The sequence below is a fragment of the Chenopodium quinoa genome, unplaced genomic scaffold, assembly GCF_001683475.1.
Source record: "Chenopodium quinoa cultivar QQ74 unplaced genomic scaffold, ASM168347v1, whole genome shotgun sequence".
Taxonomy (NCBI): Eukaryota; Viridiplantae; Streptophyta; class Magnoliopsida; order Caryophyllales; family Amaranthaceae; genus Chenopodium; species Chenopodium quinoa.
In genome coordinates, this window is record NW_018744167.1 from 2,641,576 (window position 1) to 2,711,488 (window position 69,913).

General features: G+C 35.8%; 7 protein-coding genes and 1 non-coding gene across 17 annotated transcripts; 5 read left to right on the forward strand and 3 right to left on the reverse strand.

Annotated features, from left to right (window-relative positions):
* Positions 1-11,424: 11,424 nt before the first annotated feature.
* LOC110693927 (hydroxyproline O-galactosyltransferase HPGT1-like) lies at positions 11,425-19,162 on the forward strand. 2 transcript variants are annotated; one of them, XM_021871099.1, is made up of 12 exons: positions 11,434-12,200; positions 13,955-14,018; positions 14,399-14,448; positions 14,547-14,737; positions 15,153-15,216; positions 15,303-15,375; positions 16,093-16,213; positions 16,895-16,982; positions 17,076-17,126; positions 17,619-17,690; positions 17,873-17,985; positions 18,675-19,162. In XM_021871099.1, exons 1-12 carry the CDS (start codon positions 12,070-12,072, stop codon positions 18,698-18,700), a joined length of 1,044 nt encoding a protein of 347 aa, XP_021726791.1. In that variant the 5' UTR covers positions 11,434-12,069; the 3' UTR covers positions 18,701-19,162. The 2 variants fall into 2 exon arrangements, with proteins under 2 accessions (XP_021726792.1, XP_021726791.1); XM_021871100.1 differs by lacking the exon at positions 18,675-19,162 and having other exon boundaries at positions 11,425-12,200; positions 16,895-16,963.
* A 195-nt stretch (positions 19,163-19,357) lies between these two features.
* LOC110693930 lies at positions 19,358-24,687 on the reverse strand. The gene is made up of 5 exons (XM_021871108.1): positions 24,061-24,687; positions 23,417-23,469; positions 21,676-21,840; positions 20,412-20,513; positions 19,358-19,819 (listed from the first exon to the last, which is right to left on the reverse strand). Exons 1-5 carry the CDS (start codon positions 24,275-24,277, stop codon positions 19,685-19,687), a joined length of 672 nt encoding a protein of 223 aa, XP_021726800.1. The 5' UTR covers positions 24,278-24,687; the 3' UTR covers positions 19,358-19,684.
* A 340-nt stretch (positions 24,688-25,027) lies between these two features.
* LOC110693928 (G-box-binding factor 3-like) lies at positions 25,028-32,273 on the forward strand. Of its 7 annotated transcripts, XM_021871102.1 has the most exons (14): positions 25,030-26,077; positions 26,227-26,273; positions 26,955-27,014; positions 27,280-27,362; positions 27,573-27,617; positions 27,795-27,890; positions 28,032-28,106; positions 28,502-28,677; positions 29,772-29,826; positions 29,906-29,948; positions 30,327-30,445; positions 31,230-31,307; positions 31,405-31,530; positions 31,756-32,273. In XM_021871102.1, the coding sequence occupies exons 4-14, from the start codon at positions 27,303-27,305 to the stop codon at positions 31,906-31,908; spliced, it is 1,026 nt and encodes a 341-aa protein (XP_021726794.1). In that variant the 5' UTR covers positions 25,030-26,077; positions 26,227-26,273; positions 26,955-27,014; positions 27,280-27,302; the 3' UTR covers positions 31,909-32,273. The 7 variants fall into 7 exon arrangements, with proteins under 7 accessions (XP_021726798.1, XP_021726796.1, XP_021726794.1 ...); XM_021871106.1 differs by lacking the exon at positions 26,227-26,273 and having other exon boundaries at positions 25,028-26,077; positions 30,327-30,412; XM_021871101.1 differs by lacking the exon at positions 26,227-26,273.
* An 806-nt stretch (positions 32,274-33,079) lies between these two features.
* Positions 33,080-34,168, forward strand: LOC110693931. Its single transcript, XM_021871109.1, has 3 exons — positions 33,080-33,437; positions 33,769-33,848; positions 33,936-34,168. Exons 2-3 carry the CDS (start codon positions 33,776-33,778, stop codon positions 34,037-34,039), a joined length of 177 nt encoding a protein of 58 aa, XP_021726801.1. The 5' UTR covers positions 33,080-33,437; positions 33,769-33,775; the 3' UTR covers positions 34,040-34,168.
* Positions 34,169-46,425: 12,257 nt separating this feature from the next.
* Positions 46,426-46,497, reverse strand: TRNAM-CAU. Its single transcript has one exon. It is a non-coding gene; the product is annotated as a tRNA-Met (tRNA).
* A 3,295-nt stretch (positions 46,498-49,792) lies between these two features.
* On the forward strand, positions 49,793-53,099 carry LOC110693932 (probable inactive receptor kinase At4g23740). Of its 2 annotated transcripts, XM_021871111.1 has the most exons (4): positions 49,793-50,100; positions 50,194-50,297; positions 50,765-52,086; positions 52,168-53,099. In XM_021871111.1, exons 3-4 carry the CDS (start codon positions 50,844-50,846, stop codon positions 52,815-52,817), a joined length of 1,893 nt encoding a protein of 630 aa, XP_021726803.1. In that variant the 5' UTR covers positions 49,793-50,100; positions 50,194-50,297; positions 50,765-50,843; the 3' UTR covers positions 52,818-53,099. The 2 variants fall into 2 exon arrangements, with proteins under 2 accessions (XP_021726803.1, XP_021726802.1); XM_021871110.1 differs by having other exon boundaries at positions 49,793-50,297.
* Positions 53,100-54,531: 1,432 nt separating this feature from the next.
* On the reverse strand, positions 54,532-59,061 carry LOC110693933 (myosin IB heavy chain-like). The gene is made up of 4 exons (XM_021871113.1): positions 58,703-59,061; positions 55,987-56,305; positions 54,979-55,037; positions 54,532-54,857 (listed from the first exon to the last, which is right to left on the reverse strand). Exons 1-4 carry the CDS (start codon positions 58,926-58,928, stop codon positions 54,814-54,816), a joined length of 648 nt encoding a protein of 215 aa, XP_021726805.1. The 5' UTR covers positions 58,929-59,061; the 3' UTR covers positions 54,532-54,813.
* Positions 59,062-63,285: 4,224 nt separating this feature from the next.
* LOC110693934 (ubiquitin-conjugating enzyme E2 28-like) lies at positions 63,286-66,936 on the forward strand. Of its 2 annotated transcripts, XM_021871114.1 has the most exons (5): positions 63,286-63,576; positions 63,713-63,793; positions 65,824-65,951; positions 66,299-66,403; positions 66,531-66,936. In XM_021871114.1, exons 2-5 carry the CDS (start codon positions 63,724-63,726, stop codon positions 66,672-66,674), a joined length of 447 nt encoding a protein of 148 aa, XP_021726806.1. In that variant the 5' UTR covers positions 63,286-63,576; positions 63,713-63,723; the 3' UTR covers positions 66,675-66,936. The 2 variants fall into 2 exon arrangements, with proteins under 2 accessions (XP_021726806.1, XP_021726807.1); XM_021871115.1 differs by lacking the exons at positions 63,286-63,576; positions 63,713-63,793 and adding an exon at positions 65,122-65,390.
* Positions 66,937-69,913: the final 2,977 nt, after the last annotated feature.

The window sequence follows — 69,913 nt, forward strand, 5'->3', positions numbered from 1 at the left end:
GAGGGTTCATTCATTTATTATAATTAATATAAATGAGAGTGAGCAATAGCTCAAGTGGTTAAAACTCCCCTTCCGATTTCAAGAAATTTTGGGATTGAGTTTCATCACCCTCCCTTATGACTCTCTAAAAAAACAAAAAAAAAAAAAAAAAAAATTGTCAACATGCAAATAAATAAATGTCAACATGCAAATAAATGTCAATTCCTATTTCTTTTCTTCTTCCCCATTATAGCTTAGTGTCTTAAAACAGAAAATCAGAAAGATTCGTCTCATGATCTATCAACTTCACAATTCAATGTACTCAACTTAAATATCAATAAGTAGTTGGACAAACTAATAGTTACGTACCCAACCACACAATGCGACTAGTACTCGTATCATTTAATGTACGTATAATTTCTAGCATATGTGCATGCCTTAATTATTTTTTAGTACTTCTTTTAAGTTGATAGATGAAGTACACAATCAAATCTAAAGTACATTGAATTGCTGATACGCCGGTCTAACCCCCTAATTCTTTGATGTATGGTAAAAAATGCATGAAAAATTAAAAAAAAGATCTTTTTTATGCTTTCGTGTTTTAATTTAAATTGAGAATCGAACGAAAAATAATATAGAAGGCCCTAATTAAATAAGAGGGGAAAGACTTAAGATATGAAGAACTTATTACGATAGAGGAGGCACGATTTGATAAATCATTATAGCAATTTATCACATTTGTAATTTGTTAAGGAGTGGTCTCTTTCTAACTTTATTTGAAGCATTCCCACACCAAATTAAAACCAAGCGAATTTTGTGGTTGTATGATAACAAGCTGTGATTTTTCTTCTTTTTTAGGTAGGTAGTTGACAATTATTCTTTTTCGTTCTAGTTGTGTATATTTTTCATGTTCCATTTGTAACTAGAAATCCATACAAATATACAATGATTTATGTTACGTCTTAATATTTGTGTATGTCATGTCTAAGGTCGTAAAAGTGCCTATTACTTTTGGATCTCATCCTCCCAATTAATTGATCAACCAAACTTACCAAAGGCCATCAAAGGATTCAAAGGTATAGTTTATATTGTACTACACTAGTATTATGAAGACATTGGTAGTAGAAGTTAAAAAGAAACTGATCGTCACCTATTGTCACTAGTGAGTAGTGTTTCTCCTATTCTTTTTATATTTTATGATTTCTTTATAAGTTTATTTCGTTTTGACATATTACGAGTATATTTCACTACAAAAAGATAGACATTTAGCAACAGATCAAATCCGTTGCTAGATTGTACTTTTCTGTCGCTAAATATAGGTAGCGACAGATTTTAAAACAGAATTACTTTGTTATCAAAACTATTGTCGCTAAATGAGACTAGCAACGTTGTATTTGTTTTCCGTTGTTATATTACCGCACTACAAGAAATAGGCTTATTTCCGACGGACAAGATATTCCGTCGGAAATCCCGTATATTCCGACGAAATATAAATCCGTCGGATATTTCCGACGGATTTCCTACGGAATTTAAACCCGTTGGAATACATGGGCTTTCCAACGGATTTCCTACGGAATTTAAACCCGTTGGAATACATGGGCTTTCCGACGGAATTTTCTGTCGGAATATTACTTTTCCGGCAGAATTAAAATCCGTCGGAAAGTTCCGACGGAATTTTCTGTCGGAATATTAATTTTCCGGCGAAATTAAAATCCGTCGGAATTTTCCGACGGAGTATTCCCTCGGAAATCCCAAACATTCCGACGGATTATTAGTCCATCGGAATTTCCGTCGGAATAATAATTTAATTTTTTTTTTTAAAAACCCGGAAACCCTACCCCCTCCCCTTTCATTTCTCTTTTCTCTCTCCTCTCTTCTACCGCTTTTCCCTTTCTCTCTCCTCTCCTCCTCTTCTCCTTCCTCCTTCTTCGTTCTCCCCGTAATCTCTTCTCCTTCCTTCTTCTTCGTTCTCCCCTTATTCTCTCTCCTCCTTCCTCCTCTGATCTTTTCTCCTTCTCCTCCTCCTTTTCTCTTTTCTCTCATCAACCCAAAAACGAAGCTGCCATTGTTAAGGTCGCCATTGTCATTTTTAAAGGTTTTTAAGGTCAATTTCGACCAAGAAAACTCTAAATCTACAGTTTTCTTGGTCGAAATTGGCCTTATTAACCAAGTTTGAGGTGAAGTTCGAACTTATTTCAAATTTTGAGGTAAGTTTCGTGATTTTAATTATTTTTTTTTTTTTTTTTTGAAATTTCTGGTTTTTGCAAGATCTATTTCTGGATTTGTTGGTTTCGAATTATTTCTGGTTTTTTTTGTTTCGAATTATTATGGGTTGTTTTTGTTTCGAATTATTATTGAAATTCAGATTAGTAACTTTATTAGATCCTGGTTTATATCTTGTTTTTGTGGGAATTTGTGTTTCGGATTTTTGTAATTGTAATTGTTTCGGTTTTTTTTCGATTTGGTTTTTTTTGTTTTCGTTTTTCTGCGTGGGTGGGTTAGGTGGGGTGGTGGTGGTCTGGTCAGGGATGGGTGGGTGGGGTGGTGAAGGTTTGGACAAGGTCAGTGGGGGTGGTGGAGGTTAGGACAGGACAGGGTGGGTGGTGGTGGCTCGAAATGGTGTGGGAGGGTGGGGGTCTGGTCACTTGGTCATGGGTGGGTGGGTGGGTGGGTGGGGTGGTGGAGGTTTGGACTGGATAGGGTGGGTGGTTAGGGGTGGGTGGCTGCTGGGGGGTCTGTGGGTGGTGGTTTGGCTGGTGGGGAGGTGGCGTTTTTTTTATTTTTTTTTATTGAAATTTCCGTCGGAATATACCTTTTTCGACGGAAATTTCCGTCGGAATCCACTTCACCTCCAACGGAATATTTCGTCGGAACTTTGCGACGGAATTTCGGTTAAAGTCAAAACCAGCTTCGACAGACTATATTCCGTCGGAAAAGTGGCTTCCGACGGAATTTCCCTCGGAAAACGTCGAATTTCCGACAAGGGCTGTTCCGAGAGACAGTTTCCGATGGAATTCCGTCGAAAGGCCGTTTTCCGACGGATTTTCCCCTGTTTCCGACGGAAAATGTCCGTCGGAATTCAGCTGTTTTCATGTAGTGTCGTCGCTAGTTTTAGCAACGGATTATTTTTATCTGTCGCTGGTATTAGCAACTGAAAAAATTCCGTCTCTAAAAATTTAGCAACGGAAAAAAAAAATCCGTCGCTCATATCAGCAACGGAAAAATAAAATCTGTCTCTAAATTTAGCAATGCAATAAGTTATTTGTCTAGAAGTAGATGTTATTCGGTTAGACCTCACTCGGGTCAACCTGACTCGACTTTACATGTAAGGCTCCTTGAATCCCCAATCTCAAGAATCGCAATAGGTAGGAGTCGAACCCGTGACCTCAAAGTCACATAGTGAAACTCTTACCAACTATACCAAATATTATTTGTTTACTTCTACGTACATAATTGATAATAAGTGAAAGAAATATTAGAGACAGAATTTAAAATCCGTCTCTAGTTTAGAAATGGATTTTTAAATCCGTCTCTAGTTCAAAGACGGATTTGAAAATCCGTCTCTAATTTAAAGACGGATTTAAAAATCCGTTTCTAGTTTAGAGACGGATTTTAGTTTACATAATTCGTCTCTAAAGTTATATTTTACATAATTCGTTTTGAAAATAATTTAGAAACGGAATTAAATGAAAGGAATAGTGTCCTTCCAACAAGTGTATTATTCTGATAGAGGGTTCGGAATTATTAGAAAGCTAATTCTTCAGTGAGGTCAAGTGATCGGAATGCCTAGGTGGAGCCCGCTTCCGATCAGTAATATTAATGCATAACTAATATCATGGCTTAATCTTGACTGAACCCTTCGGGTCGCATCCCAATCGAATAACCGATCTGAATCGACGAATCAATCCGAAGGATTAGATGAGTCATTAGAGTATTACAAACAAAGACGTCGGATATCGAGCTTAGAGCGTCGAGAACTCGAGACCGAGCGTCGCAAGTCGAGTCGAATTTAGAATTCGACGAGACGTAAAATCAAGCAAGCAACAAGTTTGAGCCTAGCCGTAGCCATGCAAGTGCTAGGCTAGGCGAGGTCACCAACCCATGCGCATCATGGGTGCCTAGCATCCCCTAGCACACGCACATCGCATGGCACAAACATCGCAAGATTCGTGCATACGTGTGGTCTGGCTGTGCATGTGTGGCTAAGCGTGCTAGCATAGCAGCGCTAGCCATCGCATCATGCTAGGCATGGGCTAGCACAGCCCGCAAGCATGGTGCGTTGCGTGCTTGCTAGCATGCTAGGCCAAGCACCCAACCATTGCTAGCACCAAGCATCGCACATGCTAGCAGCGTGCTAGGCCTTGCGTGCTTACTAGTGTGCTAGGGCCTGGCGCCCAGCCCATCGCAGCATCGCATAGCAGCGTGCTAGGCATGCTTGGCTATGCGTGCGTGCTTGCATAGCAGCGCTTGGCTGCTGCACAGCAGTATCACATGCGTGCTGGCTGGCTGTGCATGTGCTGCGGGCTAGCTGGCGATGTGCTGGCTGGCTTGTTGTGCATGCGTTGCGGGCTGGCTGGCTGGACTGCCTAGCCTTGGTGCTAGGCGCCAGCTAGCAGCCTTGGCAGGCTGCCAGCCAGCCAAGTGGTGGGATGGTCACGGTTTTGAGTGGGGACCGATTTTAAGGCCTTGCTTGATGAGCAAGGTTATGGTCCCCCCCTCCCCTTGAAATGGTCCTCACCTAATTCTTGTTGGATATTTAGAGAATTGATGGTTGCGCGTAAACCTGGGCATCGTGCCGGGCCGTGCCTAGGAAGTCGTGTCGTGCTGGTCGTGCCATCGTGCCCAGGAAGTCGTGCCGTGCCGTGCCGGCCATTCTCACAAGCCAGCCCACGGCTTGGCACGGCCTTCGTGCCTGGCGAGCTCGTGCCGTGCCGGCCACGTACCAGCCTGTGTGCTGGCCTGGCGGGCTGGTAGCGGGCTGGCAGTTTCCAGCTTTTTTTTTCTTTTTTTTTTTAAAAATAAGTGACAACATTATAACTTATATTATTATGTATATAAGTTATAAAAAGTTATAACTTATAAGTTATTAAATTATAATTATAACTTATAAGTTATAAAATTATAATTATAAGTTTCATAAGTTATAAGGTTATAAGTTATAAAGTTATAAGTTTTATAATTATAAGTTGAATATTTATGTTTTATAATTTTGTATATTCAATATTTATATTTATATATTTACTTTATACTATTACTTTAAATTTTAATGTTTATGATTTATTAAATATAATTTTGTATTAGTAATTGGTATAATTTATTTTTTTTAATATGAATTTACAAATTATAACAAAATGGGGAAAAAAGGCAAATTGGACTTTGGATGTGAATAATGCGTACTTCATATTATTATTACTTGAGTTGAGAAAATTGTACAATGATAACAGTGATAAAAATCATACAATGATGGTATTAAACAAAAATTGGAAAATGATAAGATTGATATTTGATAATGATTAAAATCGTACAATATACAATAATTGTCTATTCTTCTTCTCCTTCTTCTTGCTCGTCTTTGTCTTCACCTTCAAGGTCATCGGCTAGTTGGATAGATTGGGAACTAGCCGAACCCGAACGGTCGGAAGCGGAGGTTCCTTCTTCGTTGTCGTTGTCGTCGTAAGAACGGTCTTGTGAGCGATTTTCCGCATCCAACCAATCTTTGAAACACACGCACATTTCTAGTGTTTCGGGTTTTAGACTTGTTCTTCTATCGTCTAAAACCCTTCCGGATGTGCTGAAAGCTCGTTCGGAGGCGACGGAGGAAACTTGGATAGCAAGAATGTCTCGTGCCATTGCCGCCAAAGTTGGATGCTTCCCGGTTTGTTGTTTCCACCATGCAAGGAGGTCGAGGCTGTTTATCTCATTGTCGTCTATTCCTTTGGTGAAGTCGTAACTCAAGTACATCTGCAACTCCGAGACGTCGCTTTGCGTTCTCCTGATTGATGAATCACTTGAAAACCTTGAAATCAAGTTAGTAGCTTGTGAAAATAAATGTTTGGCCTTCTTACTTACGTTTTTGGATGGCCGGGAAGGGCCTGAGCGAGGAACGGTGCCATATTTGCTTTCATAGACTCCATATAAAGCAAAAAACTGATCCTTCACAATACTCTTATACGTTTCTACATCATCGTCAAGATTCATGCATTGAAAATAAATGTCAACTAACATAAATGTGTTTTCATACTTTTGCCTAAGATCTAATATGGATGCAAAAATATAAATCAAAGGAATTTCACTATAATATTTACGCCACTTTGTTTCCATTGCTGGAAGATACTGATCATAATCACTTTGATTGCGATGATCAGTGAAAAGTTGGGCGAGTAAGCATGCATTAGAAAGAAAGTTTTGAGCACAAGGATTGTAAACAGTAGAAAAACAAAACGTCATGTTATATAATAACCGTAAAAATTGCATATATCTTTCATAGTTATACCAATCATCATCATACAAAGCATTTTGTGGAAATTTTTGGTTGTAAAATAATGTTAAGGGATTCTTGTACTCAATTGCCTTTGTTAACATGTCATAGGTGGAATTCCACCTAGTTGGGCAATCGGTTTTAATTTTTATTACCCTTATCTTTTGTTGTTTTAGAAAACTCTTCCATTCTTGGTATCTCATGTTAGAGCTATTAATAGACATAATAGCATCTCTGATTTTGCTGTAGTATGGGCCAATTGCCCGAACTCCATCCTGTACACATAAGTTAAGTACATGGCAAACACATCTAGTATGAAGAGCTTCATCGTCTAATAGTACATCGGTTAAGTTTTGTTTGAAAAGATTAGCTGTATATGTCATAGAGGTTGCATTGTCAAAAGTCATTGACATCATTTTATCTCGAAGGTTATATTCGTGCATTGCTTCCATTAAATGGTGAGCAATGTTAATGCCGGTGTGTGGGTATTCGAGCATTTTGAAATGTATTATTCTTTTTTGTAACATCCATTGATCATCTATCCAATGGTAAGTGACACATAAATAGTGATATTTATAACCACTATCCCAAGAATCGGCTGTTAAAGATACTCTACAGTTAAGGTTACTCAATTCGGCTTTTAACCGGACTTTGTACTCTGGGAAGTTTTTCATTGCGGCGGAACGAACGGTTTTCCTAGAGATTCTTTTATGTTGGGGTTGTAGTGCTTTGTTAATGTAGGTGTTGAATGGGTCACTTTCCGAGAAAATAAAAGGTTGTTCGGCGTGTACTATCATTTTTCCTAGTTCATTCCTATCCCTCTCATAGTTGTAGGTAAAGCCGTATGGATGGTATTGGGAAATTTTTGGCTGGGTTGGATCACTAGCTGGTTTTGCACAAGCTTTCATGTGTCTACTTAAGTGTCCCGTCCCGGATTTGGATACTACCGAGAATACACCATTACATGTTTTACATTTTGCATATGTTTGGCCGTGTTTATTTAGGACGAAATGACGCCATGCCTCACTCCTTCGGTTTTTCAAAAGTACCATCTCACTTTCGGTTAACCATTCATAATGTGTGTTTGGGTTAGTAGTAGTAGTAGAAGGGGTAGAACCGGAGGGAATTTGGGTACTTTCTTGGCAACTTTGGCTAGAATAATAGTTTTGTTGATCACCAAAATAATTAGGTGGGAATTGACCGAATTGTGGGAATTGTTGTGGATTTTGAAATTGGTTTGATGGTGAAAATTGGTTTGGTGGTGGTGATGGAAATTGGTTTGGTGGTGGTGGTGGAAATCCCGACATATTATAGGGTTGAAAATCGGAACTACCATCGTGCCTATATGGCTCATAGCCCGGGGGGGAGTAAGTGGGGTCATTGGTTGGACTCGGAATTTGGGGGCTCGTTGTATTAGGTGGTTCCCTAGGACTACTACTACGGGCAAGTCGGCCTTTCCCCCTAGACCTAGATGATGGGTTGTTCGATGCCATAATTAACAATTAATTTTTTAATAAAAAGTGGTTAACTATAATAATAATAATTAATAACAACAATTTTAACAATAAAAATAACAATAATAATAATTAATAACAACAACTATAACAATAACAATAACAACAAAAATAAATAATAACAATAATTGTAACAATAATAATAATTAATAACAACAATTATAACAACAACAATAACAATTAACAACAATAATAATTAAACAAGACTATTCTAATAATAACAATAAAACGATAATAAATTAAAGATTAATTTAGATCTTACAACCGTGCTTCAACGCTCCACTAATTACGATTACGAACTTTTTAATTTTTTCCAATATTAGGAAAATAATTAGAGAATTTAAGAGAATAAGGATTTATTAAGATAATTTAAGAGATTTAGAGAATATAAGAGATTAAGAGATAAGAAGAAGAGATTGTGATTTTGTGATTTGGGAATGAAATGAAGGTGGGTATTTATAGAATTTTTGGGGAGGTAATTGCCCAAAAACTAGCCGTTAACTAGCCGTTAATGGCAGTTTTAAAACGGTAATATTACCGTTTTTTGGTTTGGGCACGCGAGCCGTGCCGGGCCGGCACGAACGTCGTGCCTGCGTGCCTGGTCGCGTGCCGGGCTAGGTGTTCGTACCACGTGCCGGGCCGACATGCCTGCGTGCCTGGCCGTGCTCGTGTCGGGCCATGCTTGGAATCGCTGAACCTTGTCCATGGCACGGCCCGTGGCACGAATCTTGACTTGCGTGCCGTGTCGGGCTGGGGAACGGGCCGTGCCGTGCTCCGTCAAAGGGCGGGCCGTGTCGGGCGGCACGCGGGCCACCCCAGCCCGTGCCCAGGTTTAGTTGCGCGCTCGCGCCCATGAAGAGCGCCTGCGCAAGGTAGGCGCGGCCGCGCAGAGTGCGCGCCTAAACCGCGCACCTCTCTGGAAATCGGCAAATTGGAAGGGTGTGGTTGGCGCGCCCGCGCTGCTGGTCGCGCTTAAACCGCGCCCCTCACTGCCTTCTTCTGGAATCTCGCAGATTTTGGGAGGCGCGCCCGCGCCTCTTATGTCACGCCCGCGCCTCCTTGTTTTGCGGTTTTTCCTGACGGTTGAGTCTTTTATTAAAAGACAAGTTTTGTGAAAGAAATATACAGAAGTTGATTCTTCATCTTTCTAAAAAAGAATTCTCCACATTTTCTCTCAAATTTTTTGCAAAATTTTGTGAGAAAAACTCTTTCAATTAATCCAATTTTGGTGAATTTGTCATCTTTATTTCGATTCTTAGTGCAAAGAACAAAATTGCTGTCAATTGTATCTTAAAGAGGATTTCCAGTTTAACCCAAGCACCGTGTGGGGGAAATAAACCTCTTTAGGAAAGTGTTTACACGCCTTTGACAGTGTATCAAGGTACTAGTCTTACGGGACATCGGTTGTTCTCATGTTCATGCTTGGAATTAACGGCTTAGAGGAAAGGCAAGTTTTGATCATCTTCACAGTAGTGTAATCTTTGTAATTTTTCAGTAATTTCTTAGATATATTTAATACTTGATTGTGATACATTGAATTGTATTTGATATTTACAATTATATTGTAATCATATTTTAGGATTTGTTCCACACATTGTTTTAAGTGTAATCCTAACAATTCTTCCTCTCCCATTGCCACTTGTAGCTTGTTGATTGATTTAACATTTTATTTTGTTTTTTATTAAAATAAAATAGGGTAAATGCAAATCTCCCACATTGATTGAGAATGGAAAATTAAGGTTCATTTCCCTATATATACCCAAGTTTTGGGGATTTGGGAGAACACTTGAGTGGAACTAAAAAGGCATCTTCTTAAAAATTAAAAGTGAGAAAATCTTAAGTTCGTAATACTCTAATTTTTATTGGTCAAGTCCCGACTAACCTTCCGGACTAAGACCTTTCGGGTCGGGTCGAGGGTGCGAGCCGTAGGAGGCTGTCGCACTTGCGAGGCTCGGGCTTTGAAGTAAGAGCTCGTGAATCGAGCGAAGCACTCGTCAAGGGTTAGAATATCTTTTCTCTTTCTCTCTTTTATGTTGTTAATTATGTGATTAAATATTTAGTTGCTTTAATTAGTGAGCGGGTCTTGGGCGGGTTTCTCTTCTGCGTAGCGTTAGACGCTACGAAACCCAACATTAAAAGTCCATCGCTCATATCAGCAACAGGAAAAAAAAATTTCGTCTCTAAATTTAGCAACGGAAAAAAATCCGTTTCTAATTTAGCAACGGTAAAAAAATCCGATTCTAATTTAGAGACGAATTTTCAATTCAGCTTCTAATTTAAAGACAGATTTTTTAATTCCGTCTCTAATTTAGATACGGATTTTTTTAATTCCGTTTCTTAATTAATTTAGAGACGGATTTTTTAACTCCGTCTCTAATTTAGAAACGGATTGAATTCTGTCGCTAGAATTCCGTTTCTATATGGACATTTTTTTTTGTAGTGCTTTAATCCCTCTAACACCACATAAGAGAAAAATTTTATTCAAATGCTTACTTCATTAGTTCGTTACTTGTATCATATATAAACAACAATACAAGAATTACAACCCCAGCTTTTCACTCTCTTCCTATCTTTCTTCTTGTGCAAATAGTGTTTGCCAACAATATTAAACACTAGGGCTACCAATGTACTCAACACTAGGGCTACCAATGTACTCATTTACTAGCATGATGCGATTGAATTTAAAAGCTTGATAATTTGATATCTATAATCTATACCTTGTGACCTAATCCATATGCTAGCATGTTGTTAATTAATTTCCAAAAGCCATGTCAATGTCATATATCTTTTCTTGCATCAATCACTATTCACTCACATAAACAATGCATTCATTGTGCAACATAAGAACAGCGCAAATAAGGGCTCCAAATTATTCCTTTGCTTTTTGATGTCGAATTTCATTAAAAAAAAATTAAATCTATTATTTTGCCTGGTAGATCGGAAAACCCGACTCTACGAAGATAAGAAAGCAGGAAAAAAAAAATTGATTCGAACCTTATTAAAATTATTAGGGAATGTCTTATTGACCTATAACCAATATAGAGTACTAGTATTTGAAAAAGCAATCTTATTATACGAAAATCAAAAAATTGTATAATTAATAGAACCATTGTCTGACTCTCATAAGGTTGGCTCAATTACAAATTATATTTAGCATAGATCAAATTGGCTCATCTCGATATTTTTCAACAATGAAAACTTTGACATTTTTAGGGTTTACCACCAAGTGTTCAATGAGTTGCATCAAAAAAGTCTCATAGTTACCTTTTCCCCAATGAGATCTCTCATTTCAAGATCTATCCCATGACCTTTCGCCTTATATTCATTCCACATTATACATCCTTACATATTGGAAGACATGACTCCACATACTCAACAACGCCAAGAGTGATCATCAGGGTCATTTGCAGAACCCTCATTAAGCTAAGGCATGCACGTTCAACCTCAAGAACACCAACTAGCACTTTAACGAGCTATTCAAAATATTCAGATTGCGGCAAGTGATAATCTACCACCATTAATCCAATCAAAGGAATTTGGATAGTCCTCACGCTATCGAAGACACACACTATCTCCTTACTTACATTTGGAGATTGGAAGTATTTATCATATCTATTGGGAAGCAAATCGCACATTTGATTGGATCATTAACATAGTTCATTTATTAAATGAGTATGAATATTGTTTGTAATAACCCTTTGCAAAAAAAAAAAAAAAAAAAAAAAAAAAAAAAAATTATGAGTTGGATACTTGAACAATTTCTCCAAAACCCGACCCAACCCATAATTAGCTCTAAAATTGTCAATTTATCCAACCTCCAAAAGGCCCAAATCAAATCATCAAGATCCAAAATTACGTAGTACAAAATCATGCTTCATCCAATTATTGAAGGGCAAATTTGCCATTTCATATTACCAAAAATGGCTTCCTCTCTTTCAGTTCAGTGTTCATGGACCTTGCGCTGAAACCTGTGTGATTCTCTCTCCTCCACTCTCTCTCTCTCTAACTTTCTCTCTCTGAACCTGAAATTCGATCTTCATCAATTTCACAGCAAAAAAACCCTAATTTTTCTGGGTTGAATAACGAATAGAGAGAAAAATGCAAAGAAAAGGATCAAATCAAAGGTTATCATCTTCAAGTAGCAGTAATAATACGCTGCTTCGATCTCGAATTTCATTTCTTATGCTCACCATGTTAGCCACCATTGCTTCGTTCTATGTCGCCGGAAGGTTCGTCATTTCATTGCTTTTTGTTGTAATTTTTTTCGATTCTATTGTTTTGATTTTTTTTTTTTGGTGATGACTGTTGTATTAATTTTTGGGATGATCGATTGTTAATGTGATTGGAAATTGAATTAGATCTTATACTCGAGAGCATGATGCGCATTGTACTGTCGAAAGCTAAAAATCAAAGAACATATCTGATCTTTGTTTTGCATAATTTGCAGTAGAGTAGTTGGGAAATGTTGAGTTTAGGTTATTACTAGAAAAATTGCTGAAATTAGAGATTTTTCTTGAAATGGAGTGTGATCGTCTATTTGATTTTAAGTTGAACATTTGTATGTTTCAGAAAATCAATTTGAAGTTTTGAACATTTGTTAAATGAACTTGCATATAACGATATTGTATAATTAAAAAATAAAAATAAAAATGAATCTGAATGTTGTACATAATGAATACGAATGTTGTACACAGTGAATCACTGGTACATGGGTGCATAATACTCCCTCGGATTTTAGCTAATAGGCCACATTTCTAACCGTGTTTTGGTTTTTCCGAAATACTATTCAGTCTCTGAATTGAGTTTAGAAAACTTAAAGCTTGTCCGTATTACATTAATGATAATCTTAAGAAAAGAATACCTTGTGATATGGTAAAGATGATGGAGTGTGGTCTATTATATAGGGGCAAAGGGAGCATAATATGGTTCAGGGGTGAAGAAGGAACTCTCTTCAAGTTCCACAGTTTGTACAGGAGTGTATATGGAGTGTAATGCCATCTTCGTGTAATCTGCTTAACTAATTAATATGGTTTATAAATTAAACACTTTTGCTAAGTGGTCACCTTCCTTGAAAGGTATTTTATCAAAAAAATTCTTTCAACAAATATAGGCTTAAAGTTTTGGTTTGAAAAAGAAAACTCTTTTTGATTGGAGAGAAGTTGAATTCTTCTGAAGGTTGGAAAAAAAGTTTTTATGTCCATAATCCTTCTTCAATGCTGAATGAATGCGTCCATACTCCATAGTCCCCAAACAAATTGTAGAATGAAGGCTATGTTCAAGTTAGCTCATCTAAGCAAATACAGTATCTGCTTATTTAAGGAATTATGAGATTATATCACGCTCAATCTTTTATTGTGTTTACTTATCGGCTTATCGCTACATATATTTAATTTAAATTTTTTTTATGAAAATGTCATGTTTGGAAAGTACACATCAATACAGATCCAATGACACCTTAGTTGGCAATATTGGATCTTAAGGATTAGTGTACAGTATCTGCTTATTTAAGGAATTATCAGATTATATCACGCTCAATCTTTTATGGTGTTTACTTATCGGCTTATCGCTACATATATTTAATTTTAAAATTTTTATGAAAATGTCATGTTTGGAAAGTACTCATTAATACAGATCCAATGACACCTCAGTGGGCAATATCCTATCTTAAGGATTAGTGTACAAATAAAGTCAAAGTTTAGTGAAATTTGGAAATTAGATCAGATAAGACTGATTCTATTTAGATCAAGTGAACTGAACATGGCCGTAGTCATAATGCTTGACCAAAGTAAGATTCTAGTAATAAAGTTGATGTATCTATAAGGTAAAGGCTAAGAGAAGATGTCTATGATAGAAATTAGCTGAGAGTATGTCCCTCTTCCAATCGGATGAGACATTAGCTGTTAACTCTTTGATTTTGTGGTTTTAGTTATTGATATTGACTTCTTATGGTTTGATCCACGTTGATTAACTGTTTCTGTGACAGGTTGTGGCAGGATGCACAGAATAGGGTTTATATCATTAATGAGCTTGACAAAATAACAGGTCAAGTAAGTTTAATACTCTGTACGATTCATTTACTTTATGTTGAACAATTTATATACTTCATATTTATGTGCTTATGTTATATATCATGCAGTAGAGTGATTATTGGTCCAAATTTGTGCACAAATGAACTTTCCTAGCCAATAAAAGGATCCATATGTGCTGGTGGTTAATAGTAATAGTAAATGTAGTCTTATTGCCAATTAACTACTTGTAGTTTAATTAAATTCCACAATACTTTCTTCTGCATCATCTCTCTATCTGATATTAAGGTATTGCAGTACCTGATGGTTCTTCCTGCTCTGATCTCCCGTGTAAATGGAATTATCGTCTGTCTCTCATTTGTGCAAGATATATAATCGGATGAATGTGCTTCTTTTGACAGGGGCGAAGTGCCATTTCAGTTGATGATTCACTGAAAGTCATAGCCTGCAGGTGATTTATATTCATCTTGGCCTTATAACATTTAACTTTATCTTATTGTGATTAAGGTTTCCTTTTCAAGTTTCAACATTAAAAATTCTGGTTGTTAGGGAACAACAGAAGAAACTCTCAGCTCTTCAGATGGAATTGGCTGCTGCTAAAGAAGAAGGTTTTGTTCCAAAACGTTATGGGATTGACAAGGATAAACCTAAAAAAAGGCCGCTGGTTATAATAGGGATATTGACAAGTTTTGGCCGCAAAAATAAGAGAGATGCGGTTCGCAAAGCATGGATGGGAACAGGTAAAAGTTGTTAACATAATAGGAATATTTCAAGTGGAATGTTGTAGTAAGGTACTAAGGTCTTGAGATTGGGGTTATGATTTTAACTATTAGAATGATTTGTATTGGAATTAAAGCCAATGGTGGGTGCATAATTAAATGGTATATGAATTAATCTCCTGAGGCTTAGTGCTTGACATTATAGAACATTCACCACAAAATGCTTGCCTGTTAACTTGCTATCTTCTGTCGAAATCATGGTCCTTGTGTATCTTTAATCTTATAACTTATGTTTGAATAGTTGATATATTGGCCTTTATCTTTTTTCAGTATGTTATTAGCTTCACTACTTTGATTATATGAATATCTCTTCCTTTGGGATGTGGTGATTTCTTTCTTGGCCTTTTTCTTGGCTGATTAATGCGATGTTGTATAGGTGCTGCTTTGAAGATGATGGAGAATGAGAAGGGAATTGTTGCTCGGTTTGTTGTTGGAAGAAGGTGTTCACTTGTTCATTTTTACCTTATTTGATTTGTCAATGATTGATAAAGAACTGATTTTATTTTATTTTATTTTTGATTTGCAGCGAAAATCGTGGAGATAGTCTAGACTTGGAGATTGACATTGAGAACAGACAGAACAATGATTTCATTATCCTTGTATGTATCCGACATTTAGAAACTTAATCAAACTCCATTCTCATTCCCTTATGTTTGATTAAAATTCTGATGTTTGGCTTCTGGAGTTGCTCTCTTCTTTTTTTTTTTTTTTTCTTTTTTTTTTTTTTTACCACATTATTAAATTATCACAGAATATTGAGTGGATTTTCAGTGAGGGGGTTGGAATTAAATGATAAAATTCATAATGGCAGCAAACATACCTAGAAGAATAACATCGAACCACTTATAAGGTGTATGTTATATGTTAATTGATTCAGATGTTCTGGAAAAAATTATGTCCTGTAGGTAACATTATGTCCTCTGTCTTATTAGTGCCATGCTTGGTATAAGATAATTGAAATAGGGGGAAACAGAATCGATTAGGGACTATATTAAGGGGTAGTAAATGCGTGGAGGTGGTGGTGTTAAAAGTTAGCACAGGGTGAGTGGGTGGAGGAACCTATTACCCCTATCTTGTAGTAAATTAATATTCTAAGATGAGGCAGGGGAACCTATTATCCCTGTTTGGGGTGATCTATCATCCTCAACCATTTTACATAACAGTTAGCCTCCTGTATTAGTTTCCGTGACAGATATTACCCCCTAATTGATTTGTTGTTCCACCTAAGTAGTACATAACTTGTATATATGTGAACAACCTTATTAACTTTCTTGGATACTATTTATTGATTTGGAGTTTACACTTCATGTTTACAGAATGACCATGTGGAGACTTCCAAACAGCTACCAAAAAAGACAATGTATTTTTTCGCTTATGCTTCCAATTGGGAAGCAGAATTTTACGCAAAGGTCAATGATGACGTGTATGTTAATGTTGGTAAGTACAAATGACCCCACCACCCCCACCCCATCTCCCTCCCAAAATGTGTGAAAATGTGCCTGTTGAAGCTCAGTGCCAATTTCTTATTTACTGAATTGCACATTAATAGCCATGGTTCTGTTTATAACTTGGACCTTAGCTTTGTTCTTTATTGATCAAGCATTCCCCAATCCCAAATTTCAGTTTTGAAAGGTCAAGGAGACTGGTTAAACTCGTGATCAAAGATGCCTTGAAGGTTATAACTTTGACTTGATTTTCTCAAGACAAATGTAAAGGGAGCCCCTCGAGATCATTTTGTTTTTTCTATAGAGTTTTAGAGCCCAAATTTATACTTATAGTAGTTTAGTTTTACTCTGTTATCTTGGTGAAATTTAAAATACACATTCTGGTTTATTTCTTCGTTTTTGCCCTTTTTGGTCATTTAGTCAGTAAGTTATAAATAACTTTTCGCATAATGAGTTTTCCTTCTTAGTAGTTTTATTGACCTTGTTGAATGACTTGCATGTTAAATCATTTATATTCTGAAGGCATGATAATTTATTTATTTTAATAAATAATTAAATAAAAAAACCACCATCCTATATTGTATAGGTCCTTAGTTCGATTACTCCCATATTTCACCTAATCTTCCCCTGGATCAGATAATTTAATCAGTATTCATAACTTCCTTCTTTACAGATGCTCTGGGAAATACTCTTGCAGCTCATGTGGATAAGCCTCGTGTTTATATGGGATGTATGAAGTCTGGTGAAGTTTTCTCTGAACCGTGAGTAAATTCAAAAGCATAGTATGATGAAAGCTGAACTATTTGAATGTAACTTAATTAATATTAAGATTTCATAAATGCTTGCTCTTCCAGGAACCAAAAATGGTATGAGCCAGAGTGGTGGAAATTTGGTGATGGAAAATCGTAAGTACAGAAAATAACTCAATTTCTTAGCTTGATAAATTGTTTGCATTCTAAGGAGAGAGGGGAACTTTATTACTTCTTATTCTTAATAGTCCAGTTTCGCTGCCATTTCACTTCATATACTGGTGAAGCCTGGCTATATATATTCTCTTGCTTCTTCTTTAACACTATTTTACCATGCAACGTGTGACATTTAGTGTTTTCTACTCTAGTGTAGACCCTGTATCTTCTTGAGCAGAATTTAAACCATTTTTTTTTTTCAAAGTATGGCGATAATATTAGGACATCTTTACCAAATTCCCTCAACACAAATCCAAACAATGGAACTTCTGTTTGATTTCCGTAACTATATGTGAAGCTGTATTTGATCATCATTTTACATGTAGTGGCTACAACACCCCCCCACCCCCCGATCTTGATTCATAGCCTTCACAAGTCACGCTACCTTATAAATTTGCCTCTCCTCATGCTTGTCATCTTATGTCCAAACAGGTACTTTCGTCATGCTTCTGGTGAAATATTTGTCATATCACATGCGCTTGCAAAATTTGTCTCGATAAATAGGTGAGTCTGTTCTATGTTTCTACTTTCGTCATTGATTGACCTCAGGCCAAGAGGCTGAACTTTAGTTCCAGATCAACTAGGAACCCAATCTGAACTTCCTAATTGTCATTCCTTATTACAATTGTAAATATGTTGGTGTAGTACATACCATTTATCAGTCTACTACTTCATTGCCTTGGCAGATCTAAGCTCCGCACTTATGCACATGATGATGTCAGTGTTGGTTCCTGGTTTATTGGGCTCGATATCAAACACATTGACGAAAAAAAGTTTTGCTGTTCGTCGTGGGCTTCAGGTCCCTCTCTCATTTCTCTCACACACAACATGCAGACTACTTATATATACATATTGACATTTATGCTTGCATATTAGTTTGATACCAAAGTCCTGGAATACCATTAATGACCTAGTATCTACATTACCCTCTCAATAAATTTCCAGCAATACCAGCAATTTATACAGTTTCGTGTAATTGTACCCTTGGAAAGCTGTCAACAATATTAGAATCCTCAGATATATTAATGCTATCCTGATTTGATACTAAAGTCTCGGTATACCATTTATAACCTAGCATGTTTATTACCCTCTCAATAAAATTCCTGCAATACCGGCAATGTATACAGTTTCATGTAATTGTACCCTTGGAAAGCTGTCAACAAAATTAGAATCCTCATGTATCTACCAATGTTATCCTGAAAACAATAGGTTTTGCATAAGCAGCCTCTATACTTCATTACTTGTCAGGTAAGGTCATCTGCACTCAAAAGGCTCGAAGCACATCTTGACCTTTGGACCCTCTCAGTTAGTTGTTGAATCCACTGCAGATATTGTCATATATTTTTTCCATCATGAAGCAACCAGAATACTGATACTTACAAATCATATTTCATTGTCATTTTCACTTTTTTACAAGAGCCACTGTTTGGTGCATACTTCCACTTCAAAGTCTCTACAATTTTACTGAACATAGTTTCTCTGTATCAGGAGCTATTTGTGCAGGAGTTCGTTGAAGACTTCTAAGTTCTTTTCCTGATTGCAACCTCATGAGGACAGCTACTGATTTCTTCTACAGAGCAAATTTTTTTCTGTTCAAGAGCCATGCCTGGATCCTGGGCCATATACAATACATCAAATATCTTACTTCGCCTTCTTTATACTGTACTAGATACAGTCCGAGTAGATAGCTACAGTGCCTACAGATGAGTAGGAATAGGGAGTGATAGCTAACCACAGCTCGCCTATACATACATCTTGTTTATACTGCAAAACTGATGTTTTAAGGCATCTGTTCTCCTTCTTTCGTAGGAGTCAGGACTGAGGAGCCACGCTATATGCTTGTATTAGATGCGATGTCCTCTTTAAAAACTGAGTTCTGTGTATAAAGCTCATTGTTCTTGTGATGTTTACTTAATGCAAACTAATTTCTCTAATTGCTGGATAGTTTAATGATAATTTTATACAATCTTCCCTAATTGCCTTGTTTAACATCTCTCCCTTAAATCGCCTCATATGATCATTTCAGTATAAAGGACGGATAGATGATTGAGGTTAAAAAGACAGGAAAGTGCTGACTTTGATACAGAAATATGCAAGATCCATCATGAAATACCAAATGTGTTCTGGGATCATTTCAGTATATAGGACAACTGGCTAGATAGAGAGCTCAGTTCTCAAAAAGAAGACATTAAATGATGATCGTGGCTCTGATCTGATACTGACATCACGTATTAATAAATATGAAGTAATAACTTGTAGATTTTCTGGTACAAAGTTCCTCTACACTCTAGCAACATAATGCATTTATACATACAGTATAATGATACTGATATTAAAATTTCTCTTTGGTATACGAGCTGAGAGCAATATGCCAGAAATTGCATCAAGCGCAAGTTGGCTAATTTGTACATCAGAAAGCAGGTTATAAATGGCTGAACCCACAAGAATGCTTTACTGGCAACATGAAAGGAGAATTTTGCAAGAAGCAATGAGGAGCTCTATGACGAACTATTCAGGAAATAAGCCAGAGCTTTATCTGTATCATTGTCATGCATAAGAAGAGCTTCAGCGACACTGTTGGACGCGAACCCCATTTCTCGAAGGAGGGTGTAACCATTCACAAAATCTCGAACCTGCAAGAGAACAGCAAAGTTAATAATGGACCTTAGCAATTAACAGTAAAATGCAAAGACCCACCAGGCCATATAAACACCCAAGAAAGGCGAAGGATTACTCAAATTGTCCCAGGGAACATGAAACAAATAACATATTCAAGGAAAGAGCAGAAGACTGCATCCTCTTGTAGCCTAATTCTACAGACTTGAGCATCATGATTCACTTGTCAAACTAAGAAAACATATATACAGACAATACAGCGCTCCAATCAATTCTAGTTAACAGCAGGTGCTGAAGCACAAATTTCCAGGAACCTAATCCCAAAAAAGTAAAGAAGCAAGTGGACAAGTGCTAATCAAAAACTACCATAATACAGTACATAGATCAGATCCAGAATAGACAAAGCAAGCAAGTATTAACCAGGCTTGTGAAAAAGACAACCATACCCACTCCTAGCCAACACACTTTGGGAATAATGGGGGACAATGAATGTGGGAAGCAAAGTGGCAAATTGGCAATGGTGCTTTAGCAGCATGAGTGCATGACATAGTGAGTTTCTAAATAAGCTAAAAGTTTACAACAAATTATAAAAAACTGGCAAAATCACACCTTAGTAGGATTGTCCCCGAAAGCTGCAACAGCCAAAGGAACTGCTTCTCGGTTAAGGCCTGATGCAACATATTTGCTCACCACGGGATCCGCTGCAGGGGTCTACAAGAGTTGATTACATCCATTTAGATTCCAAAACAACAGATTAATGGAAGCAGGGAGGATAAACCTGACAATGCAAAATTCAACTTCTAGAGACATTAACAAAAAACAGAAATCTGAATAGATGTTCTTATAGCTTATGCCAGAAGAGGGGGAGGAAGACCACATTTTAAAGCAATCATAGATAATACCTTGAGGTTAGAAGTGCCATTTTATGGACATCTTTCAACATACACTAAGCAAGCATTAATATGAATCTCGATTAGCTATTAACTGCAAAAATCACATAAAAACTTAAAAGGCCTGTACGGATTATTAAAGACTAAAATTAATGTTACACAAAGATGGTATGCATGAAATGTTATAAAGAAGCTCAAATCAAAGCACCTAACTGAACACCAAGCAAGGTGCATCAACAAATGTTGCACACACACAGTCCAGACTGGACACAATTTGCACACGCTTCACATATACACTTTTGCTTCTGCCACCTATTTATCCCCAACAATATCAACCTTTTCTTATCCCAGAATGCAGACGATAACATCCAATGTTTCGTCCAGCTCAAATTTTCACTTTTCTGCATCAGCAGTATTGTTGTTGCCTCACTCAGCCACTCATACAGACATACTCCACTTTCAGCCTCCAGTAGCAAAAACATGTCTATCTCCTCCTTCCCCTCGGAGAAAAGATATTTTTTTAACTATCACCAAGTAGCACAATTCCAAAACATAAGTATAAAAAGCAATCCCCCGTAGTGCCAAAGTATCATCATCCAGTTCCCACCAGGGCGTTAAAACACAATATTCTTAAGGTTACCTTATATAAATAATTTTGCAATACTTGATTGTATGCGCACACACACACACACACAAAAAAAAAAAAAATCCAAAAAATTGGAGCCAACAAGTATGATCTAAACTAAGATTGATTTTAAAGCAATAAACATAAAGATCATGAAGTACATAAAAGTATCTATTCTTCTCTGATTCAATATAGGTTGTTTCAGATTATGGCAACAAACTAAAGAGTCCTTAGATGCAGGGAAACTTTGAGACTAAACACAAACAGTGTGAAGGGAGAGATAGTATGATTGATAAAACAGCATTACACATTTCATTAGACAATCTAAACTACAAACAGCAAGAGTACATAAAATTACCGTTGATGGCATGGATTGTGGTGTTCTTGATGGGAAATTTTCAGATGCAAGACGACTCCAATTCTGGTTTTCCTTCTCTGCTTCAGCAAGTATCTTCTTCTCTAAATCAAAATCAAAATGAAATGCACTTCGTGGAATATCTCCCATTTGTGGTAATAATTGAGGCTGTTGGACAGAAAAGCATAAATGGAAAAGGTCAATTCCCAAATATAAGAAAGATAAATACAACAAAATTAGTGACTTCTCCACATGAATAGATCTTATGCTTATTCACTTGCGACCCTTACCATCATCGATAGTTACTATTTAAGTAAGTCTAGATGTCACAGAAATTACAGGCTTGCATGTGAGTTTCATGAAGAGGTACACATCCAAGTGTTTCATACACATACTCTAATAATTTAGAGCTCTAAAAATGTAAGATAATTTTAGACACAAGTATATGGACATGTCACTCTTGAAATTTCATACATTAATAATTATTTTATCATAATTCATAACATAATGAACGTAGAAGAAGAAAGCATACAGCCAATGGGCAAGAAGTAAGATTAAGGGGAGAGGGGTAAAGAAGAAATCTACTAATAAATAGTAATCTGAAACCCTGCCTACTTAAAGACAAAGCCGGTTCTAATACTATAAAAACACAAATACTATATATTCTCCTTTTTTACTTATACATAGCCAAACTTAAACATTCTGTTAAAAAAAAAAAAAAAAAAAAGGGACTTTTCTGGCTCAACATGAAGTGTTAACATTATACACTCGAGTGAGTCAAGTATATAACACGGGAATTTGATGTAACATAAACCACCCCAGTCCATATCTCTCCTCTATCTACGGTTATGTAATCCATAAAATTAGCCTCACACTATCCACCACAACCTCTGATGGCCACTTCTATACACTAGTTGACAACAACTGGCAAGAGTCTCAATCTCCCCTAGCTTAGATGAAACCTGACAAAGTGACGAGCAATATTATTCTAGGCAATGGTCTAAGGAATTACCGAGTTAGAACCATTTATGCCAAAATTGAGCCATTAGAGAAGATAAGTTTAATAAGCTTTCAATCTATACTCTGAACCTAAAAATTAGCTTAGGTTAGTTTCTCCCCTCTCTACCTTCTTCTATAATAACCATATCCATATGCAAGATGGCAGGTCTTGTTAGTAAATGTTAGTAACATGACCATGTCTTGTTAAGGCTTATGCAAGTATAATTTGAAATACTTTTCAGTGCAGCTAATTCTAAGGAGCATGTTAAATTGTTAACAACATGACAATTCCGTAAGCAATCAAGAAATGCATTGTTTCATGTCTGAAACAGCTCTAATTTCATAAATCCAGCTTCACCGCCATCCCTTTGCAGGGAACTATGTTATAGACACCACAGTTAAACATGATACATTATGTTTCACCATCACACCCTATTAATCAGAAATCTCGTATGTCATTTTCTTAACTACGGAGTATATTTCTAGGGTTTCATGTACAGTAAATTTGTCAACCACTATACACCTATCTAATGACATTCAATGGAACTTTGCAAAATATGACAACACGATTAGTAATATATGGAGGAAGAGAAAACACGATGCTTAAAACACACACACACACCCAAGACCCCCAACAGATTGTAATGTCATTAATAATACTTTTTGGAATGACTATGCAAGTGGTGAGACATATGAAAACCTAATCAATTATGATGTAAAATAGAAGTTGAAATCTGGAACTTACAGGAGGAGTTATCCGATATTCTGGCTTAATTTGAACCCTGATACCAGTTCCTGCTGCAAAATTTAACACTCCCATGATGTAAGAACAAAGGTGCATCAAACATCAACATAACTAAGATAGCGGGAATAAATTGGACAAACAAAACTATACAAAATGAACAACCACCCAAAAAGCCAATAACATCAATTGTACATGCTAGTCTACACCTACCTAAACAACTGCTCATTAAATATCACTTTTCATACCCCCAATTGGCACAAGCAATCAACTCAATAACCTTATGTTACTCATATAGTCGCGCGTCTCAAGTACCCGTGTCAAATCTTCAACGCTCATACAAGGCTATGGATACTCTACTTGAACCAAAACAATGTAAAATATTCATAATAACAGCCGAGTCAGACACTTGAACACATACCCGTGTAACATAGCAATAATCCATACCCAGTCACAAAATTCCATTTATCATCACCAAGTTTAAAAATTAATAACCTCAATTCCCACTTCAACAATGCCCAACAAATCAATAACCAGACAACAAAAGGAAAGAAACCCAGAAAACCCCTAATTCACGAATTTTCAAACACCCCACATAAAAACCCAAAATCAAACACAAAACCAGAAGAGGAGAGAGAAAGACTTACAAGAAGAGGGAGGAGGGGCAGAAGATTGGTGATAAGGAGGAGCACGGGCAGGAGGAGGGATGACCGGCTGACCGGGTTGACCGATCTTAGGGTAAAGAGAAGATACATGAGGCGATTGAGAAGAAGAAGAAGAAGGCATCTTTTGGTACATGGGGATGTGGGGATCGTAGGGTGAAACGCCTGCTCTTTGCCTGCTTGAATTGTAATCATACTCCATTGTTGTTCTTCCTCAAGAAATCAAAACCCCAATTTCAAACCCTAATTTCTAAAATTTTGAACAGAAAAGGAGGTGAAGATTGAGAATTAGGGATGAATCATAAGCTGATCTATTTCTACATAAAGTATTATTATTTCATTGGACTTATTTTATTTTTTATTTTTTTTAAGAATTATTTCATTGGACTTGAAACAAATAAGAGTGGAGGAAGTTTCTTACTCCATATTTGTTTTGATTTTGACGGCTGTTCACATAAGAGTGTAATTCTTGTAAAAAAAATTAAAATAAATAAATAAAACATAACAGTATAATTAACTATCTCTCAATTTTGCTTTAAAAAAAAAAAAAACCTATATCTCAATTTCAATCTCATGTTGAGAATTGAACCCTACTAATAACTTCATAAGGGCGGAAGTGAGACCTTCAATTACTAGACAAACTCTAATTCTCATGAAGTGGTACTTAATAGTCTTGGAGAACTATTGTACGCTATTCAATTTGAATTAAATCCACCCTTTAGATACTTTTTTGCTAAAAAAATATTGCAAATCATGCATTGTAACGACCTCCACAAGTCTTTACATAAGAATGTGACTTATATAACATGAATAAAGCCAAACAGATCTATCACAATGGTTGGTCAATTTCAGTATTCTTGTGGTTGTTTATTACAGAGTACTACTTAAATTATATTTGTTATTGTCTATGTAGCATCAAGCCAAATAAAACATAGAGATTGAGTTGCTTTCCCAATAGGTAGTATATTGTATTTTGATAATATTGCGACTTTTAAACAAGTGTTACATGTAACTTAGAACTAGATCTTTCACAAAATTTTGAAAGAAACCATGCATACAAATTAAGTACTAGATAGAGTTGATCAACATTTATCCACCCATAAGGAGTGTCATATACCCATAATTATGCATTTCAACATAATTACATCTTTTTGATTTAGGATTCGACCTCACCGACTCGACCCGAACTATGATCACATTTACTCATTAAGATTGATAAAAATGTTGTATACAAGTAGTTAAGTACATTATTATTCAACGACAATGACATCAAATAAATACTAAAGAATAAAGTAAACGATTTCCTCTATTGAAAAAAATAAATAACTTCCCCTCCATTCAAAAAAAAAATAAAAATAAATAAATAACTTCTCCAAAAAACTTCTATAAGATATACTTCGTATTAGTATACTATGTAATATCTCATGTATTTACACGGGTACGCTCTCGTTAAAGAAAATGGAGAGAATAAAAAAACGAGGGAGATGAGGTGGGAAGAGGGGCAAAGTGGCAAACTAGAAAAGAAGGAACTAGAATATTTAACAAGCAGGAAAACAAAACACGTGTATTGGCATTGACGTGGCTGATAGCCTGGCAAAGTTTTACCTTTTTTTCTTTCTCAATTTCATTCCCCCCTCTTTTCTCGCTTCTGCATCACCATTCACCCCAACGCCATGCCATTTTCTTAATTTTTCTATTAAATCCACCAAATTAAACATAAACCCCATCAAAATTTCCCTCCTTTTTTTTTATACCCAGAAAGAAATAATCATAAAGTTTCCTTCTTTACAACTTAATGGGGTAAAGATTGTATCTTTGACTGATACCCAGAAAAAAAAAAGGGAGAGAATTTGGAGGATTATTTTATACCCAGAAAAAATTAATCATAAAGTTTCCATCTTTAGAATTATAAAAATATATTGGAATTATCTGGGAATTGTACTGTTTTTTTTTTGCTGCATTCAGGTGAATTTGGAGGAATATTGTTGTTTTGGATTCAAAGGTATGTTAATTTACTTAATTTTATAGCTTTTTCAATTTGTTTAATTAGCCGTTTTCTATGCGTTCAAGTAATTACAAATAATTGATTTTTGGTGATTTGAGTGCAATATAAAGTTTTGTTTTGCTTAGTAATTCTGCCTAAAATTTCAGTTTTGATGCACTTGTGGGCGGGCCCCCATTTTCCACTTGAACACTAGGTAATAATTAATTTAAATTCTTTCTAGAATTTATATTCAGAAAATTAAAAATTTAATGGAAAAAAGCGGCTATTTGACTTGTGGCTTCCCATAAAGATTTGATGCAGTGATTACTGATTAATCCGTGATTATGAATGATTATTTCCCTTAGTCATTCATCATTGCTGAAACTTTATAGTTACCTGGGCTTTAAACTGTCTGAATGTGTTAAAATAAGTAAAATCACATAAGAGAATTTGATGTGGATGTCAACAAGTTGTAGCGGTACCCAAGACCGGAGATCAAATCTGTTCATTCTTCGGCTCCTTGTGTACCTTTTAAAAAGAAAGCTGTGAAATCTTATCAGTACTTTGATTGTTGGATTGTGGGAAGTGAAAATCAAAATGAAGCTCGATGATTTGACCTATTGGAAGCTCAAAACTATTGTTTATTTAATTTGAATCAACTTTGAGTCTTTGTTTCTCAGGCTCTTTGATTTTTGGGTTCTATTTACCATGGAGTGAGATTCACTGTTGTTTGGGTTTTGGATTGTTATGGACTCAAATCGAAAGGGGCATGTCTAATTATCTATTGTGTTGTTTTTTTTGTTTTTTTTTTTTTTCTCTTTTGTTTAGCTGTAGAACCATAGTTTGGTGGTTATTCTCTACTCATCCAATGTATATCGCTTTTCTGTGATCACAGGGGTAAGGCTGCATTTGTTCGACTCCTTCATCATGCTTTAGAGTTTAGACTTGATTAATGGTAATGTTGGTGATGATTTTAATGTGCATATCCAATACTAAATATAGAATTGATTCTTTAGATGTAACCAAAGATTATGAAAACCCAATTCTTATTGCGTTGTTTAGATTGGGTGGAAGTTATTAATGTTACATAATTATTATACTGGTATTCTTTTTGCAGCAATGCTTACCTCTTTTTCTCTATGCACTCCGCCCCTTACCCCATTAGAAAAGCGTATTAGTTTTCTAAGGAGCAGTCTTACATATCACAACTTAATTTTCAGGGCTCTTAAGATTTGGATACATCATGGGAAACAGCGAAGGGGAGAAACCAACAAGATCTGAGAAAGCAGCGTCTCCTCCTCGTGTGAGTTATAGTCTTGCTTGATGGAGATTTGTTAGTGATGTTTGGACTATTGAATAATACTATTAACTATATGCCGTTGTGGAATGAATTTCTTTCTTGCCCCACAGCTGTACTGTTATTACATATTTGGAATTTTCAATCTACTGTACGAAGCCTATAATTAATGCTACCTTTCATTCCTTCTTCTTCTTATGCTGTTTGAATTAACAGGAACAGAGTAGCGTTCATGTTTATCCTGATTGGGCAGCTGTTCAGGTTACATTCTGTTTAGATGACTAGAATTATTTTATAGGCCTTGCTCTCTCTCTTTCATTTCATAGAAGTGTGTGTCATTTGCTGCTTCTATAAGCTGGAAGAAAGTATGTTTGGAGTTTGTGTTTTTGCGAATATTGCTACTAGCTATATTGAGTTATTGATGTTTGTCGGTTGTAGGCATATTATGGATCAGGAGCTTTGCCACCACCTTACTTTAATCCAGCTGCTACATCTGGACATGCTGTTCCACCATACATGTGGGCACCACCACAAGTATTTGCATCCTCCTTATTCACCTTCCCCCCCCCCCCTCTTTATATGATTGAGGAAGCCCAAATCTTTATAAAAAAACACTTGATTATTTATCACTTTGTTTTTTCTTATTCTTTTGCTGTCTTGTTGATGTTTGGCTAGATGATGGCGCCTTATGGATCTCCTTATGCAATGTATCCACATGGAGGAATGTATGGACCTTCTGCTGCACCTATTGTGAGTTTGTCTCACCCTTTCTTGCTCTCTTCCAATCAAACACTTCTATAAATGACAAGCTACATAACGAGCCACTATCTATAGATCTTTTAGGTTATATGCTCGATATGTGCATCGTGTTTAACAACCTTGGCTTGTGTCTGCTTTAACATTTTGGATAAATGACCAATATAATAGAAGGTACGATATTCCTTTGTGGGATTAGAAATTGTCATTACACACATTAAATCTATTCATTTCTTTCATCACTTGATTAATCTTCGTCCAAACCATCCATATTGATATTCTTGAGCCGCATCTATATGTTTTCCTGATTAGGAGCAGTCAAATGCTTGATTTGTATCTTCTGAAAGCCAGATCAGGAATGGCACATAGATGATGCTACTTTATCTTAGTGTATGCAGATTCCAGCTCCCTTAAGTTTAGAAACTCCAACAAAATCATCTGGAAAAGATAGTGGTTCTGGAAAGGTGACTAAAGAATCCGATGTTCATGCAGCGTCAGGCAACGGCAATGCCAATGCTGAGAGTGCTGGAGATGCAGCTGCAGGTGTCCGTGGCCAGTCACTGAGGTTTGCCCTCAAATCTTTTGTTTGTGTTGCATTTTTCTGCTTTAAATTTTTGGATCAGAATTGATTGAGATGAACAATTCAACTATAGAATTTTTTTATTTTTTTTATTTTTCTTTCTTTAAAGAAAATCTGTCTTTAAGAGAAAGAATTAGTAATTAAATTTACACTGTCCCACCAAACAAGTTGAATCATTTGATTTTTGTTGTGAGGAAATCATATTGCATAGTTATACACAGGTTGCCGTTAGATTTGCTCATTTTGGTGTCACTTTCCAGAATTAGGATTTGGACTTGCATTTGAGAATGTTTCTGCCAATTGCAAACGAATGCTCGTATGGTATGAAGTGGCTACAGCCTACTGATGTGGGCTGAATGATTAGATTAATGTTATCATTCCCAGCACTATAATGCTGATTTATAGTTGCTATTTCTTCAAAAACTTTAGTCTGGTAGCGAGAGAATATTTCCAAGATATGGGCAGTGTTATGAGCCAAGATAATAAATTTCTTAAAAGCAAAATTGTAAATTTTAGTAGTAGTATGACTTGTATCAAAAATGCAAATGTCATTAAATTTTAACTTGAATTTGTGGACGTATAAGGTTTTCAAAATATTGTTAAAATGTTAAATTGCTTCTCATTATGCCAAAAGTATGATTCACTGCATTTTGCAAGATGTTTGATGAAAATAAATAAAATAATATCAAGCTCTTGTAAATGGATCTATAGCTTAGTTAACTCACTTAATAGATAAGTAAATAAACAGGCTGTGCTGAGCTGATATCCTGATCCATTATGATTGATGTACAGGTAGATAGTTTAGGTCTGTTTGTGTGTACATCTTGCATCACTCCATATACTTGACATAAACTATCATGTTTCTGGACCTGCTATTTGCGATGTAGGAAGGACTCCAAAATTGTTTGCATTGCAGGAAAGGTGAGGGGTAGCTCTTTGTACTTTTCTTTATGTGATGGATGATAAAGCACCAATCTATTGTCTGAGTCTGTTATTACCTTTCTCATTTATGATTCTTCCTAAAAATCCTATCTACTGAAGAAAATAATAATACTCCTTTGATCATGTTTTGTGTGTAGCACGGATTGTGGAACTGAAGGTTCTTGTGAGAGAAGCTATGACAGTTCGGCAAGAGTAAAGACACATCCTTTATTAGTAAGATTTCATTATGTCATTAATAAATGCTTTGAATTGATATATGTTTCCATTCCAGGAGGACAATAGTAGTAGAAGTTGTAATGGGGTACTAGACACAGGTAATGCATTCTAACTTATTTATCGGACTAACTACATAATCAGTAATTATATGAAGTTTGAATATTAGATTCGGAAATATAATGGTTTAGGCATGCATTTGTATGATCACTACTTCAGGTTTAAAAAGACGGCAATAGACATAGTTTGCCTTTAACTTTTGTATCGATTAAAATGTGATTAGTTTCCTATGTACTTGCTGGGAGGTAGTATACTCAAGTTATCGTGGAACATTTTGTTATTTGATATTGAAATTAGAATGTGGAATACCAGAGTGTATCAAGTGTATTGGTTTCTTCTGTAGTGAGTCTTTTGTGCCCTAGTTACTGTATTTCTATTACTGACTAATTTAACTGGTGGTCTGGCTACACGTGCTAAAGGTATGTGTAACATGCAGATGAACAATGTAGTTCCTGGCATCCCAATGGCTTCTGTGAATCCTGTGGGGAGCTCTCCCGCAAATGGAGTAAATTCTGCTGCCCCTTGTGCACCCCGACAGGTCCTGCACTAGCATTATGTTTCGATGTTTCTCCATGCTTGTGAAAATCTAAATTAACTAAATTTCGTTGCTCAGATAGTGAACATACAAAGAATATGGGTATTAATAAGATGCAGATATGCTCATTGACATACTTTGTAAGACTCGCGGGGTGTGGTTGGAGATTTCATACAGAAATGGAACATTAATTGATGTTTCGAAAGGATTTTTTAGTATGAATATGCAGTTGGTGGTTGGTGATGTACACGTATCCTATAGGAGAGTCATTCAGGCTTATACATATATATTACTTCGTATATACTAATTGGATGGAGATTGTGAGTGGCCATTTGGCTATAATCACCATTCTTTGGGTATCATATTTACCTTCATAATTGGTTATTCTACCTCTATAGCATTCATTATTGTTGAAATTTGCGAATAAACAAGTTTAAACTTTAAAGTAAGTTTTTTTACTCCGTAATTAATAAACTTGAAATGGCAAGTGAAAGCTTACTCGAGCCTGTCGAAATGATAGAGCAGAGAATTAATTTTGGGATTGCATTGTATATGTTCCTATAAAACTGCATCCTTGGGTATTCGGTTTAGGAGCGTTTTTTATTTTGCGACTGTCATGTTCCGTTTGATCTGATGCATTTGTGCTGTTTGAGATAATGTTATTGTAAAAGTCAGCTCAAATCTGAAATCTGGACTTTGGTTCTTATGTAGCATGTAACTATTGGCTGAAGAAATTGCGAAGAACTTTGCATAAGTTATTGATACTGGTATCTTAATATTTTTGCAGGATGAAAGGGAGCTAAAACGGGAGAAGAGGAAGCAATCCAACCGAGAATCTGCCAGAAGATCTAGGTTAAGGAAACAGGTTGATAATGATGAGCAAATAAGCTTCTGATTTCATCTTACTTTTTTTTTTTTCCGACTATTCATCCCTTAAATCTTATCTCTACTACTTTTTGCAGGCCGAAATGGAAGAATTAGGGAAAAAAGTTGATAATTTGAATGTTGAGAATCTGGCCCTTAGATCTGAAATAAATAAGTTGGTGGAAGATTCAGAGAAACTGAGATCCGAAAATTCTTCACTAATGGTAAATCCTTTCATCCTTTGTCGCCTCTTGTTGTCCATTACTCACTTTATGAAAAAATTTCACCATGCATTCAGAATTGTGTATGGTGTACCCATACTCGTATATTTGCACCACAAATTAGTGCATTGTTCAGGCACCAACTCGGTAAATGTTAATAGTACGTTAGAGAAGTGAATATTTTCTTTTCTGACATAATTTTTTCTGCTGTTTTCAATTTTGCTGTAGGACAAGCTGAAGATTATGCAGGGACAAAGTGATGAAATGGACTCTGAAAGGACAGAAAATCAAGAGACATCACATATTAATACTGAGAACTTGCTATCTAGAGTAAACAACCCGGTCTCCAATGGAGTGCACGAGCAAAGTGAAGAAAAATGAAACCCGTTGATGTATAAATAACTCAGTCTAGTCGTTTCCCCCCCCCCCCTCCCCCTTTTTTTTAGCCGGAGAGACCTCGTGGATATAAGCTGACCAAAGGACCAGTTTTGTTGTGTCCTAAAGAACTGTGACCTTAAATTATGGCCAGTAGACCAGTAGTTGGCACAAAACAGTTGGTAGCAAAATAGACAGGTTTTTAGAGTTTATGTAGTCACAATGTTGTAGACTTGTAGTCATGTTGTGTGTTCTTTTAGATGTAAACAAAATTGTATCCAGTTTGGTAGACAATTTTTTTTTTCGTGGGTTGTTTCATAAACTAATCACTAATTGAATGAATTTTTTGGATATTGTATTGTGCCTGCGAAGAGTTTACTAGTCTATGTTGTAACTAATGTAAGGTTTATCGCGCCATTGGAGGGATAGATGGTGCGTGTTTTGTCTTCACAAGGACAAATAATAGACTGAGGGAATTCACAATACTGACTATATGAGGGATGGTTATCAGCTTTATCCGATAAGTTATCAGGCTGGAAATTACTTGCCTATTTTATACCAAAAAACCATCCCAAAGTTGAAGACATCCATTTTATTTATTGATAGATCATGCAATGTGACATGGAGTATAGGGTTAAAAGAAGTTATATTGGACTTAATACATATACATTATGTAGTCTTTATCAACAATCATACTCTAGTATGTTGTCTTATAATGTACACACTCAACAAAGTAAACAGTTCATTGTGTTTGCGTAGACATTGATATGTAAACCAAACATATTCCGAAGATGTGTAATATTTCGATCTTCAGCATATAGTACTCTAAAATTGGTTAATATCAAGAATAAACACAACAGAGGATCAAGTAAGAGCTTAAAAATGCTCTTGCCTCACAAAATTCAATTCTTATCAACTTTAAACTTCATACTCTGTAGTTAGAGTTTTAGGAGGGAGCCCCATTTTATCTTCATGATAAACAAAAATCGTTTATGTAGTGGCATTTCTATAAATAAATCAATAAAATATCCCAGCATGATATTTTCGTAAATAAATCAATATTAGTATGACCCATATTTTTTATAAAAGTTGTTAGCTTATTTATAGAAATGTCACTAGATAAACGGTTTTTTATTTATCAAGATAAACTTGTATTTTCTCGAGATTTAGGGGTATTGTGATGAATTATTTTTGAATAATTTTTTAATTCAAATGACTGAGGTTTCTTTGTGGGTTACGATCTCTCTTATTCATCTAATAGAGGTCGTGCCGATTATAGACGATAAGATTTCAATTTTTGTGTTCTTTTTTTTAGTTAGTTAGTTTTTTTTTTTTGGGTGTTACCATTTTATTTCAATATTTACCCCGAAAGAAAAATGGTATTTTGAGCTCTAAAACCCTGAACCAGTAAACCTTCAGGTTGTCCTTAACAAATTCGTGAAGAACTAAATAACACAACAAAATTTCTTTCAAAAAAAATAAAAATAAATAAAACAACAAAATATCGGTGGATCTCTCTCCTAATTACCAACCAGGTACTCTTTCATAATCTCTCTCTTCTAAATTGTTCGATCTTAACTTACTTGAATGATATGATTTGATTAATTAACCAAACCCTAGCTCACTACTCACAAATTTACTGCTTTTAATTCATTTTAATTTGTCGAATTATAAACATTATCTGCTTCGCAATCCGAATTATTCAAGTTTAATGCTTTAATTTTTGTTCCTTCGATCATATACTCTTGACTAGAAATTTGTAAGCATTTTTTGGCTGATTTTTTTAGAAATTTGTTGCACTCTGATTAATTAAAATTTGATGCTGTAATGATTTTTGAAAAGTTCTTTTTTTTGTTCATATTTAAGACAAAGAATGACGAGAGGAACAATACCTGATAAATGGTCAATGAGGCTTCTTTGGCTTTGTGCTCTTGGAAGTGCAGTTGGTAATATGCTCTTTATTTATTTTTATTTTTTTCGTCCTATTTATTCAACTTTTTTGCTCTTGTTAATTTTAATTGAAAATTATACAGGTTTCTACATGGTTGCTGTGGAAAGGCAAACGCAGAATAGAGATAAGATGATGGCTGAATTGGGCAACATCGAATCGAGTGGCGGTTCGAGTGAGGATGTTTAGTTTGAATCAAGACTCAAGAGATATGCATCTTTGAGAATTTGTGTTGATTTGTTTTTTGAATAATCTGAATAGCAATTGAGACTTTTTTATGTTAATCAAAAGTTGGTTCAGTTTCGAATTCACTTGAAATTTTACTCTACAGCAGTGCCGTGTTTTGAATGATTCGGAGTTGTATCTATGTTGAGAAAAGGATTCTGTGTTACATAATTCATAAATAATTGGATTTGGGAATTCAGAGGGTAATTTTTCTACTCTTATGGTTTGAAAATAGTTGTCACATTGCGTTCCTGTCAAAATGTGCTTCAGATCCTTGTTTCAGATGTTCTTACATGACCAATATTGATCTGCACGTCATCCCCGGCCGATTCTAGAGAACCTGCAGGGATCTCTATATCAACCAATGCCAACCTGATATCGAAGAAAATTGGGACAAAGGATTTCATTATTACAACAGGTATTACAAGGTAATTCTACAGCTAAACTATAAGAATATACATGATACAAACACGATTTATGGATCCTATAGTCACAAGCCAAAATCATTTGCACCAAAAAATGCAGTGCTGAATTGTCTTGTATTCAAGTCACTAACATCGTAGGACCCGAAGCGATCAAGCCACTGAGTAGGGCTTGGGGTCTCAATTTCTTCCACCCATTCTGAAGTCATATCAATGTCATCAAGCTGGATTGGATCCAAGTCAAAAGCCTTGCTCCTAGGTCTACCTAACTTGAGGTTGTAATTTATGTAGACGAGATCGTTCAATGAGTCTTTGTCGATTTTGTTCCTCTTCTCGGAATGAATTTGCTGAAATGTACTCCATTGCTTGTCAAAGGTTGGAGTACTGCAAACCTGACTGAGGATTCTTATGGCTGCTTTTTGCAAAACTGGTGCTGAATCTCCATATTGCTCCCACCATTCTCCTGTAAAATATATTAGAACCCATTTAACTTCAATACCGTAGTAATACCTAAAAGATGAGCTTCAGCACACCCACAGGGCAAATGAACCACCCAGTTGATCAATTTTGCAGAAAACCACAACATTGCAAGAACACGATGTGAATAGGAAGGCAATGATGTAAAAATATGGGATTGGCCATTTGGGTATTGCAGAGGGCAATTCCTTGGCAAATGTCAAACGAAGTACTTAGCATGATAGATTGATAGCAGTAAAATTTCAAGAGTGGTGAATCGATACATACCAGGTGCAACTGTATCACGTGCTTCTTTAGCTAGGTTACAACCAAACATTCCAGTTGCTCGCTGGAACAAAAGAATTTGATTAGTGATATTGTGCCTTAACTCAGGTGTTGGAAGCAATTTTTCCAAAACATTGAAGAAGTCTTCTTTTATAGCAGCTAAAAACTTGACTTCAGGGTTATACTGGATGCAAGGATTCAAAAATGCTCCAGCTGAATGTAATGATGTGTGAAGCTGGTTATGCCAGCCCTTGTCCACTATATCTAAGAACGTCTTGCACTTGCCCTCATCCATAATATAATATGTTCGTATCGATTCTTTGGCCTTTGTCATCAGCTCATAAATGAACCCAATTGCAGGTTTACCGTCAGCTACTTCCCTCAGAATTCTTAGGAAGGGCTCAGAAATAGCAATGCATTCTTCAACTGCTCTCCAAAATTCATTATCATCCAAAATTGATGCACAGGAAATGCTCTGTTGTTTGTTTACACAAGCAGAGTTAACAGAATACTCGGCACTATTGACCATAAGCTTCAGCTTACTCCTTTGCTTAAACAATGGGAAAAATTGTCAAACTAAGCGTTTTTGGGAAACAATTTCCTAAACAAGACGCGTGGCAAAACTATTTACCAAACTAAGTTTCCAGAGTAAAACGCCAACCAGGATGGCGTTTTACCCTGGGCATTTTTTTTTTTTTTAATTTTTAGTCAAGGATAAAACGCCATCAAGGGTGGCGTTTTACTGCAGGGCAAATTTTTTTAAAAAAACACATTTACACAAAAACCCTAACGCCGTTGGCGTTTTACCCTGAGTGATTTTTTTGAAAATAATTTACCCCCCTAAAGCGCCACCATGGTTGGCGTTTTATCTTTGCACACAAACACAGCAACAGCAGCAACAACCACAGGAGCTGCAACAACAACAGCAACAACCACAGGAGCTGCAACAACAGCAGCAACAACAACCACAACAACTACAACAACAGCAACATCGACAACCCCAACAAGAGCAACAGCGACAACCCCAACAAGAGCATCAACAACAATCACAACAACTACTACAACCTTAACAACAGGAACCACAACAATAACTGCAACAACATCAGCAACATTAACAACACCAGCAACAACAACAACACCAGCAACCAATACAATGAAAAGAATGAATGCGTATGGTGAAGTTGATAATGTACAGAAAATGAACTAAAAAGGTTAGTAAAATTGATAATATTTATTTGGATACAATGTACTATAGAATCTGATTACAACTAACGAAAGAAGTTCTAAGATCCCGATTCATCTATTGTATGTAAGTGTTGTCTATCCAATCGCAGTCTTCTACGACGGTAGTACTGAGATACCGTTGTGAAAGGATCTGGGGCAGAGGTCTGGGGAGGAGTCTGTTGGCTGGAAGATGGTCCTTCCTGAGATGAGTATGGCGCGGACATGTGGATGGCGATATCTTCCTGATCATCAAAAAACAGGGGGGACCCTGTAGGGGACGTGTAAGTCTGTCCCCTACTACTGCTGCCTACCTCACGGTGTGAACGGCGGTGTGATTGGTCCCGGCCTTGGGGGATAAGATGGCCATGACCATGTCTCTGTAAGCTACTCACAGTCATTGCGTGAATGTCATCCAACTGCGGTATGGTGGGATATGATATGCTCAAGACTTCTAGTGCATCATGTATAGCAAGCATATCAGACGCCTGCATTAGTCAACAATCAGCCATTTTAATAATTAAAGAAACTATAAATTGGAGGAAAAGAAAAAATGACAAAAAAATCACATATCCACTGATGTCTCCAAAAGCTGGGTGGTAATGCGTTGAGGGTGGGGTGTAGTTAGGGTTGATGAAGCGTCGGGTAATGCTCCTGTACCATACCATGTATGGATCGTGATACTCCATCAGGCCTTGGACAGGCGCACCATCCGCGACGTGTTGCAGCCGCTGGTCCCACATGTCAATGTAAGGGGCATGCTGAACTGCCCAGTTAACCTCCCCCTTTCCTCGTCGGTCTGTCCTGTGCAACTGGACACTCGTGTCACACGGGGCGGGGATGGCTTGACAAAGGCCGAATTGTCGCATGACTCTGTCGGGGAGGTGAGCCTCCACCAACTCAAAACAGATGAGCACTATCATGGCACGCCACTCCATCTGGTGATCAAGAAGATATTGGGGCATGGCATCGACTAAGTGAGGGACGTACGGATCCCACGTCATCTGCATTAACAAGCAGTCGTTAACATCATAATTAACTTATTAAAATAATGAACACTGTGTTAAATTAGTTTTTAAAGTGAACTATAACCTGAGACTCGCTCAGTCTGTCGAATGCATCTCTATAATACGGCAGACCCCTTGCTGCATGCACACGAGTAAGTCTCCGCCCTAGCCACCTGATTACATGTATAATAACAGTGTTCATGACAAAATTAATAGAAAATTAAAACCATATGTGGATAACTTAACAATAAGTCATACATACCGGCAACCGTATGCTAAGTCCGGTGGTGGGTGTGGCGGCGCCTCATATGCATGCTCCTGATCGTCTTCCTCCTCCTCCTCGCGTCGACGCCTAGCAGGCATAGCTGGCCTACCAACGTGGATGTGCTCCCAAGACCATAACTGTAATAAAAAAAACAAAAGTTTAGTCTAGCCAATGTTTAGTACGTAATAGGTAGAAAATGGTATGAAAGTACAAGACTACCTGAAGCACAATCAAGGGACCGCTGATCTCCCATCTACTACGCTGGGATACTCTGCAAAGATGTCGATATAAGGTTACCAGACACGCACTACCCCAGCTGTAGTCACGTATACCCTCCCAGTTGTTCTCTAACAGCTGTAGGTAGATCAACTGTATGTGACTACCACTCTTGTTACTGAATAATGATCCTATCAACATGAACAGGTACGCTCGAGCGTATCTTTGGACGACCCCATCATCAGCATCAGGAGGCAACACCCCAAATGTCTCTCGTAACCATATGTGTCTTAACCCTGTGCCTCTAACATCAGTCGCCTCAGGCCTCACCCCTAACACCCTCTCAACAAGGCCACGAGGGTCATGTATAATCGGTCCTGTAACTGCCCTACCATGCACTGGGAGCCGTGTAAGTATCGCCACATCTCGGAGCGTGACGGTGGCCTCCCCAACTGGTAGATGGAAGGAGTGAGTCTCCTGTCTCCATCTCTCAACGAGCGCAGTAATAAGCGCTCGATCGATCGGTGTGAAGGCCATCCTATGAAATCCGCCGAAACCCACAAAATCGATGTACTGTAGCACACGGGGGTCGACCACCCAATCTACCACCGTGGTGGCAACGTGGTGCCTGCAAACCAAGCAACGTGCTGGATCACCCTGTACAAGAACAAAAAATAAATTGTTTGATCAGTGAACCAAATAAATGCCAAACACAATAAATATTTGGTAGATGAAAACTTATTATCTGCTCCCATATGTCACGGCTCCGATGGGTATCCTGAAGTGTCAGCACTGAAGGGTCAGCTGGTCCAGGGTCATGTCGTGTCTGCCCCTGATCCTGTCCCTCCATGATCTCTGTTCAGCGTACAATGTAAAACAAAAAGTCAGCTACATCCTACTTGAACACATACACACAACATGGTATAAAAATAATACATAAACTAACACCACTACCGGTCACCGTCCGTTCGAAAAGGGCAAGATCTCTTATTGTGTCCTTCCTGACGGCAACGACTACATTTGCTTGGTGGACGGTTTGTCTCATCTATTTCATTTCGTATACGCTTCGACGGTGGGCGACCGTGTCCTCGGACCATGATCTCATCAGGAATGATTTTAGGCCCTCTGTATGACCTCCACGTCGTCTCACAAGGAATAGGCCAGAATTGTGGGGCATAAGTATTTGCATACGCCTCTGATCGTAGGAAACTGTCCACCCACGGTTCCTCAGAAACTGAATACTTAAGACACACGGCTAGAACATGAGAACATGGTAGGTGAAATATCATCGGTTTGTTGAATGTACATGTTCTTAAATTAAAGTTAACGGTATGCTTATGACCCCCTTTTCTCCCTATCCTTTCTCCTCGGTGTGTTTTTACTTGGTATATACCAAGTTGACGGCTATAAACATCCACTGTATGGTATTTTGCCTTTCTATTATTTTTCTCCAAAATGGCGGTGACCTTAGGTGAGTATGCATATCCGTGAGCACGCCTAGCAAGTGAACTATCTCTGCTTCTGTTAAAGTACTTGTTAACTCTGTGGAAAGTTAACTCGACAAGGGACATGATTGGCAGAAAACGAGCTCCCTTCAACACATTGTTAAAAGTTTCTGAGAAATTTGTAGTACATATACCATGCCTCCGACCAGCGTCATGAAACAAGGACCATCTGTGAAACGGCACATCCGTGATGTACTCTAGGGACTTAACACAAGCTTTGCCGATAGAACGCATATCTTCAACCAATTTTTTTTCTTGGCGTTGGTATGCAGCAGCCTTGAACCTGTCTCTCATGTCGTTGTTTTTCACATGGGTCCTCAAGTTAGAGGCCATGTGTCGAACGCAAAACCTGTGAAAGGCCCGTGGCTCATGAAATCCAACATCCGGGTTAGTCATCGCAGCAATAATCCCCGCATGTCGGTCAGATATAACACATAGGCCCTCTCGATCAGTAACATGAACCCGAATGCAGCTTAGAAACCAGGACCAACTCGAGGTGTTTTCCCCTTCAACTATTGCAAATGCTAAAGGAAATACCTGAAAATTAGCATCAACACTTGTAGCAACCAAAAGTGTGCCTTTATATTTCCCATACAAGTGTGTCCCATCAATAGATAACAGAGGCATGCAGTGTTTGAACCCATCGATGGAAAGCTTAAAGGCCCAAAACACTCGTTCAAATACCTCCATGTTGCTGTAATAAACGCCTTCAGCAACAGCTTTGTATTTCCACAGAACTACAGTGCCTGGGTTCGACTCCTGGAGGGCTTGCATGAATGAAGGAAGTCTGTTGTATGAACTCTCCCAATCCCCAAAAATTTCCGCAATCGCTTTCTGTTTGGCATACCACGCTCTTCGATATGGAACATCGAATTGAAATTTGTTGGAGATGATATGTTGTATGAACTCAACTCTCAAACATGGATCTTTCTGCACAAACGACTTCACATAGTCGCAGATAACAGAGGAGTCCAAGTGTCGATGATCTCTGGGCGGAACTTCATTAACACAATTGTCGCGATGTGGGCCCTTGTAAGATACGATCTTAAAGGCACGTGTGGTTAGATTTGTTTTTGTACCACGTAGCGACCAACCACACCCCCTCTTGCACTTTAAATGAAGGACATTCTCATTCGACGTCACTGTGGTGTAGAAATGATTTCGCTCTATGAAATACAATTTCACCATTTCCTGTAGCGCTTTCTTATTGTCGAAAATCATGCCCTTCTCAAATTCTCCCCCGACACGAAACGAACACTGGCTCCCCGAATCACCCCAATGTATGTCCACCTCATAGTTCTCGTTTATTTGACTGAACCAAGATAATGGAGTTCTAGCAACAACATCATCCACAGACAAATCGTTGTTTATAACATCTTCTTCATCTCCGTCTTCACCCTCGTCGTTTGTGTCATTATACATATCAAGAACAGACAACTCGTTGTTTACAACAAGTTCAGCATTCACCAAAGTCTGAAACGGTGGTGTTTCAATATGTTCTTGCGTGGGAGAGTAACTTTGCAACTGCATCGATGATGAAATGTCATTGTTTGAGGTAGATGGACCAGGTTGCTGCATTGACCCCGACGCCGTAAATTGTGAACTGAATGGAATGTCAAATTGATCGTCGTGTAACATTCTACTGAAAGAACTCATTCCATATTCAGATGATGGAATGTTATATGCGGGCATTTGTAGAGAGCTTGCATTGTATGATGGAAGAAATGTTGGTTGTTGAGTACATACAGGCACCGTTTCCACATAAAAATCAGTAGGAAGAGACCTCATTGCAACGACACCCCTCAAAACCTCCAAATGGTCGTCATTCAAAACAGGTAAGATTTGAATCCCGCTAACACTTTCAAACCTCATTTTGATGTTCACTTCAACACTTGTTGGCTTTGAACCAATTATAGTATAAACTTTCTTCAACAAATCATTGTAAGTCATACAAGGTTTCAATGCTAGCGGTTCCATTTTTCCTCCTCTATACTCGACATTGGGTCCGACACACAAAATTTCACCCCCCCCCCAACGGCATAACAAAACAATCAATTGTGAAGCCATGTTCTACATAACATCAGACCACATATTAGGTGACACATATGCACAACTAAAACCACAATGATTCCAATAAATCCCCAAGCAAAGCGTACATACAACGCAGTGTTCAACAACATACTAACTTACCTACTTTATCTAACAATGTAAGATACATTTAAATGTACTTAACTCAACAATGTAGTTCGTAATTCCCTAAATGCTTCATATATGTAGTTCAACAACTAAATGCTTCATATAAATTATACGAAATTATACAACATACATATAACTATACTTAATTTCAATAATTAAACAACAATGTATTATGTAGTTATACATATTTCGCATACTTGAACAACACTATAGTACATACATTGTAAATTACAAACATAAATTCCCAAAAAACATCATACACAAGTAAAATAGTTAAATTCGAGACATACCTCAATTTCGATGAAAGTAGGGCGTAACAGTGTTGAACAAAGAAGGAGGATTAATTTTTATTGACTATGATGCAAAACTAAGCTACGGAATGTGATGAAATTGCTTCAAATATGGAGAATTGGAAGTTGGTATGCGCGGGGTTAGGGTTTGCAATTTGGGGGTTTGGTTGAATAATGAAGAACAGCGATATATGCTGTTAGAAATACCCGACTCTAAAACGCCAACGACGTTAGCGCTTTTGTGTTAAAAGTAAAACGCCAACGGCGTTAGCGTTTTTGTGTAAATGTTTTTTTTAAAAAAATTTGCCCAGCAGTAAAACGCCACCCTTGATGGCGTTTTACCTTTGACTAAAAATTAAAAAAAAAAAATTGCCCAGGGTAAAACGCCACCCTGGTTGGCGTTTTACCCTGAAAGCTTAGTTTGGTAAATAGTTTTGTCACGCGTCTTGTTTGGGAAATTGTTTTCCAAAAACGCTCAGTTTGACAATTTTTCCTAAACAATGCTTGCAGAGAGAGGAAACTGGACACAGACTTCGTAATGCCTGTTCTTAATACATCCTGGCCAGCAGTAAACTTTTTCATAAATTCAAGCAAAGACGTACTATTGTAGATAAATCTTGTGATAGTTTGTGCCTGTACAATACATCTATTCACCCAATCAATCTTGCAAAAATCTTCAAGTATCAAATTTATGCAGTGAGAAGCACATGGGGAAATAAAGATCGTTCCATAGTTCTGCAAAATATGGTTTGCCACACCTGAGTAACTGAGTGCCCCATCAACGATTATCTGCACCACATTCTCAGGGCCGATTTCTTGAATGACAGAATCAAATAAATCAGCCAAAGATTTAATGTTCTTGTAATATGAAGAGACATCTACCGACTTGTGAAAGAAGGTTCTTGAAGGGGAAGAAACCAAAAAGTTGACCATTGCCCGGGACTTGTTATCAGTCCATGTGTCTGCAATAATTGTACAGCCTGTTCTGACCCACTCGTTGTCAGTGTCCTTCAACCCCAGATTCACTTTGGACTTGATCCTTTCCAACCATTTAGTCTTCAGTGTTTCAGCAGAAGGTCCAGAAAATCCAGAGCCACATTTTCCTATCGCTTCAACCATTTGCTGGTAAGAAGAAGATCTTGCCACACTGAAATCCAACTTATTCTCAAAGAAAAACAAAGCAATACTTTCCTCTGCATTTTCTTCGTCGCTTGAGGAGGAAGAATTATCTATTTGGCTCAGTGTAGGAGATGACGTCTCCACAAACAAGAGAGGCTTATTTGGGAGAATACTCCCTGGAGAACTGGTTTCTCCAAGCTTTGGCTTCTTAGCAACAGGAATTTCTCTAATGTCGTCTTTTGCTGCAATGATAGCCCGAACTCTATCAGTTACATCGTCCCTTACTTTGCTGCATGGATTCACTCCTTTACTGGGAAGCCGAGATAAATGATGCTTTAATCTACTGATGCCCCCATTCAAAACTCTTGAACAGAATTTGCATCTCACCTTATTCCCATCCAGCTTATCACCATACTCCCAACAGACATCCTTTTCACGAACCACTAACACAAAATGAATGCAAATCAACCTCTATATATCAACAAGAGAAAATGCCTCACTAATTTGTTAATGAAACACTTCATTTTTATAGAAACCTTCCTCTCATTAGGGAAAAAATGAGAGAAAAAAAAAAGGCATCAAATGAATTGTATTTGAGTTACTATCTGCAAGAGCAACCTGTATGCTCATTTGCTTATACAATTACAAAGCAGCACACATGATGTGAGCAAAAACTGATTTACTGCATAATAATACTGAAGTTGATAAGTGATAACAATGCCTGATTAAGGTAACTAGGACAGCCCGACATGGGCTGATCAATGAAAGTGTTTATTAGCAAAGTTTTTCCTGTAACATTATCAAGTACTTATGTATTCATATTTCATACCTGACTGGAAAACAAACATTTACTTACTTCTGATGACTGATGCCGAAATGCATAAGCACAACCCGTCTATTACGATTTTATAGTAGTCTGCACATTATAGAACAATGTAGCATTTTGCATCTTCTGCACCAATATATACTGCTTTCTGCAGGACATAAAACTTGTCAGACGGATATCGAATTTGAATAAGCATCCGCAAATAACTGCAAAGAACACAGTAGTACGCAGCTAGTTGACTAGCTCTTGTCTAAGTAATGTAACACAAAACCGACCATTCCGAAGATTTATACTTACACAACTTTAGCAAAGGCTTATCGTTATATGATCAACTTAAAAACGCTTGAAAATCACAAGTAATGTACATTCTACTGGATTAAGCTACAAATAGAATCTCATATACCCGAAACCATCATATTACATTTACATGATTAGCAAAGCTTAAAACCACATTCATTATCTATTTCAGTCACTTTCCAAATAAAAAGTGCACCTGATAACGAGTATTCTCGAATAATGTGATAACAATCTAATCGAATAAGGTAGTATTAACCCCTCTATGAAATCACATTTCATGATCACTCCTCTTGTTTACATTACATGATTAGCAAAGTTTTAAACCATATTCATTATTTCATCCACTTCTAGATAATTAGGCGTACCCACAACACAAGAACAAGAAGTACTCTCAAACAACGTGACAACAATTCGATTACAGGTCGAAATCTGAGGGGTGTGAGCTCGGAGTTTCTTTAACTCCATAAGCAATTGCAAGATTATTCACTCTTTGGTTCAGTCAAATTCAATTAGTTTCAACAGCAACAACAAACAAAAAAAAAAAAAAAACCCCAATTTTATACCTTGAATCCTACACAAAATTGCAACATCAGAAAAACCCCATTTCAAATCCATGAGTATATACGAAGTATATTCCAGCTGAATATAAAATTAAAGTTTCTCATAAGAAAAATTCATCGATTTAAAGTTGGTTTCATGATAATGTAATTAGGTCGTCTTTAAATCAGTAAAATGTTTAAAAATAAAAATAAATGAAAAAATAAGATGAGAAAATAACGAGAAGAGAGATTGATGTAAGAACTTACAATTAGAGGAGAGAGAAAGAGAGATAAACGATTTGCAGATTCCGACACGATAAATTGACGCAATGTTGGTTTGCATTCTTTACTCCTATTTTTCAGCTCTGTAAGAATACGTTTATTTGCTTATTTCGTGGGTGATAATATCGTGGTGCGGGGATGTCTGTTTTGACTTTCCAGAAAAATTGATCTCGTATAATATGGGCCTGTACGTAGGCTATCATTCAGATCGAAGTTCAGATATGGGTTGAGTCATGTTGAATTCACGTAAGACAACAGTTGATGGAACACGAATCCAACACTTAAAAAAAGGGAAAAAAAAAAAAAATTAGTGTCAAGAGTTATGAACCATTTAATAAAATAGGTCGACATTACATGATTAATTAAGCAGGTTGGATTAGAGTTGATATTTTTCTGAGTTAACAAACTAAATCTGCCTAAAAAATAACTAACGGTTAGAATTGATAAATAAATATTATGCAAGATTAATTGTTTTATATATATATATATATATATATATATATATATATATATATATAACACGACAACAATACACGTATTGGACACAAAAGAAGCAAGTTAGGACAAAGGTTTTTGGTTAGTGTTGAGATTTCATAACCATTTTTCCTCGAACATGAGGATGACACGACACAACACATTTGCCAGTTGTACCAATCTAGTGATGTTAAGCTAATTTGTCCATATGGGTCAATTTGAATGCAGGTTGAAGTCAGGTTATTTATTATTTTGATTTGAGTCGATTACAATTTCTAGTCATCTTATGTGCAATTTAAGATGATTTGGATTTGGGACAAATTTTTACATATGTATTTTGAGTTCATGTCAAGTTCCATTTAGTTGCGTAAGGACTAAGGAGAGGAGAATAGAGTAGAGTAGCTTAGTAGGTGCATATAAGACTTGAAACTTAGGTCCATCCGTTATTTTTCAAAATCTATATTATAAATCTACAAATAATATTGAAGGGGGACAAAGTTAATTGATTTTTTTACCGAACATTAAACCGTCAATCAATAAGAACAAAAGAAATTAGAATTTTATAAGATAATTTGTCAAAAAATACAAATTTAATGACTCATTTGACCCCACAAATGATTTTTTTTTTTTTTGAAAGTAACACAAATGATATTTTGCATACCCCTGCTTCATCTTCTCATTTTCAAAATTAGAGTATATCAAAGCATTTAAAAATTTAGAAAAAGTCTATAATGTCATGAAGTCTTTTCATCACCTAATGTGTATTGAATTAAATTATTTTAAATAGATGATTAACACTTATTAGTCTTGATTTCCTTTAGATAATGCTTTTTAATTTAAATTATATTACTGTTTAGAATTTCAAATTAATAAGTGCTAGAAATTTTGATTTATTTAAGTGGGAGAAAAAAAAAACAAAAATTTTGGGCGTTGGAAGCTTTTCTCTAGAATATCAGAGCCAGGTTTCGATCCTGGGACCTGTGGGTTATGGGCCCACCACGCTTCCGCTGCGCCACTCTGATTTTGTTGATACCTTTGTTCAATTATATTTATATAAATTATTTTCTGATCACATAAAACAAAAGCGTAGCAGTTATTATCAGCCAGTGGGTAAAAACAGTAAAAACTTTACGCGTTGACTCGTTATAAGCATAAAAAATGTTCCGTGACTTTAGCGTACAATTGAAGATTTTACAGTTCATTACTACTAACATTAGTTACAACCGAAGCTTAAATATATAAATTAATTAATTTCAAAGTCGTCCTGAAATTAATCAGATTTATTGCATGTTTATATTAATATAAGATGCAAATTTTAAAGTTTTGTGGCTAGGAATAACGTAAATAAGTGGTAGAGGGTTGCGGGTTTTGATGATAAATTATTTATTTGTTAATCGTCATTGAATAATTGCAATGCTAACGACAAATTTGGTTATTAAACTCGTACCTCCATCATCCTTGCATGTTGGTTGTTATGTGTATGGCACAGTCTTCTAATTAGTATTTCATCAAAATTTTCAATATCAGAAACTACAATTCGATCATCTATGTTGCTCACTTGTTCATAATAATTTTTAAATAGTATGTAAACTATTATCAGAATTATCACACGTGTTATATGGGTTACTAACTTACTATATCGAAAAGTGGTATAAGTAAGACTCTAACATCACAAGAACTGTAATATGGACTAAATCTAGACGGGGGGACAATAAAGTCTGACCATCCCAACATACTACGTATGCCAACTTGTTTAAAAGATCAATTTAGGCTTATTGGATGAGATCAGATCTTACAAGTTGTCACACTCTGTCATTCAAACATTTGAAAGACAGTATAAATACAGTGGCGGATTCAAAAATTTCAAAATGGGGTTCAAATTTTTTTTAAATTATATAACCCAAATAGATATGGATCACGTCGATTAATATTAATGTTTCAATGTTATGTGGTTTTCTTAATTTTTAATTCACATTTAGCATGTAACTCAATATACATCCTCCGTTCATTTAACACTACAACATGGGGGTAATTACGCTTCTCAAAGCACAATTTAACCCTTAAAAAACTCTAATTATACAATAATAATAACAATAATAGTAACAGTAATTAAGACGAGTCTAACAAAATATAAAGTGACTATTTTTCTTTACTATATTATCTTTTATAGATTAACAATAATTTATGGTCAAAGTTTTTAAAGTTTGACCTAAAAATAATCACAATATGTTGTTACAGAAGAGTGTGTGAATATCCTTCCAACAAAAAAAAAAGTGTGAATAGTGTATAAAGTGCAAACATTGCAAATATTTAAAAAACGGAGATATGTGTAAAAAAAACGGAGATAACATATCATTAACCATTTTATATGGAGAAAATGTATGATTTTTTAGAACTTAAGAATTTCTATTGTCTGATTTTATCTTTTAGGAATCAATTTACTTAAAATGGGAGAGCAAAAACTTCTATATAAAAAGATTCTTTTTTAACTTACCTTGAATTTCATAAATATTTTGCAAAAGGGGGATGCAAGCGCTCCCCTTCAAGTCCTTATAGATCCGCCAATGTATAAATAGTAAAATACCCATCTTAGACCAGTTGACCACCATTATCAAAGGCATGCAACAATTATTACTCCGTATAGTTAACGGATCAAGTTTCTCGACATTAATTACCATCTCCACCATTGATACGTTGTATGATATACTTACATAATAAGAAGTATGAAAAAAAATAAAATTAAATAACTATATCCGAATCTTCCACAGAAATAGAATATCTTGTTGTCGCTTACACTAATACAACTAATGCATAATTACCGTAAAATTAAGTAGTGATCCACACATGAGCCCTCTCTAATCCATCTTTGCTTGCATGTAGATCACTTTCATCCCACTCACTCTCTACTTTGGCCAACCATTCAATATAATCAATGTTTTAACTACAATTAATTTGCAACTTTTCTTAACGTGGACTTATCACCAATATACCTCGTAGTAAATTTAAACCATTGAAAAGGACTTTGGTGAATGAAGTGGACTTTTGTAATTATATTAAGGCATTTTCATTATTATTTCATATGCTACGTATATTTACATTAATTTTAGATAATAAGGTAGGTGGACATAATAAAAATATGAAAGCTTTATTGGTAATTAATTTGGATAGTTATTGAAGGTCCAAGATCCGATCACCACGTTACCAAATAAATATAAAATAGGGATATCCAACAACCCATTTGTGTTATATTGGTTGTCTATCAATAAGTTTGCGGTCAAATGGGAGATCCTCTCTTTAATCAAAGTGTGGTAATGGTGGCAAAGTTAGAGTGATAATGTTAGAGTAAGTTTGATAAAATTTTACGTTATTTATCAACCTTTCATATCTTATCATTGTGTAAAAAAAAAAAAATGAAAACCTCATCCATTTAGATTGATGCAAGAATTGTGGTAATATAAACACCACAATACCTCAACTATAAAAGACGGAGGTGTTGGGCTAGTATGTGCCACAAGGTTTTTGTGTTTTACCCTAGTTTTTGTATTTTCCACTTGATTCTCAAGAGTAATTCTATATTTCTATGCATAGTGCATAATATGGTGTTTCTATTAGTGTACACTCAATGCATTATGACTAGTAGCTAACAAAAGAATGGTTGTTTAACCTTCTTTCATTTCGACAAATGCAAGATTATGGTCAAATAACTACCACAATACCTCAACTATAAAGATGTGTATGGGATTAGTGCCACAAGAGTTTAGTGATTAACCCTATAACAAAACTTTCAATTGATTTTTAAGAGTAATTTATGCATAGTGCATGATACAAATTAAAGTACAGAGTAATTATTATTGTACACTCAATGTATGACTTGCTAACAAAAGAATACCCGTATATAATAATTATAATAAAGACAATGCATAATACGGATAAAATATCGTACACTCAATGTATGAATACTCGTACATGACAGAGACAATTACTATAAGTTGAGAAAAAAGGAAGACGAGGGTGCTCACATGGAAGCTATTTTAATTATCAAAGTAATAACATTATAAATTTCTAGTTTATAATTCCAATAATAAAAGGAATTTAAGTTGTAAGACCAAACAATGGAGTAAATGCAATGGTCATGTTGAAGAAAGCAAGAAAAGAGGTTAGCAAACAAGGATTTCCAATTTACTTAGTTGTCTCAATTTTGTCCCCACATGCATCTCCCCCTTCCTACGCACATATATTTCTCACAACATTATTTAAATTAATCATAATAATTATAGTTTCATGAACTTACACAACCAAAGTACCAAACCCATATTATATTCACTAAAATTTAATGTCATTACCATCTTAATTAATCAATTAATTAATTTCATTATTTAAGTTTCCTTTAATGATCATCAATTTGTAATAATTAATTTTCTATTGGCTGACCTCTCTCTCTATTCATGACTTACCCTTTTGTAAGCAATAAACATTTCACATGCTCTTGTTTCTCTCTCATCATTTTCTTTCTCTCTCATCATTCTCTGTTTTTTTTTTTTTTTTTTTTTTTTTGTTTTGGGGGATTGAATTCAGAGAATTAAGTCAGACTCATTGTTGATTTTGTTGCAGATTATGAACATCTGGTACAAACCCACTTTCTGAAAGTGTAAAAAGTTTGCAACTTCGTTGTTTTACTTTTGTCTTCTCACTCAACTTCAACTACTTTTTTCCTGCAGTTGAATTTTCACAAGACAGGAAAAAAAAAAAAAAAAAAAGAAACAGAATTACAAATATGGATGTTCTGCCTTTATCAGTCTTCTTGTTATCTGATCATCAATAAGTAAGTTTACCTCTCTTTCCCTCTCCTTTCTTTGTTTGGTTGGTGTATACAGAGCCAAGCGGGTAGTGTTGTAGACCAAAAAATTTGAGGTCCCGACCCTAGACTAGTGGGAAATTCTGTGTTTGTTACCCGGGAAAAAAGGAATACTTTTTTTTGCCATTTTTCAGCAAAAAGAGTGGAACTTTTTTGTGTACAAGCAACAAGTTTCTAGCCTAAATTAGGTACATATTTCCTGAAAAACCAAAAAAATCACCTAACTTAAGAAAAAAATGTACTAGCAGTATTAGTAGTAATTCCGTAACTGAATTTTCTTAATATTGCTCTTAATACTTGCAGACAAAAATGACCGTTGAAATTATTACTCCTAACGTTTTACAATTAAATGCATTCAACTTATAATAACTATATATGTCTGTCCTTCTGAGTACTGATGTATTTATACTTACATCATCCTTATATTTTACCAGATTATGACCCAGATTGTCAGAACCAGTAATTAGTGTAGAAAAATCTGTTTCCTGGATTCTTCATTTCAGAAGAAAAAGAATGGGCAAATATGGATTCTTGTTCAGATCAGTCATCTTCTTTGGGTTGTGTTCGTTACATGTTTATAGCGAGCCATGGGAAGACAAGCAAGCCTTGCTTGATTTCCTACAAAATACTTCGCATTTGCGGTATCTGAACTGGGATCAGAACACTCCCTTGTGCACTAGTTGGACTGGTGTGACTTGTGATGATCGTCAAACGGGGGTTATTGCTCTCAGACTACCGGGGGTCGGAATCCGAGGCTCTATACCTCCTAACACTCTTAGCCGTCTTTCTTTCCTTCAAACACTTAGCCTTAGAAACAATGGGATTTCAGGTGTTTTTCCATCTGATTTTTCTAGGTTGAGTAACTTGACTTCTTTGTACCTACAGTCCAACAGGTTTTCTGGTCCCCTACCTTTGAATTTATCTGCTTGGCATAATCTTGTGGTACTAAATTTATCCAATAATAACTTCAATGGAAGTATTCCTCTTTCGCTCTCGAATTTAACCCAGCTTACAACTCTTGATCTTTCAAGCAACTCATATTCTGGTCAAATTCCTGATTTGGGGATCCCAAGTTTGAGGTTTCTCAACTTTTCCAACAACCATTTGAATGGGAGTATTCCTAATTCTCTTCTGAGATTTCCGAGCTCATCATTTTCGGGCAATAATATTACCTCGAGGGTGGTTGCTATTCCTCCGATACCATCATCTGCTCCGCCTGACAGTTCAGTTCACAAGGCCAAGAAGATCAGTGAGACAGCATTGTTGGGAATAATCATTGGTGGTGCTGCAGTCTTGTTTGTTATGATTGCAGTTTGCATGATTGTTTTGTGGTCGAGCAAAAAAAGCAAGCAGCAAGACAATGATGCAGAGGCACAAAAGATGGAGAAATTCTACTCAAAGAAGAAAAGGTTGCCTACAGAAAGCCGAGAAGAGAAGAACGCGAGGATCACATTTTTTGAAGGCTCTAACATGGCATTTGACTTGGAGGATCTTTTCAGGGCTTCAGCAGAGGTTCTCGGCAAAGGCATGTTTGGAACAACGTACAAGGCCGCCCTAGAGGATTCTAACACCGTGGTAGTGAAGAGGCTCAAGGAAGTGAGTGTGGGAAAGCGAGAGTACGAGCAGCAGATGGAGATTGTTGGTAATATTAAGCATGAGAATGTGGCTGCTCTCAGGGCATACTATTATTCCAAAGATGAGAACCTCATGGTTTATGATTATTTCAGACATGGCAGCTTATCAACAATGTTACATGGTATGTGATTTTGTATATTGTTTTGTTTTCATTGAATTTAAAGGGTTGTTTATATAAGGAAGTTCTTAATATATATTGCAGGGAAAAAAGAAAATCGATTGCCATTGGATTGGGAAACCCGGCTAAAAATCGCCATAGGTGCAGCAAGAGGCCTTGCTCACATCCATTCTCAAAATGGTGGAAAACTAGTCCATGGAAACATAAAGTCCTCAAACATTTTCCTCAACTCTCAAAACTATGGTTGTGTATCGGACCTTGGTTTAGCAACCATAGTCACACCCACAGTCCCACCAATCCAACGAATTATAGGGTACCGGGCTCCAGAAATCACAGATTCTCGGAAAGCAACTCAATTGTCCGATGTCTATAGCTTCGGAGTCCTGATACTAGAACTCCTCACAGGAAAAACTCCCCTAGGAGAAGGTACACACCTAGTAAAATGGGTGTATTCTGTGGTTAGAGAAGAGTGGACAGCAGAAGTGTTTGATGTAGAGCTATTAAAATTTCCTAACATAGAGGAAGAGATGGTGACAATGCTACAACTAGGTATGGCTTGCACTGAGAGAGTCCCGGAGAAACGGCCAAAGATGTCGGATGTTGTCAAAATGGTGGAGGACATACGGCGAGAAAGCACCGACACCCACCCATCATCAGAAGTTTCAACTCCAACACCAACAGGCCTTTCACATACAGGAGAAACAGGATCATCTACCTATGTAACCCCACAATAAGATTGCTTGTGTTAGTAATTAAATTTAGTTGTTACAAATATTTGTGGATTTTTCTTTTTTGGAAATCATAATTTTTGCTTACAAATTGAGGCACATGGTCTAGATTATTATTATGTCCATTATTTACTCTCTATTTTTTTAAGGAGAAAGTGGGATGAAAGTAGTTTACCGACCAAAGCCAGCCAATTGTTAGCTAAGAGCATTATTTCCCTCCAAGATTCTTAGCAAAATGTAAACGGCCCAAGTCAATTATATAGCTACCTTCTTTCCTGGTTTTGGATCTTTTTGCGGCTTCAAGTTTAAGATTTTGATGCTTAAAAGAAATATTTAGAAACAGTATTGCTAAATTAGTTATGCTGATAAGGACAACCGCCACCAAAGGTTTCAAAAGTCTAAACACACGTGTTTTTTATTTAACTTGTAGAAATGCACAACGAGCAGTGACGTAGACAAAATTTGATCCTAAATCTTGGATACTACCCTCAAAACTAGATCAGTTTCAAACACCTTGTATGTAAGTTGAATAATTCTTTTGATATAAGTTCCCTGCTTGCCTAATTTGATTGACTTCATAAAAAGAGAGATTAAAAAAAAAAAAAAAAAAAGGAAGAAAAACCATTCGTCGTCAACTTGATTAACTTGAACATTCTTTTGGCTGGAAAAGCAAGGATTCTTTAACTATATAATCATGTGTCTTGGATCAGGAGTATGAACCCCACTTTAGAGAACATGTCAGAACACTTTGATCGTCTCCACAGCACATTTTATGAGGAAAAAAAAAAACTTGAAAACAGAAATTTTATACAAAATCATCGGGGGGGTGTTTAGTTCTCACAAAAAATATATAGTACTGGTATAAAATTAGTACTATTAAAGATATGGTACAAGGTGCACCTAAGAGTATTTTCTACCCATTTAATAATTTTTGGTCATTAAAATCTTAGGAAAAACAAAAAAAAAACAAAAAAAATAAACATTACTCTGTATATTAAATGAGCAAAAATCCACCTTAGGTACACCTACCTTTATATGCACCCGGGTGTATATATAAGGTGTTGCTAAAACTCATACGATCATGCCTATTGATTGTTTAAGAAATTTTCAATTTCTAAACTCATACTTCAACCTAAGAAGTATGTGGTTTAGAACCTCACATGAGGGGTGGGTATGGCTCATTTCATTTCCAAATGGAACCAAGCATCCAAGCACATGGTATTAAGCAAGTTCTATACCCATAACACCCTGGTTTCATTCCTAGGAAGCTTATATCAATTAATGAGCCAAACATCCCCTTAAAGTTTCGAGCTGAAAATTTAACAGCTAAACAATCATATTCTTTATTTTCAACATCATTTCGCATAACATGAATGACTCGCAATATTTTAAAATACATAGGTAACACAGATAATTTCTTTCAAAAAAGAATTTTAAGTTTTGAATACTTGGATACTAACACACATGTTGAGTACACATAGGCACATAGTATTTATAACTAACACGAGTAAATCAAAACATTCAATTCTCTTAGCTAAGGGTCGGATTTGACAGCAATTTTTGGTATTCATTACTTCCAAATGTTACTAATATCAAGATTTTTCATTGATGGGTTTTCACCTTTGAATACTGGGTCGCATGTGAGCTTCATTATTATATGCTCACTACCCAAAACCAGATCAAATTTTGCAATAGACTACCACCACCTGAGGACACCCTCTTAAATATTGGAAACCGACCTTAATATTATTATTATGATGGATTTTGGAGTACATTTACACATTTGGATCATCTAAAATTTCCGTAAGAACAAACATGAGATTAAAAATTATAAAAACAATACAAAGAATGATGTACATGATTACACGTTACGTAGCATTAAGGTTTTAGTATCGAGGACCTGGATACATGATGCAGAGCCTGCCAGCAAACCCAGGGACATCCGTCATCATACAGCAATGTATCCGCAACACTAAAAAATCTCAACTCTTAGTAAGCCAAACTAATCTTCCTCGGGCTTGCGTAAAATTTGCGTCTTTACACCACCTAAGTATACACACACAGAGAGACAGTACATTTAATTAGATGAACCAAATTGTATATGGGGCATTTTCCTGTAAATGAGAGATTTCATAAATATATAGATACAAGGGGAAGCAAGATAAACCTTCAACTTCCTCGAAATGGACTTCCTTCACCAAATCAGCAGCTGGGTTATACTGGAATCTATAGGAGGAAAGATAGCAGGATTAACAATCTAAACAATATCAAATATGATGAATTAATGAAATATATAATTGGCAATAACATGAACTGATTATGACACTAAGTAATGCACAAATAAGTTGTTATTTATCAGTTTTGATCAATAAAATTAGTAGCCACATAAAACAAAAACATCACTACATTAGTATATCAGCAAAAAATACTTTTGTTTATTAAAAATTAGTTCAGCTAGACGAAAATCAATTGAAAAAAACAGGGCATGAGCCAATCTTCTCGCTTCTTTTCCCCAAGAATTCTTTTTAAAGAAGTCTTTCCACAATCATAAACCTGCCCCCAATATTCAAACCTTACACCTACCTAGCTGGCAATGCATCTTCACCCTAATAGAGCAATAAACGCCAGCAGTCATCCTGACAATATTCCTTCAAACAGCATCTCAAAATAATCTTAAAAGCAGCTCATCATTTGGGAGACACAAATCAGAATTGTTTAATAATCATAAAATTCGATTGCTAACAGTAAGATGTGATTCGGTGAAATTTCAAAGCTGAAAGGCTCCGTGATAGGTGGAACTTTGAGAAGTCCTAAGGAAGCTGCTACTTATGCAGAAAATAAGAGATCTATTTGACTGAGAGCCTATGTCCGCACTTTCACATAAATGTTGAAGCTTACACACATACAAGATGAAAAACGAAAGGAAGAATTTTCAAATGACGGGTTAAGGTGATTGAGAAGCACCACAATTTAAAAGTACTTAGTATACAGAATGATCATACTACGTATAAACATAATCCATTGAGATTTGAACTTCATTTAGCATTAGCCAAATATCATCAAAAAAGAGGCGGATCTAAAATCACGAATTAGGGCACAATATAATAAAAATTACGTAGTAAATTGCAGGAACTGGGTATATAATTTTGAGCCATACCGAGATGAGAAAAATTACCTGTTCTTGAAAATCACATCAATCTCAAAGTTAGATGTATTCTTTGCAGCATCCACCAAGACAGTAACAATTTCAGTCTTTCTAGTGCTCGCCATCAGGACATCATACTCTGTCGGAATGACAATTGCGAAGAAATTATCAGACAATTTACTTAGATACAGCTTCTCTACCGCTGAGAGGGTAATCCGCCGTTTAAGTGAATAACTCTCAGGATCAATCACATAGAGAGCGAAGTCTGTCACTATCAAGATGCGCCTCTTCATCTTCCCAGTACTAGTGAACTTCAAAACTTTATCAGCAAAAAGAACTTGCCTGTCACCTATGAAACAGAGAAGCAAACCAAATTGTTTTTAATATCCAGTCAACGAAACTTGACAAGTCCTCATTCCAAGCACGGAGTGAGAAACTATGAAAGCATACAGCTCGTCAAGATCTCAAAATGACACTCTAATTCGTAATCACTTCCAAATACTCGTAATATGTATTCTCCAAAAAAAATTTCCTTCCTGGTAAAATTTTTAACATGGCAGTAGTTCCAGAATATAAATGATTCACAACATCCACCATAATGAACTAAATATTTTCAACCTCCATACTGCACTTTAAATTATGTGAAATTTATACTCTCATAGACATGGTAACAAAACAGTTCTAGGACTTTAGTAGATTTTTGTATACAGTATATTAATCCTTAGAAATTGATCATGATACTGAAATTCTTCTAGCCTCATTTATACATCCACAATTCTAATCAAACTTTTTCAATGAGCGTAACTAAAATAGCACGCGCAATTGGGCATTTCTTATGCCTAACAAAGATTACAAGGTAATGGTAAGTCAACAGAACAATACATTAATTGTGCATCTAATCAATACATAATGGCCTTTTTAATACATAAATTCTATGAAATCAGAAGTAGAAAATTCACAACTGAAATAACATGTTAGTTTAACGATGTGAACTTGAGAACCGATTCTTGTACACGTCGGTACGTTTGAAACGGCTTAACAAAACTGAGAGGCTGCCAATTTTTGCAACTATGTAGACAAACTAGGACAGCACAAATCGACACAAAATTAATCCAACAGAAAAATTTATTTACAAGGGTAAGACTATCTAATATTTGTTCCAATGTCATTCTCGCAATCTTATCTTTCAATGAGCGGTTCAAGATATCACCTAAAGTCTATCTCCACCTAGAATAAGGCAAGACTAAAGAGCATCAACACCAGAAAATCTAAAACCTAAGCATTAATTTTCTCCAGATAATCTTAACCAACTAGACAACTAGTGCTCAAATATTTCTATATAGTACATACATGTCTATGTCATCACACAGGCCCAATAAATTTTATGGAAACCACTATACAATTGGTAATCAATGTCTGAATCAGACTTAAACCAGTCTTGTTAATTGTTATACTGATTCCTAACAATATAACTTACTTATCTAGTCTGCTTAAAAGACAATGCATGCAAACTTGGATTTATAACTGTGATAAATCTACCTGACACGTACCAACTACCAAGTGCTAGGTACAGTAGGTAGCTACACTGGAGTAGCACAACAAATTGTTCTAAATCTTTAATATAAGAGAGAAAAGAATAAATATCAACTTATTCATCCCACATGAACAATCACAATTAAATTCCCACCACTTTAATGTCAAAAACCACATTTTATCTGTCAATTATTATGTAAAATTTGACCTCCCCAGAGCCAGCAATGAGAGATAGTAATGATGTAACACCGATCAGAAACCATAAGGGGAAAAAACACAAAAAGTATTCACTATTCATCGTAGTAAGATAAACACGTAGAACGTAGGCATAGATGTACCAAAAAGAGATCCTTCATGCTCAAATCTCAGTTAATGCTACAGCTAAGCATTATAAGCCTAACATCGACCTAAACATAACGCGAAGCAAATAAAACACCTAACATAGACCTAAACATGACGCGAAGCAAATAAAACCATCATTTGTAAGATATATTCAAAATGCTTTCTAAAAGTCAAGGCACCAAACAAAAGCAAAACTAGCACTTGTGGTGCAAGTGCGATCACTCTTCCTAAATCCCGCACTTGTATAACAACAAAAGGATCCTAAGTAAAGCATGGAACACCCAATCAAATTTATAACTTACTCCAAAACCTCATTATCAGTGTAACCTCTATAATTGCATATACTCTGTACTTGAAACCTTTAGCAACTAAACTTATCATTTCAATAGCATCTGACATTTCAATTTAAGATTGAACAAGCAATACAAAAAACACAATACCCAGCTCAATAATTCATCACAGTAAATTTAATTTCAGAGTCAAATCATCACAACAGCTCATTTACACCAGCTCTTGAATCAGATCAACCTTCAACTTCAACCTACCTAACCCTAGCATTCAACTTTACACCCTCTCAATTATGGAGTTACATAGCATTAAAATTCCAACAACAGCCTTCCACATCAAACTTACAGTAAATAACCATTTAACATTTTCCTAATACTCCGAAATGTCTCAATTTAGAAATGCTTGACAAAATCACGCGTCAATCGGAGCTATCAATGCTGAATCATGCTTAATAATCCATAGAAATGAATTTCCTTCGTTAAATTACACAAGAAAAACTATAAACAAACCCTAAAAACATAATCCCAGAAAATAAAATCAAGAGAAAATTAAAAAAAAGGGGGTGTACATAAATTAGAATTACCTTGTTTATCGAGGATCTTCAAAATGTAAGGATTAGAAGAAACATCAAGATAATCCCCTCTATAATCCCTGTGAAAGGAAGCCAACCTTCGAGCTTTAACACCCATAAACGGCTCCAGATTTTCCGACGAATTTTCAGCGGACGGCTGAGGCTCGGCGTCGAAACGAGGCTTGGAATCGTTGAGCTGGACTCGGCGGCTACTGTATCGGTTGCTGTGGCGCTCCATTTTATCAGAGTCGCCGGCGATTCAAGGGGTTGGTTGAATCGTAAGATGAAAAAGGGAATGCGCCACTGGGTTTTGATGACCTCAATGCGCAACTGCCTGGGTCAGGGCCCCGCTAGATGTTTAGTTGATAACTTTTTTTTTATTAATTACGAATTTAGGATACATTTCTCACGAGGAGAACAAACTCCCCCTCCTCTTTTAACATAATATTAAAACAGACATCAGGAATGACACATGTCACTTTCTAGTACTGTTTTTTTCCTTCAAAACTCCCCCTCCTCTTTTAGCAAAAAAATCTTTTATTTTTGAAAAATTTATATAATACAATCAATAATCAATAACATAATACTAAAACAGACACTATGAATGACACGTGTCATTTTCAGGTGCTGTTTTTTTCCTCCAAAACTCCCCCTTCCCTTTTAGCAAAAAAATCTTTTATTTTTGGAAAATGTGTACATACAATCAATAACATCATATTAAAACACAACAAATGACACACGTCACATCCTGGTGCTGTTTTTTTCCTCCAAAACTCCCCTTCCCCTTTTAGCAAAATAACTTTTATTTTTGGAAAATTTGTATAATACAAATATAATATATTCCAAATCTTATATATTATCTTTACATAAAATGTATTTTTTTTTTTAATTCATGTTCTTAATTCTTTCATACACATTTACCTAAAATATTATTCTAACTCTTTTTTTCTTATAGAAAAAGTGAGCCACTGGTTTAGGTACAAGATACTATCATTACCGCCTAGACATTTTTTAGCCGAAGTATTATTGAAATTTTGCCCTAAAAGTAATAATAAAATTGATTCATATAATTGATATTAAAGATATTACTTTTAAACATCACTTTAATTTTTTTTTTCTTCAAATACCTCTAATATTTTGTTTCTTAGACTAATAGAGTATTATATATGATCAACAATTATATCATATGTCTAATTCTAGAAAAATGTGAAATATCAATCAATTTTTTGTTATTACGTAATTAAATAAAATTTCTATCTTAGTAAATAAATAAAAAATTGTCTTTTGCTGAAACATGTTATTGAGATAATAAATTTATTACATTCGACATTTTAAATAAAATGCATAGTACAAGACACATCGAACATATTGATAAGTGACATTTTCTTGTGTGTCATTTATTTCAATAAATAACTATCATCTACAATTAAACTTTTAAGGTAAACAAACAACGATTAAACTACAATTATTGGATATTCAAACACATTTTTATATAATAAAAACAAAAAGCGACGATATCATGTAGAGCATCAATTCATAAACATAAAATGTACTATTAATAATATAGGTTATTGTGACCTAATTGTTGATTATTTTAATGATACGAGTACAATTTATTTCCATTGAAATTATTTTATTGGATATAAAGGTGACACATTATTTGTAATTTATATATTTACATGTATGTTATGCTAATAGTTTTACTGAAGATTTTATTATGTTGTTTGATTAATATTTTCATATTTATTAAAAGGCATTTATAAATAAGTCTTTAGTCAGATAGTCACTATATAATATAGTTTTATTGGGAATAATATGCATCACTAATGTAATATAATGTATACTACTTTTAAATATTTTCAACACAACTAATCAACAATATTTTTTTTCTCAATTGTAGTTTTAATAATTTTTGCGTTATTATTCTATTTTTCTATATGCATTGCATTTGTTTAATCCACATGAGTTGCCTCATTTTTATATTATTTCACAATTAATTATAGGAAAATGATTATTATTATCATACATCGCACAGGCACTAATAATCTAGTTAGCACTAAAAAAATAAAGAATTGGACTTGTGACCTCTTTGTTAGGCTTAATCTGATATCATGTTAAAGGATCATTTTAATCAAAAGCTTAAACTGATAGTTGAAGTCTAAAATCGATTTTATATACTCTATCAATTACTTAATTAAATAAAGTACTTGTCTAATCTCTTAAAGTATAAACACGTAGTCATGTTATGTATAACGTTAATAAGTGTATTGTGTATACCCTTTTCTATGTCTTAATAATTCGTGACATTTAGGTCTTATTTGCATGAATTTCCCTAATTTAAGTACAATATATATATATGGATGGAGGCATGATTAGGTTATAGTGTATTCCCTTCACCTTCTATATTTTTGGTCATTAGCTTTTTTGTTGATTGCATTTCATTGATGCATTTGCTCATACTCTTATCGAAATGACTCAACAATTAGTAACAATGACAAATGTCTCCCTAATATTGGACAAGTCTCAATCAAATTTGAGAATAAGTAACAATTGTTTGGGAAATTTTCATAACTATGCATAAAAGACAAACTTAAATAGAAAGCACTCCAATAAATCTATTCATAACGAGTGGGTTTGTACATTAACAATCGTGGGGAGCAATATTTTCACTTATGGGAATCTCTTCTTTTAAGAAAAATGAACATTGACATGTTTCTTAAAGTACATTTTACAAGAAATTAGAGATAAACTTCATTGAAAAAATCAACGCCATTCAATTTCAATTCATTCTCATTCAAGGGGATGAACACTCTATTACACTAACCCGGTAAAATTTTTATTTTTCACAAATCACAAATGTGGCTATTAAATTGTACTTTGTATTATACTTTCACATATGTAAGTATCACTTTGCCAAACATTTTCGTAGCTAAATTTATTTGGTATTGATTAATTGATTATTTTTTTTTTACTAATTTAAACCACATTACTTAAACTTATTGGATGATTTATAATTATTTACAAGTTTGTATTTGTTATGAATTTACTAAAATATAAAGTGAAAGTAGATGACTAACAATGACATTAGGTTAGTAGGCTAACACAAGCCATGAAAAAACCTAAAAAAATAACAATTATAGTGTTATTTTGACTAGAAAAGTGAATATAATCCCCACATTGCACATAAATGTTTATTAGGTTGAATTGAGACAAGATATCCCGAGTCATATTATATTTGCATCATGTTTGTTATAATTATGATCAAACACAATGAAAATAAGTAGATATGACATTATACGACACAACATGATATGACACTACCTAACAAAAGAAGCTTATGCCATCCTTTTAAAAATCAATTCACTACACCTATCTAGTGGGCCATGCTATCATACACACGCCTAACTCGACCTAGTGCCATCTTTAAAAATACGACAACGGAAACGACATTAAAATAGCAATAATGGAGAACACCCAAGACGGCAGGGCCGAGTATACGAAGAACCAATAAGCAAAAGCCACAACCCACAAACACACACTTGCACAACTGCACACAGCTGCAGTTTACGGCATTACGTTACCTCCCAAATAAATAAATAAATAAACAAAAAAAAAGAAAAAGAAGAGAGAGAGATTTTTTTTTAAAAAAAAAAGAAAAAAGAATTCCCCCAATTTAAAGAAAGAATCCCTCTTATTAGGGATTTGTTAAACGTCGCCCGCAAATCTCCACATAAAGCCCACAAATATTTTTACTTTGACTCTTTTGCCCTTTTTCTAATTTTTACCGAAACCGTAATTCACTCTCACGAAGAATGTGGAGCTGGAGTGGATCGCCGAGGGACACCGAAGAGCCGTCATCGTCGCCGGAAAGCGATATAATCCGGGGGAAAAATTACGAAAAGTAGGGGTGGCGTCTGGTCAGGACGCCACCACCATGGCTGTGGCGTCCTGGCCAGACGCCACCCCTACTTTTTGTAATTTTTTTTTTTTTTTGTAATTTGTTATTTTTTTATTTATTTTTTTTTCTTTTTTTTTGTAATTTTATTTAAACTTTTTGTAATTTTTTTTAAATTTTATTTAAAGTTTTTGTTTTTTTTAATTAAACATTAACACAAAAAATTCTGATTTAAAAAAAAAATATATACATTAGAAATAAAAACATTAACACATAAAACAAAAATATTAAACATTAACAAAAGAATTCTGATTTTCCAAAAAAAAAATATTAGACAAAAAAAAAAAAAAAAAATGGTAGGGCGCCTGGCCAGGACGCCCAGCCCCTGGTGGTGGCGTCTGCTCCGGCCGCCGGGACCAGGGGGCTGGCGTCTGACCTGGACGCCCAGCCACCGCGGTGGCGCCTCTGGAAAACGCCACAACCGTGGCTAGGCGTCCAGGTCAGACGCCAGCCCCCTGGTTCCGGCGGTCGGAGCAGACGCCACCACCAGGGGCTGGGCGTCCTGGCCAGGCGCCCCACCTCTTTTGGTTTTTTTTTTAAAATTTTTTTAAAAAAAAACCCTGCCACCGTGAGCCGTCCTTCCCTCCGCCGCTGTGGCCGCCAAGTCCTTGCCTTGCCGCCTCAACATTGCCGTATTTTCGGGTGATTAGAGTGTGGGTATGGGTTAGATTTTTTTATTTTAGGTTTAGGGCAATAAGGTAAATTCAATATAGATTTGTGGGCTTTATGTGGAGATTTGCGGGCGATGTTTAGCAATCCAACTCATTTAACCCTTTCTTTTTCCTCCCTCCTTCCGGCGGAAATCGGAAACCTTTCATCCCCTTTTTCCTTCGCAGAATCAACGAATTCTTAGCAGTGTTCTTCAATTTTGCGCGAATTTCAGTCAGAGATTAGAGAAACAGATAGACAATTTTATCTCTTCTTCTCTGAGGTATGATCATCTTTGATTTTATTTTGAATTTTAATATTTTTAGCTTAATTTAGGGTTTTTTTGAAGTTTTTTTTGATGAATTTTGTTAGATCTTGAAGATCTGAGCTGATCTGATGAATTGTTTTGATTTTTTTAGGTTTTAAGGGGATGGCGTCGAAGAGAATTTTGAAGGAGCTCAAGGATCTGCAAAAAGATCCTCCGACTTCCTGCAGTGCCGGTATAATTTGATTATTTTTGTATATGTGTAGAATTGTTCTATGGATTGTTGAATGATTGGATTTGTTGATTGGATTATATTTGATTTGCGGTGAATGAATTTTTGTGATGATTGTATGGAGTTTGATGCTGAGAGAAGGATGATTGTGTGTTTGATGATTGTGAGATGGTGATTTGATTAGACTGATGTTCGGTTTCGGTGTAATGATTAGTGAATGTAAAATGTTGTTGGCATAATTTCTTATCAGTTGTAGGACCATAAGGAATTAAGGATTGGAATGAATGCAAAAGTTTAGCGTGTTGTTAGCTGTGTAAATCGTGTTATCGAGTGAAACCTTCAAGTAATCCAGACTAGGATTGGTTCTTATGATTGAGGTTGTCTACCCTACACATTTTATGTTTATGGTGCTCAACAATTTGGAGTGGGGCTGAATTCTGTTTATGTAGTCCTTATTGTGGAGAAGATAAATCATATAAGATTATGATGAAGGTCAGAAGGTGTATGGATAATGGTGTAGACATCCGCCTTTCCTTACTCTGCTACCGAGCCTACCATAGGCAGGTGCCTTGTTAGTGAGCGTTGGGAGATGGTATAATGAGGATGGTACTCATTGTAATGACACTATTCATTTCAGCGTTGTTGTGGACTATGTGGAGCTTCTGATTCTTGATCATTTGGTTGTTATTATACTATACTTACTAGTTTAAGGATTCTTGATCATTTGGTCGTTATTATACTATATCATTTGATCTTCCTTCTTTGTATAATTTCCAGAATTACTGTATTTTAGGGTTTCTTCAGCAAGTGTAACATGTGTAGAAATTCACGTGGTTTTCTTAACTGAAAGTAGTTAATGTTGGGTTCTTTGACCAGGGGGATCTTCACCTATTTGCTATTCCATTTTTGCTTCATGTGGCGGGTAATTTCCTGTGCCTCGTGGAGGCTTGCTATCTGATCATAGGTCTTTAAAATTCTTTGTTCACTTTTTTTTTTCTCATCCAACTGTTTTTTATTTTTGAATAATCATCCAACTGTTTTTGAATAAAGAGTATTTATGCTTTTCAAAAATTTCAGCCTTTAAGGTTAGATAAACTGTGTTATCATGCTCTTTGAAAGTTTATCAAGCAACATAGTTGCCTCCCGAGTGTTTTTACAAAGTTTTAGGATTTTTCTTTTTTCTGCTTGACAATTATAGCTATTTTCTACTTATGGATCTTTGTCAAAGAACCTACAAATTTTTTTCTATTTTAAACATATTGGATTGTAAATTTTGATTTTTTTTTCACTGCTTCCTTTGGCGATCTGAAAATTTTGAATGATTCTATATTCCTTTGGCCTTGTGTATTATTCTGTAAAATTTTCAATTGTTCCTTTGATTACTACTTCCCAAACTTTTGCCACAAAGTCCTATCATGGTTTAGAACATTTCATTTTCACAATCACATATTCTGCACTATACGGTGGCTACTTTTCGTCTCAAGACTACTGCTGGAGCATATGACAGGCGTGGTCTCCTGTGAACGCTGTTTACTTTCTCCATTTTGATCTCTTATCGAGGGGGATGTACATATGTCTTGAAATCTATTGAAAAGGAAAGGTACACTTATGAAATGCATAATTGATGAAATTAATGCTTGGTTCTCTTTGTGAAAGAAGAGCCTGAAATGTCTATTATGCTTGTATGATGAATCATGACAGAAACTTAGTATCTTTTAAAATCATTCTGTTGTAAAATGCTGTCAATTCCCCCCCCCCCTCGAGTCCTCCCTTAAAGAACATCACTATAACTGACTTTGCCATCACATTGTGTTTTTTGCCTAATATTCTCCCAGCTTGCCTGTTCAATCTCCATTATTTTAAGCAAGTTAAATTTGGGAATCTATACTGCTATACAGGGCCTGCAATAACATTCTTTTTGTTTAACTACAATGATGTATCTTCCACCCCCTCCACCCCCCCCCCCTCTTTATGTTAGCTATATGTTGAAGCATTGTTAAGAAGCTGATGGTATTGAATGTACTTTTTGGCAGGTCCTGTGGGTGAAGACATGTTTCATTGGCAAGCCACAATTATGGGCCCTCCTGACAGTCCTTACGCAGGGGGTGTTTTCCTTGTTACTATTCACTTCCCCCCAGATTATCCATTTAAACCCCCCAAGGTAATTACTCTATAGTATTCAATCTGTTGGATATAGGCTCTCAATCCTTCTAGGAGTATTTAGAATTGTTGCTAATCTTTCTGCTTTCTGGACCTTCTTTGTGTGTTACATTTTCTCGTTTAGCTTTATGATCATTATTGCACCTGCTGTTTTACTACTGAACTTTGCACTAAATAAAAATTTGCTGTTTCCATTTTTTTTTTTTTTTAAAAAATAAATCAGAATGGTTGCTGAAAATTGATAGTGATCTCTAACGTTTAAGGTTGAATGCTTTCATTTAATCTTGTGGGTACGTAGTACTATTTCCGATGTTTGAGATTATTTTTTCCTGGTGGTAATATGAGCAGGTAGCATTTAGGACAAAGGTTTTTCACCCCAATATCAACAGCAACGGAAGCATTTGCTTAGACATCTTGAAGGAGCAGTGGAGCCCTGCCCTTACCATTTCAAAGGTTTGTTAGACTTGTGTGTGTGTGTGTGTGTGTGTGTGTGTGTGGGACCAATTAATGGTCATGCCTGGAATCTGCTATCATGATCTTGCGGAAAACCTATGCTAATAGTAAATTTTGTTGTGAGCAGGTCTTGCTTTCCATCTGCTCGCTCTTGACAGATCCAAATCCTGACGATCCCCTAGTACCAGAAATCGCTCACATGTACAAGACTGATAGGGCGAAATATGAGAGCACTGCAAGGAGCTGGACTCAGAAGTATGCTATGGGCTAAAGACTTAACATGTCAATTGGAAGGGGGTAGGAGGCAGCTTTGTCATTCAGATACTGTCTTCTAAGCATATGTACTCTGTATGTGGGTTTTAACCTTTTGATCAGTGTGCTCTGCGACCTAAGCTGGACAAAAGTATTGTCCGGCATTTCCTTATGTTCAAAAAAGAAACACTTATATGTTGTCCTTTAAATGTTTGTATGGACAAAAATTAATCTTCAAGCTGTGAAATATGACCAATTTGATGCTGCATCATTAGCTCTTACTCATCTCCCTTGAATAACTATTGTTCTGCCATTCATTCAAGCACTCTAGCTATACCATCAACGTTGAACGGTTTCAGCATGTCAACAGAAAAATCGCTTTTGCACCTCTGGAAAGTCAACTCATCGATGAAAACACGCGACTAGCTTTTTAATGAAATTATTAAAAGTACCCTTCAACCCAAGCTGCTAGTCTGCGAATGACCTTTCCAAGCAATTGTTTCGTGCATTCAACCAAACATTCGTATCACATCCCAAGAAATTAAACTATTTAGTTGAAGGATTTACATCTCTAATTTATTGGGAGTTATCTTACTAATTACTTTATCAAATGAGTAAATAAATAATAATAAAGTCAAAGCTCCCATGAAATGACTAGGAGGAGCAGGCTACCAAACCAAGACCCTTCTCTTCATGCAAGACCCAATATCAGTGAGCCCAAATTCATTAATATTGGCCACATTGCTCTTAATTTTTTTTTTTTGACGGGCTTAATAAATTAAAGTTTTGTGATGCTGATTTTTTTATTTCTTTTGAAGAATTTGTGATGCATCAGCAATTCAGCATCATCATTTGTGATGCTGATTTTGGTTGTACCAATCTTGTCTATTTAGTATTTATACCCAAACCAAGATGACAATTAGCATCCCACATTAGATTTTTGGTAGCTCTATGCCTCTATCCATTATTTGATGGCCCCCACCGTTCTCTCATTAATGTGACCTACTCTTGTTCCATTGAAATGCAGAAAATGACGATACTATTCACGGACTTTGTTTAAAGAATTTTCCAGTGATTTAATTACGAGTATTATTTTTCCTTATATCGACAACTAAATAAAAACAATTGTATACACAAAATTTAAAGATAAATCTCGAATATTTTTTAAAAATAATTTACCAATTAAACTATGCCATATTCACACGAGTGGTACAATCTTAGGAGTAGCAAATAATATGATGGTGTTGGATAATGCACTTGACTTCTGTCATTTTAAGATGGAATAACGGAATTTGAAAAGCATAATATTGATTGATTTTGCTTTTTGATGGCTAGATTTGGTTGACCAATAGATGTCCAAACTATCCAAAAATCTTCCCTTTTCACTCAATATTATTTGTGTTTATTGCATAAATAGGCCATATGTTTGGTGGATGTGGAAGTGTCACCTCTCAGAATAGTGCAACATTTGATCTAGGGATTTGTTAGAATGAAAAGCTAGAATAACTTGTTAGGTTTTCTAGTATAATTCAAATACAAACTTATGTGGGAACAAAACCTAAAACAATGTATAATTACAATAAAATTATACAACCAAATCAATACAACTAAGTGTATTCAAACCAAACACTACTAATTCAATGAATTACAGAAATTACAATGAAATTAACTAATATGAAAGATTACAAACTTGCCTCACTTCCAAGCCTTTCAAACGAACATGGACATGAGAATTTCATTGACCACGTGAGTCTCAAACCTTGATACTTTGTCTTAGAGAGATTAATTTCCCCCACAATGGTGCTTGGGTTTTTACCGGAAATTCTCTTTGAAATACAAAAGACAACAAATCGTTCTTAGCACTTAGAGACGAAATTAGATGATAAATTATCAAATATTTGGCTAAATTAATAGAGTTTTCAATAATGAGTTTGCAAGATTCTTCAATGAAAATGTGGAGAGAATAACTCGGAGAGGAGAGAAAACTGAAAATGAATCCTTGTTTTTTCCAATTTCACAATCTGCCTTTTGAATAAAAAGAACGAAAAACCGCAAAACTGAATCGACACGGGCGCGGGTGTCCAGGCCGCGGGCGCGGACAGGATGATTTGGATCGGAGCTCATTCTTTGAAACCTGTAGAAGGCTGGCTGCACCCTTGGAGAGGGCTCTCCCCAGTCACCCGCGGGCGCGTCTTTTCGAGGCTTTGTTTCCCCTGTTTCCCAGCCGCGGCCCCTCCCCAACTGAGAGAGGACTCTCCCCATTTATACACTCTAAATTACTAACATAACCAACTAAAAACTATATTGTCCATACTTTCTCCATTAGTTTTTAACGGCAACGTTGAGAGTTTTATGTTTGTCAAAGTATATCTTAATATATTAATATTTTTAAGTATATTGTAGTAAATATTATTAAAATAAATTAATGTTTTCTTATAATCACAAAAGATGATCAAAAGTTTTTCCTCTTTTTTTTTAAAATTGCAATGTTTGAAAATTTTCAATATTCACATACTTCTTTCGGATTGAGCTTTGTAAATTTCCAACTACACAATGCCCTTACAATATAAAATCAAAAATCCTAAATTTGTTCCCGTCAAACTAGGATAACATTTACATGAAAATATATCATTATCATCCCATATAATACTCGTATCTTGAGTAGATTATTCTATATTAAACTGGTATCTATGAGTAGATTATTTTATGAATTCTTAATTACACCCCCATAGTTATCCAAAAACAACTTCTGAGAAAAGCCTTTTGTAAAATTATCTGTAAATTGATACCAGGAAGGAACATTAATTATGTAATATCTAAATCGTCGCAATGCAACATTTTCATGAACGATCTCAATTTATTCTGTGCGTAGGTGGACAAATAATGGCACATTGATGTTATCACATAAACAAAAGTGGCCTATCAAAGAATACAATGAAGCTCAAATAAGAGATTACGGAGCCAACAAGCATTAGAGACAATAACATTAAAATGACACCTAAATATTTTGCATACTTCTGAACTTAATTTAGACACAATAGGCTGACATCCTTTTTTGACGAGTAGGAATCTGCATCAGTGTCAAAATGTGTAAGTAATCAAGCGTTTAGTAGTAGAAGGATATAAATGTAACACATGAGTTATATTTTTCTAGTGTTCTAAAGGATCAATTCTCAATAATTAGTGATACTAGAATATGGCCATGCTAATGCAAAGGATATATTTCTTGCAATATTTTAAAAAAATTATTGAATAATA

What these genes read in the sequence shown, in the direction of transcription:
- LOC110693933 (XM_021871113.1), bottom strand. Translation starts at nt 58,928, where the DNA reads ATGGAGCGCCACAGCAACCGATACAGTAGCCGCCGAGTCCAGCTCAAC. An exon ending in GAAGATCCTCGATAAACAAG is followed by an intron (nt 56,306 to 58,702) that starts GTAATTCTAATT and finishes TCTGTTTCATAG; the next exon opens with GTGACAGGCAAGTTCTTTTT. An exon ending in CCATTTCGAGGAAGTTGAAG is followed by an intron (nt 54,858 to 54,978) that starts GTTTATCTTGCT and finishes GTGTATACTTAG; the next exon opens with GTGGTGTAAAGACGCAAATT.
- LOC110693930 (XM_021871108.1), bottom strand. Translation starts at nt 24,277, where the DNA reads ATGGAGTATGATTACAATTCAAGCAGGCAAAGAGCAGGCGTTTCACCC. An exon ending in TGCCCCTCCTCCCTCTTCTT is followed by an intron (nt 23,470 to 24,060) that starts GTAAGTCTTTCT and finishes TAAATTTTGCAG; the next exon opens with CAGGAACTGGTATCAGGGTT. An exon ending in CACAATCCATGCCATCAACG is followed by an intron (nt 20,514 to 21,675) that starts GTAATTTTATGT and finishes CAACTCTTGTAG; the next exon opens with ACCCCTGCAGCGGATCCCGT.
- LOC110693928 (XM_021871104.1), top strand. Translation starts at nt 27,303, where the DNA reads ATGGGAAACAGCGAAGGGGAGAAACCAACAAGATCTGAGAAAGCAGCG. An exon ending in GTCCGTGGCCAGTCACTGAG is followed by an intron (nt 28,678 to 29,771) that starts GTTTGCCCTCAA and finishes TTTTGTGTGTAG; the next exon opens with CACGGATTGTGGAACTGAAG. An exon ending in CCCCTTGTGCACCCCGACAG is followed by an intron (nt 30,446 to 31,229) that starts GTCCTGCACTAG and finishes ATATTTTTGCAG; the next exon opens with GATGAAAGGGAGCTAAAACG.
- LOC110693934 (XM_021871114.1), top strand. Translation starts at nt 63,724, where the DNA reads ATGGCGTCGAAGAGAATTTTGAAGGAGCTCAAGGATCTGCAAAAAGAT. An exon ending in TCCGACTTCCTGCAGTGCCG is followed by an intron (nt 63,794 to 65,823) that starts GTATAATTTGAT and finishes ACTTTTTGGCAG; the next exon opens with GTCCTGTGGGTGAAGACATG. An exon ending in ATCCATTTAAACCCCCCAAG is followed by an intron (nt 65,952 to 66,298) that starts GTAATTACTCTA and finishes TAATATGAGCAG; the next exon opens with GTAGCATTTAGGACAAAGGT.
- LOC110693927 (XM_021871099.1), top strand. Translation starts at nt 12,070, where the DNA reads ATGCAAAGAAAAGGATCAAATCAAAGGTTATCATCTTCAAGTAGCAGT. An exon ending in CTGAAAGTCATAGCCTGCAG is followed by an intron (nt 14,449 to 14,546) that starts GTGATTTATATT and finishes TCTGGTTGTTAG; the next exon opens with GGAACAACAGAAGAAACTCT. An exon ending in GGTGAAGTTTTCTCTGAACC is followed by an intron (nt 16,983 to 17,075) that starts GTGAGTAAATTC and finishes TTGCTCTTCCAG; the next exon opens with GAACCAAAAATGGTATGAGC.
- LOC110693932 (XM_021871110.1), top strand. Translation starts at nt 50,844, where the DNA reads ATGGGCAAATATGGATTCTTGTTCAGATCAGTCATCTTCTTTGGGTTG. An exon ending in CTTATCAACAATGTTACATG is followed by an intron (nt 52,087 to 52,167) that starts GTATGTGATTTT and finishes TATATATTGCAG; the next exon opens with GGAAAAAAGAAAATCGATTG.
- LOC110693931 (XM_021871109.1), top strand. Translation starts at nt 33,776, where the DNA reads ATGACGAGAGGAACAATACCTGATAAATGGTCAATGAGGCTTCTTTGG. An exon ending in TGCTCTTGGAAGTGCAGTTG is followed by an intron (nt 33,849 to 33,935) that starts GTAATATGCTCT and finishes AAAATTATACAG; the next exon opens with GTTTCTACATGGTTGCTGTG.